We start from the raw sequence: 70,469 nt of genomic DNA on the forward strand, positions 1-70,469 counted from the left end.
TCACTGTGACAAAAAAAAAAAAAAGAGAAAAAAAAAAAGATGCTAGGTGTGTACGACCATTTTCCTTTTTGCATCCAGAGGCACACAGCACTGCAGCAACTCCTGTAACCTCTGCTGAGCACTTAACTCTGCCAACTCACTGTCCCTAAGGAACAGATTCAACAGCCTCAAAGAAACCATGAAGACCTTCTCAGGACAACCAAAAGCCTGGTTCAGAGACCACCTAGACACCCTCCAGGAAAGGAGGAACACAGAAAGTCACTTGGTGACTGGGGAAGGATCCTCATCCCCTGGCAGCACCTCAGGCTGGCAATGAGGACACCACCACGTAAGTCTCTTAAAGCCACCTGGGGGTCCAAGGGTTCCCTTCGTCACTGCATGCCCGAGGGGACACTGCTCCTTCTGGTAGATCCGTGGGTGCAGCCCTTTGCCACACAGCTTGCTGCGCAGCCAGTCAGAGCTGAACTGAACCACGCAGTCAAGCAGATGCTCCAGATCCGAGAGAGACAAGAGGGAGCCTTGTGTCAACGGGTGGATCTTGGCCAGGTACAAGATCTCATTTTTAATGATGTTCCCTGGAAAGGGTCAGAAATAAGGAGAAAATAAGGGTATTTCTTGTCAGATGCAGACCTATGGCTCCAATCATGGTGACTTTTGCCTCTGATGACAGCTAGCAATGCCATTCCCCATATCAGGGGTGGCATGCAACGACTAGACTTACACCTGGGATTAGACTGGAAGATGTTCTCTTCCCACTACCCTTGAAACAGACCTTCCTCTTTTCCACAAGTACAAGCCAATCCATAGTCACCCACACTAAGACTGTACTCACACAGTGCACTCAAGCATCTGAGGCCTGTGGCTACAGACTGCAAGCCTTGTCCTCAGCAAGATGTCCACAACCCCCCAGCTAGATCAACCAGAAGCCATAAGGGCAAGGAGTAAAACATTCAGACCTGCAGCTCCGGATCTGTAGACATCCCAACCACTTTCCTCCAGTTTTGCTCTGCCCACTACGCCCTGGAACTCACCCAGCCCTGAAAAATATCTTTGGTCTAAGAGCGTGTAGCAGATGGGATCGGGTGAGCGGAGGGCTTCCAGCGCCCGGCCGCGGTGGAACTCCACGGACAGGATGTCAGAAGCAGGATCAGCCCTCGGAGAAGAGCACCAGTGCATTCGGCAGTTGTAGAAAGCAAGGAAGCCTCCACTCTCAAAGTGCAGAACCAACCTGGGAGAAGCAGAGAAGTTGAAGTCTCTTGTCAGAAAGCATTTGTTAGACTCTGCTCTGGCTGAAGTTATGCCAGGGGAAGTTTAGGATGAATATTAGGAAAACTTTCTTCACTGAAAGGGTTATCAAGCATTGGAACAGGCTGCCCAGGGAAGCGGTGGAGTCACCATCCCTGGAGGTATTTAAAAGACGGGTCGACGTGATGCTGAGGGACATAGTTTGGTGGTGGTTTTGTCAGAGTTAGGTTGATGGTTGGACTCAATGATCTGAAAAGTCCTTTCCAACCTAGACAATTCTATGATTCTAAGAAACTTGCACAGGAAGAGCCAACAGCAGAGCAATGGGGTGGAAAGCTACCGGAAGGTGAGAAAAGAGCCTGAACATGACATAAGCTTAGGGAGAAGCACACAATGATGCATCAGCCCTCACACGTGCCTACTCATTCTCACAAGAGCCAGGGAGACATCTCAAAGTACCAGCCCCCCAGGCCTGTACCCCAGGGCCACCTATTCCTTTCCTGCACAGTCTTGTGTGCGCAGGGTCACAGCAGGCACTCCAGCACACCAGACCACCATCTTAAAGCATCTTTAATGATTTCAGCCAAGCAACTTGGTTGTGAACCCACACAACTTGTGGACAATTGTTCCTTCTGCTGCCCTGTGGTCCCTGACCAAGAGACGGCAGCAGACAGGGAGCTGCATCAGCATCTTAGCTGTAGGGTCCACAGTCAGGGAAACCGATGCTCAAAGTAGCACACAAAACTGACAATGTCCGAAATTGTTTGTGTAGAAATAAAGCAAAAGCTTGCAGGATGCGGGAGTGGGGAGTGTGTCCCTACATACACAGGGGCCAGAGACCCACCTTGTACGTTATTAACCACTCTGGTTAAACAGCTCACAAGAGCAGAGTCCACGCTATCTCCCAGTATTTACCCTTTCCTTGTTCAATACACTCCAGTGGGACTTAGGACGCAGAGTGTAGCCTGTGTTTTCAACACACTGCCGCCTTTAACAGCATCACTCCAACAGTGATTCCAGCTGTCCTAGCTGTATGCTATTTACCCAAGGGGGGTGGTGGTTTTTTTTGTTTGTTTGTTTTTTTAACATGTAATTTGGAGAAACTAGCATTTTTCAGGGCCTGATTCAATCTAGCGTCCTACAAGTTCTCTCTTTCAATAAAAATGTTAACCAAGCTGATACTACGATCCCCAGGCTGGCAGGCAACACACATCCCACAAAGTGTGATCGCTTAATTCTCGGATCGCGTAAAACAAAGGAGATGAAACAGACAGCAGAAGGAAAGCATTAGAGAGGATGTGGCCAGAAGGCGTCACAGTCAAAGGGTAGAAAACCCAGTTTCCAAGGGTAGAAGAACATGCAGTACTAAGATAAGGTATGTCCAAGGAAAACCATGACCAACTGATGCTGTTGGGAAACCTGTAAGACACCTACAACACAGCAGTACCCCTCTACTCCACTCTGGTGAGACCCCACCTGGAGTACTGCGTCCAGCTCTGGAGTCCTCAGCACAAGAAGGAAATGAACCTGTTGGAATGGGTCCAGCAGAGGGCCACAAAGATGATCAGAGGGCTGGAGCACCTCTGCTATGAGGACAGGCTGAGAGAGTTGGGGTTGTTCAGCCTGGAGAAGAGAAGGCTCTGAGGAGACCTTATAGCGTTCTTCCATTCCCTAAAGGGGGCCTACAGGAAAGATGGGGAGGGACTCTTTATCAGGGAGTGCAATGATAGGACACGGGGTAACGGCCTCAAACTGAAAGAGGGGAGATTCAGATCGGATACTAGGAAGAAATTCTTTACTGTGAGGGTGGCGAGGGAGAGGAACAGATTATCCAGGGAGGTTGTGGATGCCCCATCCCTGGGAGTGTTCAAGGCCAGTCTGGATGAGGTTTTGAGCAGCCTGGTCTCGTGGAAGGTGTCCCTGCCCATGGCAGGGGGGTTGGATCTTTAAGGTCCTTTCCAGTCCAAACCATTCCATCATTTTATGTGGATTCCCTGGTTGAACACACCCCATGCTATTTCTCATGCCTACTTATCTTAAGAATTATCAGGGTGAAAAAAGACAGGATAAGAGCATTCCCACAAAAATTTAGTTTGAGACAGAAGAGAGGTGGGAAGAGGGCAGAGTTTGAGGAATCCACCAAATACCTGGGTACAGGGTCTTTCCAGTCTCCCCGCTTATTGGCTTTGTTTGCTCTCGAGAACTCATTTGCCCGAATGCTGCCAAACAAGCCAAAGTGGAAGCGCAGCCAGCTGCCCAGAGCCCCTACTGCATCCGTGGCTTCAGGTCTTGAGTGCTGGAGTTCCTGCAGCTCCTCTTCCTGGGGACATGTCTGTGCAGCACAAACCTGTTCTTGCCCTCCCTGGGCAGGAGAACTTGCCCCATTAGCAGCCTCTCTTTGCAGCACAGTCTCTTCTGCAGTTGGTCCTAAGGGACCTTCAGCAGCCACAAATGCCAGGTACAAGTTCTTCCCATGAACCTGAGAAAAAAGGTGGGATGTACTGAGGATCCACATAACTGCTGGCTGTTTCCATACAAGTGGCTATTTTCTACAAACTCATTTAGATAGAAGGCGCACCACTCCACCCTGCACACAGGATTCATTAGCACCGGAGCCATTCCCATCACAGCCATTCTCTCAGCATCCCTTCTTTGGCTCCATGAAGCACAAAGTACTCAGATGCCACTCCAATGTGAAGTCCTCCCAGAGGCTCCTGTCAGAAGCCACACACCAGGACAGACACTCAGGGTTTCAAAGCCTGTCCTCACCGCATTTCATTCACCTCCCCACTTTCTGCTGGCCTCAAGCGTTTCAAGCTAGGGTGACCTGGCACCCAACCTTGATGGTCAGACTCAATGATCTGAAAGGTCCCTTCCAACCCAGGCAATTCTATGACCTAACTCAAGGGTGGCTCTGAAGCCACAAGCTAGCCACAAATGTCTGTTGAGATGCTCACACCTGTGCCCCCAGCTGGGACTATCATATAATCAGAGGTGAGGCTGCACTAGCATTTGGTCAGTCAAGTCCAAATCGTCATCTGAAAGAGGTCAGGCAAGTGAAACCCACAGCAGGATTGACCCGATGTGACTATCTCACAACTGGCCACAGCACAGACATTTCCACCTGGCCAGGTGAAACCCTGCCCTTGGGTAAAAGGGAAGCAACTGTGGACATTCACAGCTGAAGGAAACAAGGCTGCTCCTTCTGACATCCACATACTGAAGAAATCAACTCTTACCTTCTAATAGCCCTCACCAGCACCAGCTCCTCATCCCTTGAGAGGCACAGAACCAGTGCCTTAACATGACTGACTCAAAACTGCAAATCTGGGCATCTCCGTGTCTAGCCATGTCACTGCCTCTCCTCACAGTAACCTCCATGCCAAGCTTTGTACCACAGAGCAGTACTCCAAAATGAGCATTCACACCTCTTTAGCCACATGAGCCTGTTTTGTGGCCATAAACAAAGCCAACAGTCCACCTCAAACACAAGCTTGGTGTCCTTCTCAGGTTATGCACCTCCTGTGACCCAGAGGCAGGACAATGGTGGTTTGCCTCAGACTTGCCATGGACCAGTAAGTTCATCTTTAGCACGCTCACCTGGGAGTCCTGGAGCCTCAGGGCATTCAGGTCATTCACATTGACCTTCCGGCTGCTTCCCCCCACCTTGGCCACCACTTGTCCCACAAAAGGAGAGGTCAGCAGCTGGAACTTCCTCACTGATGGGCCCTCCGGCATCTCCAGCAGCTGTTGAGGGAACAGCAGGTCCTTCTCACACTTGGTGCCCTAGATTTCAAGGGAAGTTGCAACTCAGAAGTACACAAAACCAGTCAGAGGCTGAGCTTGCCACAATCTCCTTATCCCAATTTTCCTCCTAAGTCCCTGTGGCAAAGTCCATGAAGAGAAACAGGTTCCTTTCAGGCCCAGGGAGGTAGGGGAATTTCCATCCTTGGGATATTCATAATCCAATCAAATAAGGCCCTGATCAACCTGCCTTAATGTTAGTTTTCACCCTACAAGCAGGAATTTGGCCTGGGGATTCCCCAGAAGTCCTTTCCTACTGCAGGTTCTCCATAGAGGACCTTAAATTAGACTGATTAGCATCCCTCTCATCACCAGGAACAAGAGCTTACCTAACTCCAACCATTCCCTCAGTCACAGCCCTCATGTCCCAGCACAAAGGAGGAACACAATCTTCCATAGACGTTACTGAACCAGAATCAACACAGGCCATGGTGAGCCGTCCTTTTCCCAATGCAGCCACCAAGGCAAGCGCTGCTCTCTGGTATCTGCACTGGAGTTAGCTCATCCCTTGCCTTGCCTCATGAGCTGCTTGCCCCACTGACTCCAGTGGCATGGGGACAGTTCAGGAGCATTCATACATTCTACTAGCAGCATCTGGGATCAGAAGACTCTGGATGAAGGGGAGATGAAGCAGCACCATCCTACAGCACAGAATCACAGAATGGTTTAGGATTGGAAGGGACCTTAAAGATCACCTCATTCTAACCCCCCTGCCCTGGGCAGGGACACCTCCCACTAGACCAGGTTGCTCCAAGCCCCGTCCAACCTGGCCTTGAACCCCTCCAGGGATGGGGCAGCCACAGCTTCTCTGGGCAACCTGGGACAGGGGCTCACCACCCTCACAGTGAAGAACTTGCAGTTCTGAGGACTTCTGCCAGTACTTGGTGTACAAGAAAGCAGGCTTCAGGACATGGAAAGCACAGTTTGGCTTTCATCCCATGGTGCCAGTACGCCCTGCAGACTAATCCCAGAGACCAGAACTGACCAGAAGCTCAGCTTCAAACTCTGCAGCAGTCAGTACAAGACTCTGAGCCACCTGGCAGGGCTCAGAGAGCTTAATGTGAAAATCAACAGCAACCTTGTGCACGGGCCCCCACCAGAAGAGGCATTCCCACCTCATGCTAGTATCTCAGCTTCTCCACTGTCTGGGATAGCACAGATACAGCAGTCCATTGTTGCATCAGCTCAGAGCAACTGTGAAACCAAAGCCTTCACTGCCACATGCTCCTGCCATAGCAAAGGGACATCCTTTTCCACTGAAGCTCTTAGCCCAGAAGAGGCATTTAAGCCAGCAGCCACCTTCATGCGGACATGAACAGCAGGGAGGCGCGGACATACCCTCAGCAGGAGCAGGCAAGTTAGCATGGCTATAAAAGCTTTCATGTGCTGCAGCATAAACCAAATCCCTTTTTTCCAAAGCACAAGAGGAAAACCTGTCAGGGAACACTCCCTGAATCCAAGACACAAAGTGAAAGATATTAATTGGTCATACAAACTAACTTTACCAGGAGTGAAAGACTGAGCTTTATTCCTATGTCTTCCAGGGCATGGAATAATTATTCACAGATCTGCTCCAGTTTCACCCAAAAAAGGTGCATGTTGTGTTCAGACTTCAGTCACAAGGCAGTTGCAGCTCAAGAGTCAGCTGAAGACATGCTCCTGCTGCCAAGGGCACCAGCAGCAATCTGGATCCCTGGGAGCAGCATTTGGCTGCTGGACATGGGTCATCCAAGGGATCTGCTCATGCCCCAGGTCTTCTGGATCTTCACCCTGACTATCCAGGCACTGGATTCATCACAGGCAGCCTGGAATGAGCCCCAGGACAGCCCACACAACCCAGAGCTCAGACCCCAAGGAAGCTCATCACCAGCAGAGCCGCGCAGCTCCAATTGCTGCTGATTCAGTTCACAACAGGCTCACTGTGAGAGACTCCAAGTGCTGAGCACTTTGTAAGGTGTTAATGCACACACTCCCCCAGCTGTGGCCACTCTGGACAGCAGAGTAATGCTCCTCTTCAAGAGCCTGCCCCTTCCCCCAGGGCATCAGAGGAACCACCATCTGCTGTCTCTTGCCTCCTCCTTCTCTCCATGGACCTCCTTAGCTCACCTTTTTACTCCAGACCTACTTCAGTCTTCCAAAATGCTCCCCCCCTCCAAGGAGGAAGAGGAGGACACCACCCCTAGCCCTCTGCAGAGTATGACATCCACCTCCCCAAGAGCATCACCACTGCACCCCAGAGCTCAGGTCCCAGCAAACCACCTGAGCTGGTACCACTACAGGTCTGGGGCCGGGAGCCAGGTTTCCAGAAGAAATCCTCCCCATGTATGAGCTCATTTCCCATCCTTGTGCTTAGACAGAAGCCAAGCAGCCATACCAGGATGTAACAAGGACATGGCTGCTAGGTTCATCCACCTCAACCCAGCTTTACGTGCACACCCACGCTGCCAGCTCACCCGTATCCAGGGAACATGGCTCCACACCCTGCTGCAGAAGCAGCACTACCATCACTTCACACCCCTACGCAAGGCTCTTGCAGGGATTTCAAGACACAGCCCCTGCCCCTCCACGCGCAATTAGAGCGGAACAGAGTTCACCATCTTCTCGCACTCATCCAAGCGCCAGCTTGCAGCTCTCTGAGCCCAGAGTTTCTACTCCATTTCCCCCCACATCTCCCCAAGACAGTGGAGGCACCCACTGCACTCCCCCCAAACCCCACATCCAGCCCTCATGCCAGTGCCCTTCCCAGGTCCACCCTGTACATGCATCTGGAGAGCAGACCACACAGCCTTTCACCCCTACTTCATTTCTCCCCTGTGCTCCAGAGCCCCTCCTCTGACCTCAGTCCCCCTTCCAACAGCCCCCAACCACCTCCCACAGCCTCTCTAGAACCAACCTACCCCCTCTCAGTAACACATTCTGCACCCAAAACCCACCCACTTTTATAGGGGAGGAGGACCCTCCCCTCCCAAATAGCAGAGGAGCTTCCCAATTGGCTGGTGGGGCAGGAATGGGTGGGGTTTCAAGTTCTGGCTATACTCAGCCCCTCCAGTTGTACCGGTGTCCAGGGACTGCTTGGATTGGGAAGGAAGCTGGGCACCCTGGGAGGAAGGTTGGGTGTTTGCAGGAGGGCTATGGTTCTGCAGAGGGTGGTGGTGGCAGAGCTCAGCCCTTGCTGGAAATGTGATTTTGGCTTAAGGGTGGAGTCTCTGTGTTCAGCTGGGAATGTCTTGCTGTAATGAGTCTCTACTAAGTGTTTCTAATTTCATTAGCAAAGCAGGCTCTAAATGCCTCCCCTGTCATGGGAAGGAAAGCAGAGCTCAGATGGAACCCAGTAAGTTGTCCCTCTTGCTCGAATGAGATGAGTCTCCTGGAACTGGTAGCACTTTTGTCCTGTGAGTATCCCTTCATCTGTCACTTCTAGTGTTTGTCATGCTACATGGGCCATCCCAGCTTCTACCTCCAAGAAGGGGCTCTGTGTGACTCCTGGGCTTGGAGACAACGTTCAGTCTCCTGCAGTGACTCATTTTTTGGGAGTCCCCAAGTCTGAGCAATTAATTTACCAATGATTTTTGCCTCTTATTAGAATCTAACATCTATTTGGAAAAACATTTCCAGCATGAGGGTGATCAACCACTGGAACAGGAACCCAGACAGGTTGTAGGATTTCCATCCTTGGGGATGTTCAACATTTGACTGAACAGGGCCCTGATCTAGTCCCTTCTGCCTTAAATTACTCTGTAATTGTATCGTTACAAGCTCCCTAGGACAGGACCCATTGCACCATTGCTTCCCCAGGTGCACTTCATGTGCGATCATTTGCCCCTAGCCCTCTCCAAGAAGCCCACGAGGGTAGTCAGAGCCAAGCAGCAGCCTTCGGGTTTTATTATCATTGTTTTATTTCCATTAGTTCTAAAGGTGTAGAAGTTACGTGGATTGGTAGCCATACTACTTCATAATATGTATTTTTTTTACATCTTTAAATAATTACAGCTTGTTCAGTTGGTTGGTTTCCCTCTCCCCCCTTACAAATAAGCATCTTGTTTCCAAGGGACCTTCCCAGATGATCTGGGAAGCTTCAGACTTTATACATGGGGGGGGAAAAAACGAAACAAAACACCACCCCTGCCATAGTCACAGCTTCAGTGTTATATTAAGAGTTGTTGATCGGTTTTAAAGCTCCCTTATAATATTCCTGAGCTCCTCCTGATTGCGCCCTCTCCAGCCAGCCCAGAAGATTGGAAGTGAAATGTGGATCTCTTCTGATCAATTTAGAAAAGAAGTGGTGAAGTGATTCAAGATATTTCACTTCCACAAAGAGGAAAGACGTTTAAGAATGGTTGAATGACCTTTCTACCCCTCTGGCTCCCTGTCCTGGTTCTCATTTGCTCATTGCATTCTGGTGACCACCGAGCCATCGCAAAGGTCTGGTTTGGCACGACCAAACCTTGTGCTGCAAACCCTTCGACAACAAAAATTGGATGTGTGGTTAATGCGGACCTCTAAGGGAACAAGTCCCGCAAACGGATTTATATACGTGCTTAAGTGTTTTGCAGGACTGGGCCCTTCCCTCTTGCTCCCCAGGGCAGGGATGGTTCTTGGTTCTGCATTTGCGTAGGACTTGGCCTGATATGACCCTCACTAGGTTCTCCAGCCACGTTGCAATAAAATAAATTATAGCAATAATAACAGCAATAATTATCTTGCTGTAACGAGTCTCTGATAATTGTATCTAATTATATTAGCAACGCTGGCTCTAAATGCCTCCCCCATCACGGGAAGGAAAGCAGAGCTCAGATGGAACCCTGAGTTTTGTAAGCTGTCCCTCTTGCTAGAATGAGATGAGTCTCCTGGAACTGGTGGCACTTTTGTCCTGTGAGTTCTGGTGTTGGCCATCCCAACTCCTACCTCCAAGAAGGGGCTCTGTGTGACTCCTGGTCTTGGAGACAACGTTCAGTCTCCTGCAGTGACTCATTTTTTGGGAGTCCCCAAGTCTGAGCAATTAATTTACCAATGATTTTGCCTCTCATTAGAATCTAACATCTATTTGGGAAAACATTTCCGGCATGAGGGTGATCAACCACTGGAACAGGAACCCAGACAGGTTGTAGGATTTCCATCCTTGGGGATGTTCCAGATTTGACTGAACAGGGCCCTGAGAAACCTGATCTAGTCCCTTCTGCCTTAAATTACTCTGTAATTCTATTGTTACAAGCTCCTTAGGACAGGACCCATCTACTATGGTGTGTTTGTACAGCACCTGCCACGGTGGTTCTCCATCTGTCTTGATATCAGTATTGGCCACAATATGGCAAGTGGCCCTGAGCTGAAAATAGCTCTACCGCAGTTTCGGGTGATTGAAAAGAAAGACGAACCAGGTGCATCCGAACCTCTACAGCTTGGACTGCAAAAGTGGGGACAAAAGAGCCGATTTCTACCACTAAAGAGAGCCAAGTTGTCCTCACGGCCCCCAGAGCCTCACCTTTTGAAAGCAGACATCTTGTTCTGTTATCAGGGTCCTTGTAAATGCTCCTCTCTGTGTTTCTAGAATTATTTTTAAGGCTTTGTGGAAGGCTGAGAACCAGTTAACAGATCTCTACCGTAGTCATTTAGATAACCTGAGGGGGTACAAGGCAGGCTTATATCCTGCAGGGGTTTTCCCCTCTTGCATGGCAAACAGACTCCTTTATGGCATCTCGGAGTGTGTTTTGAGGGCAGGCAAAAAATTCAGCCAGGGAGTTTGGCTTTGAGGGTGGGAGGAGGAGCACAGTAATAAGGCAAGGTGGACAAAGCCCCTGGGAGCTTCTAGATGGAAAGAGAAAGGGGGCGTGTGGTTGGTCTGGACCTTAGCTTCTCTCCAGGAGACCACCCACTTCCCTCCCTCTCAGGTTGTCCAGGGTATCCCATTAGCCAAGTGGCATCTTTGTTGGTGCATGATTCTCTGTCACAGATGGGAATTCACAGCCAGATCCCAAGAGAGCTCAATTGCCATTTACAAAGGAATATAGTTCAAGGAGGAGGATGGGTAACGACCTGCATGCCCAGGGAAAAACACCTTCATGTTTCCAGTCCAAATTCATATTTTTAGGTGCTATTTCTGGCCTCATTTCTGCAGCCTACCAGGCCTGAGCAGAATCACAGAATCTAACCTACTTTTATTCATGTTTCATTAATGTCTTTTCCTTGTCTTTAATAAACACCAATGAGGCTAGACCCTGCATTAGCTCAGCAAGACAGAGTGGAAAATATGGTGCAAACACCATCCAGCCATTCCCATGGCATCACCGCTATGGTGTTTTTCTCTGGGGAGTGCAGAGGCTCTGCCACCCCTCCAAAACCCTGCAAATCTGCGTTACGCCGAGCACAGGGAATGTGGAAGGGTCCAGGTCTCTCCTGTGACTCCAGTCCCAGTCTTTATCACCACCAGTCCAGTTGAATTCTTCTCCTTAAAGAAGCTTTTCTACCATCAGGAGGAAAAAGGTGAGTTCAAGCAAAGACAACACAATGCCATTCTTTTGCTTCAAACATGTATGTGGCTCCCCTCTTCGCCAAGCCGTGTATCTTGGTGTTTGCGTGGAAACATTCTTTGTGGGAATGTTAAACCGTGGGAGACAGAGGATGGCACATTTGGGAGGGATGCGCAATCCCTCTTCCAGAGTTTTACTTGGTAGTTCCGTACTCGAGTTCTGGATGCAGGGAGGAGAGGAGCTGGCAAGGCAAGAAGAGTAACAGAGTTTGGGAGTGGACAGAAACAAGAGTGGAGAATCTTGTAGGACGAGGTCTCGCAGAAATTCTCTGCTTGGACAGGCAAAGCTGTCCCTTCTCAGAAATGTTGATGAAAACGTCATGGCAAGCATCTGGTGAAGCACTTAGACTGCACAGGGGAGCTGTGATGTCTGCAGCGCTGGAGTTTGTTAAGCACATGCTAGAGAAAGAGCAGTCAGGGCTAGGTTAGGTGGACTTGATCCCATTGGGAAAAGGGAATGAGTCAGTGAGCTCTCAGCATCTCTTCCAACTCCGTTTGCTAGGATTCCCTGATTGCCGAGAGCCTTATGGGCAGGAAAAAGCACGAGTCTTGTTTAATACTCGTGTGTGAATGGAGTTATGCTTCTCCTGCAGGCAAGCGAGTCTATGCACATGCTTGGAAAAGAAAACAGCCCCTGCCTACTGTTGGGGGGGGGGCTAACAGTTAGAGGCTGAAGCCTTTGCTTGTCGCAAAAGGTGAAATCCTAAAGGGTTAGATGTGTGAAATGGTCACGAGCCAGCTGTTAGGGGGAGAAGTGGGCACTCACAGTACAGGCAAAAATAAATGACAATCAGATTTCATCAATGACATCAAGACTGACAGGAAAGTATGCAAATAATTAAATTAACTGTCTCCAAAGCAATGGCACAGCAGCGTTAGAAGAGCATCTTTCACTTGCTGTGCTCTTGAATAATCTCTGAGCCTGTCTTGTAGCTATCCATAAGGGAAGAGCCCAGCAATCTCCTCCAGGATTTGATGACCAATGTGGGTCTCCTCTACCTGCTTCCAGAAGGTTCCTCCTTCCAAAATCTCCCTTTGACTTTGGACGGACCTTCTCCAGGCTCGGCCAACAACCTTTTGGAAACACAGTCCCATGATTTTGTAATGATAAATAGGAAAGGAGTTACTATTAAATACGGACATTCATTAGCTTTTCAGACCATTGAGGAAAATGAAGACAATGTTCTAGATGTGTAAGCTGAGGATGTGTGTGTGGGAGGGTCGCTTTTTTTCTCTGCCCTAGATCATATCAAGTCCACTAAAGCCACCACAGCACATCTAGTGAAGTCTCTTCGACAAACTGTTCTGGAACTGGCTCCATTTGGTGGAAGATCACTGAATTTGGGTAATGAGAAGATGGTGGCATTTTCTTCTGGTCAGGAAAAAAACAGATGGTGACAGAAGAAAAAAAAAGTGTCTCTGCTCCACAATTGTCTTGAGTCTTAAATGCCAGATATTTTTAAATAAACTAAACTCAAGAACTGTGTCCATCTTTGTGTTTCTGGCTATTTTGTGGAAGGTGGTGACAATCAAATATAGAGAGGCTCATTTAAAGTGGGGAAAAAAGACTTCAAATCCATTAGGTACTTTGAGATTTGAGTCTTCTCTGTTCATTTCATAAGAGCTCTCGACACCTCAGGTAAGTCCTCTTTACCTCTTTGCTGGAACATCTCACAAGGGGAGAGAAGGCAGGAGAGCAGAGGAGGTGGGAAACATTGACTTGATGATTACATGGCATCTTCTTCATCTCTCAAGCAGATCAACCTGGAGTCCATGGGTGGAAGACCAGGTTATGCAGTTATGATGTCCCCGTGGTTTTCAGCTAACACCAGGCTGTTCCAGGAGTCCTGTTTGGAGCTGGTTTGTGGAGACTGGCTGATAGCTGACTGGTAAGCCTGCGGGGAAAGCTTCAGAGCTGAAATCGCAGGGTGAATAGATGATCCATGTCCAGACATGGCAGAGACTGAGAATGCCTATGGAAAAAAGGAAAATCCCGTGAACAAAACTTCGAACCATAGAGGACCACAAGAGTCTCTTTATGGGGGGCTGGTGCTATTGTGATAACGTATCTGTGGATTTGCTGTAGAGCTGCAGATGGCAACTTATGCATGATGCTTTGGACACACTCTTTCCTTGTTCTATACCCTGTTCTTTCCTATTGCTGCACATGGGCATCTTGTTCCCTTCTAAATGTCAGGAATCATAGAATCATAGAATGGTTTGGTTTGGAAGGGACCTTAAAGCTCATCTAGTTCCAACCCGCTGCCCTGGCCAGGACCACCTCCCACTAGACCAGGTTGCTCAAAGCCTCATCCGGACTGGCCTTGAACCCCTCCAGGGATGGGGCATCCACAACCTCCCTGGGCAACCCGTTCCTCTCCCTCACCACCCTCACAGTAAAGAATTTCTTCCTAATATCCAATCTAAATCTACCCTCCTTCAGTTCGAAAACATTACCCCATGTCCTAACATTACACTCCCTGATCAAAAGTCTCTCCCCATCCTTCCTGTAAGCTCCCTTTAGGTACTGGAAGGCTGCTATAAGGTCTCTCAGAACCTTCTCTTATGATCATTTTACCTCCCAAGGCTTGAGATTTCATTGGCCTTGGGCTCTCCTAGCTTTCAAATGGCCTCCTGTGGATTGCAGGACATATTAACAGTGCTGCAAAGTGCTTGAGGTGCAGGATCAGTCCAGCACAACACTCAACCACTTTTTTTTTTTTTTTTTTCCCTCCAGGTATCATCTTTTTTAAACGCTGGAGTTCCCTGTATGAACCCAAAGGTAGAGCAACTCTCATAAATTATATTATATGCTCTGCCTCTTAACTGTGCTGTGCTATAAGGATCATTAACCAAGGCACGGTTATTAAACCTGCGGACACTCAACGCAGATCAGCTCCCAGATCTGTGTGCTGCTCAGCAGGAGACCCACCTTGTGTGGCTGCAGTGCTGGAGCCAAGACATCTAGTGGTGGATGTGGCACAGAGCACACCACTTCTGCTTCCTTGCTTTACCTTCGCAGGGACGCGTCTCACTTAGATTGGGGCTTGTGTGAGTTTATTCTCCTCACACTGCATTTCTCGTATCGCTCGACACACAGCCAGGCAGTGTGGAGAAAGTAGGGTAATACTGCAAAGTTTTTCCTTGCTCAAGACAAATCAAATAATAAAAACGGAACGGGCATTTTCTTGCTATGGGACCTATATAGCTGCCTCGCTAGAAGGAACTTCATGTTTTCAGCAAAGCTACTACTTTTTGTCCATTCAGAACTGCCATACTTCATTAAAAAGCTATATTGTGCTTGTAGACATTGTGACAAGAACACGGGGGTTTTGCCCCATAGAATGGTTTGGGTTGGAAGGGAACTTAAAGATCACACAGTTCCAACCCCCCTGCCATGGGCACGGACACCTCCCACTAGACCAGGTTGCTCAAAGCCCCGTCCAACCTGGTCTTAAACACTTCCAGGGATGGGGTGTCCACAGCTCCTCTGGGCATCCATCCCAGAGGATAGATCTTTTACTGCGAGCTCCTAGACCCCTGGGTTGAAAAGGATTTTTCCACAGAGGTTTTGAGGATGTTCTTCTCAACACGTCTACCATCCTAGTTCCCCTCTTTGTCCTACTGCCAGCATCTCCTCTCTGTACCTGAGAAATTGGGCTGGGGTGCCCGTAATGAGATGAGAGCCCAGGTTCTGTTTTTATGGGACGCATTTCCTCAGTGGTCGTGGTGCTGCTGCTGCTGCTGGTGGAGCTGGTGGTCGGGGTAAGACTCTCGCTGCTGGATGGACCTGTGAGAAAGCAGATGGTAAACCGGCTCTTCCCAAAAACATTTCAGTATGGAGATATACCCACCCACCAAGAAGTTAGTGTGGGTAAAAATAAAAAAATAAATAGTGGGAAGGGCTTTGTTACTGCTGAAAGGCATTCAGAGATCCCCCACTTTTGAAGAATCAGCCCATTTTTTGGTTGGGTGTCTGACTTGCAGGACATGATGGTCAGAAACACACATATAGACATACAATAAACTTCCCTATTCATCGCTTACCTGCTGGTGTCTTTGTTTTGTTAAGATTCTTCGGCTTGCGCTTCCTCGTCTGAATGCCCTCTTTTCTCATGGCTAACGGCCTTGGAACCTATGGACCCAAATACAAAAACCTATTGGTTTCTGTATGATGACCATAAGGTCATCTAGGAGAACATGATTCCAGCTCTACCTCATAGGGTCTTGAAAACCACCTGATTTAATTGAAAGCAACAACAAGATGGAGCCCAAAGTCACTGGGTGTGAAGAGATATGTCAAAGCTATAAGATGTGCTTCCAAATGGTGTTGGATACCCCACGTCTATCGGTGTTTAGGAGGCATTTGGACAATGCCATTAATCATATGCTTTTGGTGAGCCCTGAAGTGGTCAGACAGTTGGACTACATGATCACTGTAGATTCCCTCCAACTAAAATACTCTATTCTATTCTATTCTATTTCTATTTCTATTTCTATTTCTATTTCTATTTCTATTTCTATATTTCTATTTCTATTTCTATATTACTCCATTCCCTTCCAAGTAGGAACAGAATAGGCTTTTCACACCGTGGATATTGAGCGTTCAAAGGCCAGAAGGGATAAACAGTTCATGTGATTTATTTTCCCATTTAACTCAGAGCAGAAGACATCTTTCTGGCTAATTCCTGCTTTCTGGAAAGGTATCAAGCCTGGGGGGGGGGACCTCCCTTAGGAACTGATCCTGCTGAGGTAGTCACCCTCATGGTCAGAAACACCCTGGGACTTCTAGGAAGCATTTTTTGGGTTAGGTAAGGCTTCCCTTCAGCCACCTTGTCTTCCAGCTTCAACCTGACTTCCATCAATGTTCTTCCATCTGCTCTGAAGCACTGGACATCATTAACAGCATGGATGTGTATAAAAACCCAGCAATGAGAAGTGGAAGGGGGCGTTGCTACTAAGCAATCGCCAGGGTGTTGAAGGCCTCTGTCTCTGCCATGGGGGTGGCTCTGTTGCCATTGACTGGTGGGAGAAGGACTGGTGATTTGCATCTTGAAGGACTCCAACAAGACTCTTCTAGATAAATCAGACATGACATAGATACATGAAGCCCCCACTGACAGGAAGAGACTATCTGGGCACCCGTGCAAGAAAAGTCATTGATTGCTCCCACAACAAGTCTACAACCAAGTCTTAGGTGGGATCTGACACCCCATGTGGAACAGCAAAGCCTTTCTTTGTGCTTCTGACTCAGGTTTTCACTTAAGTGCCTGAATTTAGGCGAGAAGAACCTGGGCCGAGTTTTATTGGGTTTTAAGACTTGGATGCAAAGGGTAGCAAATTAATGTGTGAGAAATGTCCTGTGTCACCCCTCGCCAGTATAAACATGGTGGAGTATCGAGGGGGACTAAGGCCCATAGGGACAGACAGAAAAAGCTCCAGGAGAGCAGAGAATTGTACAACAAAGCCAATCCACAGCTTGCTGCTATCCATACCCTCCCCATAGAGTAAAGATCAATGAAGGCCTTACCCCATGGAGCTTCATGTAGAGTCCGCAGGCATTACAGACGGGCTCTCCCTCAGCGTTCCGGCGCCAGAGCGTGGTCGTCGTTGTCTGGCAGTTGGCACAAGAGAGGCCGACACGGCGAGAAGCCGACTGCGAGAAAATGCAGAGGACGAAAACACATCAGCCCACCATCAGCACCTCAGATCCCAATGAGCTCGCTGCAGCACGCCTCGAGTTTTCCTCTCCTCTTGTCTCTCTTATTTCTCTGTCTTTTCTCGCCTTGCTGCAGTGGATAAACAGCTGCTTTTTACTTCTTCTCTTGCCTTTCCACTGCCTCCTGCCTGCCAGTGCTATGCAGATACCTCAGCTGTGCTGGGGCATCTCAGATGGTGCCAGAGACATCACCTGAATAGAGCTCCAGTGAGTCTAGTAGAAGCTTAGAGACCCACCACATGTGCACACACCTACACTAAAGTGTCTGGACCTCAGACCATCCTGCCCTTTCAGGCTCCCAAGTCCTTCACCTTCCAAGCATCATCCCAAGAAGACGTTATCAATGCCATGAATGTGACATACTTTGCTCATGTGGCTTGAGGGAAAGATAAGAAAAAGAGTGCTTCTCAATCAATCCCCACTAATGAAGCAGTGCAGGGAACAGGCCTTTTGAAGTTCCCTTTCTGGGTGAACTGGTTTAGCCAGGCTCAAAAGGCCACAGGAGGAAGACAATGGGCTTGAAACTGTATAAAATAACAGTTTTGAGCTTGGAAGCAGAGTAGGAGGTGGAGAAAGAAAAAGCCACATCCTCCACTCCTGCCTGACTCTTCCCAGCATCCTTCAAAGTTCAGGTCTTAAGAGGCTGAGGATAAAGTCTGGATGAGCTGGGGTCAAATTCCCTCTTTGCTTGCCGATAAACTGGGGACTGAACAGAAGTGCTAGAGCTGGGTGAAGATGCCGGTTCTCGCAGTGCCTGAAGAGGAGCCTACAGGGAGGAAATCTGGTGGTCTTGGACACCTATCCAGCTCTGCAGACCCTTAGCTAGCAGCTGTGTAATGGGGTGAAAGCCTGGGAGATAAGGACTTGGCAGTTACCAAGGATTTCCTCTGTGATCTTTGCCATAGCCTTCTCTCCATGCCTTCTCCCTCATTATAAACCAGGTTTGGTTAATCTACAGCAGCAGGACAATAAAAAGTTGAAATTCAAGTACTTCTTAAGAACTTCAAAAGCTGGAAGTCCCTTTGGTGCAGAGAAACCAGAGTCTCCTTTAGTTGAAACCTCACCATGTATTAGCTTCAGTCATCGGCCTTTGTAAGTAGACCGAGAGCTTAAAAGAGAGGTTGCATCAAAGGCAAAGATCTCCCCTTGCAGAGCTCTCTCTCTTTTTTCTCTTTTTTCTCTAGGAAAAAAGGGGTTACACAGTGACAGATGACGCCCAGTCACTAGTACTGAATATATTTATTTAGGTAGACCAGTTGGCGTTACTTTAACCACACTTCGACATTGCATCCCTAGACATATCCTCCTTTTCTTCATAGAAATTCTCTTACCAAAGAAAAAACAGGAATTTGGCCTTTTTTTGCAAGCTTTCCAGGTTGCCAGCTCCCCAGACAAGTGACAAAAACACCTGTAGAGATCTGCACACCTCATGCATTTATATTTCTCATGAGGTTTTCCAAGCCTTACCCCAAGGCTGTGCAGAGTTAAGAACACTCGTTGCTCCTTTCTGTAAAGGACCAAGCCCGGTACCCAACGGGCCATTCCTGACCACACTGATGTGCCCCAGGACAACACGTAGACCAGTAAATGGAAGAGGGCAAGGGCCTGGGTGGCAGGGTGACGACACTGCCTGGCTTAGTGCAGTGTTGAGGAAAGGGTTTTCACAAGAGGGCGCTGGGTGGCTGTGGCTGGTGGCAGCACTCAAGCTGCCAGTGTCATTTTTGACACTTGCAGGGGACGGCTGGATTTGAGCACAGGCAGGTCTGGGCGGTGCAAAGGGCAGGGCAGGTTGGGGACAAAGCCTCATGGAAGACAAGGAGTGGGAAAAGCTACTCCTTGGTGGCTCCTTTCTACCTGGGTTTGTGATGGACCCATGTCCCTGGGGCACAGGCTGCAGATACCTTCCCAAATTCCCTCACCAAAACAGGCAGGGACAGGCAAGGTATCAACACCAAGATGTTCCCATGCGTACCCCATCCTGACCCCACAGACTCTGGGATGACCTGACCTGCCCCACAAGCTCTGCTTCGGCTCACCTTATGGAGCTGGGATCACGGTATCCAAAAAAAGTGGCCAGTTAGCATGAAGCGACCAGGGAATAAGGACCCTCAGGGTAAGAGAAGATGGACTGACGGTGTGGTGGAGCTGGAAAGGGTTTCCATTCGTCCTGATATATCTACAGGGATACTAAAGCAAAGACTGGCTTTTGCTAAACTGACACCAAGGTTCTGTCCCTGTGTCCTACAGCCTCTTCCACTGCCTGGCCTAGGTGTCTGCAGAACCAGGTTGGACAGTACAAGGTCTTGGAGTGTACCAAGTACAAGACAATCTATCTGGTTTATTTTGGAAATCCGGATCAAAACCACCTAAATTGGGCAGAGGAGGAGCGAAGGAGTTGAAAGACCCCTGGCATCTCCACCTTGCCGAGGTCTTTTTTGCCTCATCCTCACACGCAGCCTTGCCCCACATGCATTGTGTGATCTTGACTCACCAGCCTCCTCTGAGGTTTGAACAATGGCCGGTTGATGCCGTTCATCTTGTGGTAGAGCCCGCAGGCGTTGCAGAGGTAGTGCCCCGTGCCGTCTCTCCTCCAGAGCGGGGTGGACATGGCCCCGCAGTTGACACATTCTCGCCCCTCAGAATAATCATCAAAAAATTCTGCTGCCATGATGGGAGAGAAAGGGAAAGACGTGGTTAATTAGGCAGCTGTACATTTAATTTCTGGTCTGGTTCTCAATATTTGAGCCCAGAAGTGGCATTTCAAGAAATCCCAAACATTCAGATTTTACAAGGTGCAAGAAACAGCTCTTCCCTTCTCAAGGAAGCCCCCGGGATTATTGGGAAAGAGGAACCCCTTTCCCTGCCATACAGTGTTGGCTGCAGGACTTCTGTGGCAGCAGGGATGTGCTGGGACACAGATACAAGGAGACAGAAATAGAAACCTCTCCTTCTGCTCTGACGTTATCCAATTTTCAAGACTGGACTTAGCCAGGGCAAACAGATTGGGGCAGGCGAACAGCCGTGTTTACAACCAAGACAAATTGCCTGCGACCACGGACAAACACAATCCCAGACCCACGAAGCAGAACTGCCCAGAGATCAGACGCTACCCGAGCATCTCTCAGTGGGGCTCAAGCCAACATGGACAGGGAAAGCCGTGCCTGTATGCCCTGTTACCCCGCAGGACTTCTCCTCACCCAGCCCATGCCAGTTCCCACCCTCCGTGGAGGGGAATGGCTGCGAAGAGCCAAGGGGGAGAGACATTTGCGTGCCTTTGACCTGTTCTCTGCACAAGAAGCATCTCCACATGGACAACGCTAGGTCAGGCTGTGAGCTAACAGACGTCATTGGGGGTTCACGGGTATCACAGTAACTCAGCTTTTGATGCAAATCTCCATCGTGCTTGATGTCACTCTCCAGGGGTTTGTGCGTTCACCCACCACGTTCCTGGTTGACCCTCCACTGAGGCCCAGCAGCAGCTGTACTGTGAGGGTGAGGACAGCTGCCCTGGGCTGGGCCAGCCCAATCCCTCTGTCTCTGACAGGTCCCCATCATCAGTGCAGAGGTCAACGCAACGCACCTCGACTGCATCATCATTTGGAAAGACACAGGTCAGCTCACCCTTGGACACGATGCCCTCTAGAAGCCAAGAACTTCGCCTAATAAAATACAAGCATCACCTACAGCCTTGCTGAGCTGTAAATATAGCTGCATCCAGCTGGCACGGCCCTTGAAAATACATGTTGCTGATGGTCATCCCGCCTGGAGAGTATTGAGTTCAGCTGGGGGATGTATTTCTTCTGTTACAAAACCAGTCCTCCCTGCACATGGACATGTTCTGTTGTGGGCACCAGAAAGGGAACACTAGATGGTAAAATAATTGGGGAGAAGAAGGAAACGACAAATGACAGCAAAGGGCTCTGTCACTTAACGTAGGCTGGGACTAAACCAAGCTGGTAAAAAAATTCCCAACAAACTGCAGAGCACAGGAGATGTTTGGAGGACGGCAAGAGCTTTGCATCAGGACCCTCAGCCATTAAAGACCACCATAATGTTAATTCTTAAAATGTGATTGTGCATCTTGCTATATTTCTTGCTTGTCCACCTGCGTGTTATACCAGTACCTCAGCTTTCTGCTGGAAGATAATAGTTCACCAAAGACCAAACCAACTAAATTTGGCTTCTCCCTGATCTGTGTCTCAGTCCCATGTGAATCCTCTTCTATCTAATACGGGTTATGTTCAAACGTCAGCCCTATTTTCTCTTTTCTCCAGACTATTTTTGGAAAATCAGCAGGAAACTACATAACCATGAAACAGCCAAAGGATTAAAAAATTACTGAAGTGGTGCTGGTAAACAGAGACACGGAGAAATAAGATTCATGTGAGCCTAATTCTCCCTAGAAAACCAAGGTAAAATTGGCATGAGGTTACACCATGTGGCCAGGGGAAATACTAGAAAATAGTAAATGAATGTACCAAAGGGGCTCTGGAACCAGAAAAGAAGCAATCCAGTATCTTCTCATGAGTTTAGGAAAATCTCGTTGCCTTTGAACAATTCTGGTGGTTTAGGAAAGCTGGGAATCCCTCCAGGTGATTTTTGTACACGTGGATTCAGTGATACTGTAACTGCAATGCCTCGCTTTCCCCTTTAAAATCATGATTGAATCACAGCCAAAATCTAGATCAAATAAACTTCCTTTGAAAAGAGAAGGGATTGGAACAGCTGGTCAGGAAAGAACTAATTTCCTTGAAAAATCTCAAGAAAGGAAAACATTTCACTATTTTTTTTTCATCTTAGAAGTTGTTGAGGTTTTTGATTATCATTTTCCAAAATAAAAGCGAAATTATTTTCATAGTGTTTTTATCCTGCGAGAAAATCCCTTCTTCTTTTAAAATAATTCAGTACGAAGTTGTTGACATAATCCAGGGAGAATTTAGCAGAGCAGAGGTAGTCCAAAGATGACAGTTAAAATTCTTGACCGATTTGAGTTGTGTCTGTGAGTAATTACAAAATATCAGTTCTCCTGGAGATTTTTCCACCATAAAACCAAAATCTGGAAGATTTAATCAAAGAAAAAGGAGAAAATTCCTATCAGTCCCTCAGAAATGTTGAGTTAGACTAACTCTTGAATAAGAATGTCCCTCAAAATGGGTGTGATAGGAAGAAATATCAAGTATGGGTGGGTATACTTCTGCTTTTGGAAAAAAAGAAAAAAGAGGGTGTGGAGTTGAAACCAGGCAAACCGTAAATCTCTTATTTTCTGACAATAAGCAAATTTGCTACTGAATGTTGAGTGTTATTTCCTAAGGGTTTGTGTAACACCCAGATCCACTGTCCACATTATTTTCACTGTTGGCTTGTAACCAGACATCCAAAATCCCAGTGCAAAGCAGTCTTGAGACTTGCTTCTTTTGCTCTTGTTTTTCATCTGGTTTTGTTTGAGCTGTAATCACCACTGCTTGTTTGGGGTGTTTATTTCAGTTTCCGTGGGATTTGGACCGGAGCGTCTCTCTTGAGGGACTTTCACTGCTTTATTTTAAAAAAAAAAACCCTCTTCTACTTCTGTAGTAATAACATTTGTGTGATTTCCCCCTCTCAGCTGCAGACAAAGGTGATCCTTGTGAACGTTAGTAAACAAGAATTACCGGTGCTTGAGATGGGGAAGGAACAGACTTTGTTCCTGGGGCTCCACGCAATGGGTGGCTCTCCCTACTCACAGCCCTCGTGGGGTGATATCAGATGGGTGCGTCCCTGGCGTGCACCACCCAGTGCTGAGTCAGAAGATGACATCTGCAGAGTGCAACCTCATTAAACCCATTCCTGGAGCCCCATCAGAGCAGAGGGAGCTCCTTGACCTCAAGAGATCTCACCTGGAGGAGAAATATCCTCTCCTGCTTCAAAGTATGCTTGGAGGTGGCAGTGGATGTTGTCTTGGACACTGCTGGCTGCTGGCTCAGAGAAGATGGCGTAGGCTTAGTGCATGCCCTTTAGTGGACAAAGGGCGTTTGGGCCCCAATGGAGAAGTGGAAGGCAAGGGACTGGATTTCTTTCTAAAACAGATGCTGTAATTTCACAGCATCACTAAAATCAAGGATGAAGTTGCCGAGGGGAGCTTTCTGAGCTGACCTTCGGGCCACACAGCTGAGACATCCCAGCTGCTCTGGAAAACCTGAGGGTCTACGAAATAGTGAGAAAGTATTGCCTGAAGAGCTGCAGCCCATGCAGTTTGACGTGGGTGGGTGTCCAAGACCTATGAAACACAAATGCTCAAAATGCTTGTTTCTGAAGATCCAGGGCCATGGTCTCTGCCTGCGTCCTTCCCCCAGGAGCACAGCTGGGGGCAAGACCACCTCTCTGTGCCTGGGTGCTCACAAGAAGACAGCAATATCTCCAAAGTCCCTGACAAGACAAGCCCAGCGCTCAGAGCCCGCAAGAACCATGATCCACCAGCGAGCTGAGCTATATTGGGCATGGAGGTCACTGGGCTTCAAGTGCACTGATTGTTTAATTTGCCACTGTTATTAATAACGGGGATTAAGGCGCAGCAGACTGGAGGCTCCCCAGGAAAAAGCAGCAAAGCGTTTTCTTGGCTTCCGTCTCAGGGCTGGAGCTTTAAATCCTGGCATTATGAGATCCCCTGACACTTATTCCTTGTACTTAGCAGCCGGGAAAGGAAACGTTTATTCAGGCAGCAAATTGCCCGAGCGGCTCCCGGAGGGCCCTGAACAATGCGGGGGGAAGGAAAGGCTCCCCCAGTCGCACTCAGGGCAATAATTTCCGTTTTGTGGCACAGGAGCCGCTGCCTGATAATGGAGATTTATGGGTCCGTCTGGTGACCTCTGTAACAGCCTTTCTGCTGGAGAGATTTACTCCCTCTCCCGAAGCCAGGTATGGGACAGGGTTGAGGAAAGGATAACGTTTGCTGGTTAGGCTGAGAAGGACACAGACCCATGGCTGAAGTAGCCTCATATGTGCTGAGTGGCCTCATCTTCCTCTTTGAACACACAGCTCCCCTGAGTGCCTTTGCCCAGCCTTTGTCTTGGATAATATCAGCCTCGGGATCATTCAGTCCTTTTTGTGGGTTGGGTCCCTGGCCTTGACTAATGCTAATGGCCTTTGATTTAGTCCTTCTACCTTTAGTCCATGGAGAAGCTTCTCACATGAGAGCAGATCATGAAATCTCGCTGAATGACCCAGGCAGTGGAGAGGATGGATTGGGTCCTGTCCCTATCCTGGTCATCAGCTTGCTGTATAAAAGATCTTTTTCCCCTCATACCTACTGTTTATGAGGACTGCAAGGTCCCCAGGGCAGGAAATGTCACTTGTGTGTTGCACAACAGCCTCCTAATCTTGGGTGAGGCCTTGAGCATGCTAATGTCAGAAATACTTTCCACAATGGGACATTCAGTCCCCTGGGAGCCAGGAGCAGCTCCTAAGTGGGTTGCTGGAGTCTGGTAGGGAAAAAAGCATTCTTCGATGTAACCCTTCATGGCTCTTAGTCATTGGGAGTGGTCCTTCACATCCACCACCAGGTCCACAGAGATCAACTGGTATGGACAATGCAGGGCAAAACAAGAAAGCAGATCTGAGCACCACCAGCCAGCCCACACCTACAGACACTTTTTTCCAGCATGGCTAGGACATGACAGCATCTCTGACCAAGGACCCAGCCCACCCAAAGTCTGAGTGCTTTTGTCTTCCCAACAAGGAGAATCAGATACCCTCTCACAACTAAGCCAGCTGGGGATCAGAGGGAGGCTGCCCAAGGCTCGAGTCCGAAGGGTGGCTTGAAATCCCCTCTCTGGGTCCTTCCACCATCTCTGCAAACCCCAATTCCAACAGCATTCCCATTCCTAGGTCCAGACCTTCTGGGTTTGTTTGGGCTTTTCTTAGCAACCCTGAATCTGTTAACCTTGGAGAGACCATCCTGAACACATAAACCTGAGGGATCGGGACCCAAAAGAATAATAACAGTAAAAGCATCTCCGATAGGGAGATTTTGAATCCTTCAGTTCAAAGCCAACAACCAGTTTATAAGTCTCTGTTCCCAAATCAGCCTCTAGAAGGGGACAAAGAGCCCTCCCTGCCCTGGTTTGGGGTCAGACCCTGCTGCATGAGAAACTTCAACAAGGTTGTCTACCTTCTTCTGCCCTCCAGCCCCCTCCTGCCTTCACCCCCTCTGGGTGAAGAGAAATGGAGAGAGACTTCCATTAATATAGCCCTGGAGTTTTGTTTACAGCTGGAAGGATATTTAATATCAACATTTCCCCCTGCAGAAGTGTCTTCTCAACCCAATGAAGCAACTCAGCAAAGGAGAAGCTGTCCTTCAAACACAGCCAGGCACTTACAGGCTCTAAACAGACCCTGAGAGCAGTTTTTCCCCACAGAGAAGCAGTTTCCTAAAACAATTTGTTATGATAAGAGGTGAGAGCCACGATCCTGTGTATACACGCATCCCAAATGGACTCTCAGGGGAACTCGCAGATGAGGCAAAGGACATTGGCCCCTTCGGACACATGGGTACCCTGGGATCCCACCCAAGACACCCTCCCCTTCTCCTTCAAGGGACAGCCACAACAGTACAGCAGGGGGACATGGGATTTGCCATTCCCAGTTCCTTAGGATGGTTTGTCCCAAATCCCAAGTTTGTTGCCATTAATAAGTGACAGTGGGAATTTTTCCTAAGGATTCCCTTCCTGAGCCTTTAGGGGTCCTTTTAATAAGTGTTTTGCTGCAACTAGTGGAGCCGAAAGTCACATCTTCTATTTCTTTTGAATGGGTTGAGATGCTCCCATGAATTGCATGACTCCAGAAGCTGAAGTTTCAAGGGGAAAAACCCACCAAAATGGTGGTTTCTGGTCAGATCGCAGCAGTTAAAAGTGCTGGTTGGTCCATTATCGTGGCAGAGCAGGGCTGAACTGGAAAGGAAAGCAGGAGCAAAAAACAAGGAGAGACAAAAGTAGAAGCGACATGGAGCATCTGGAAATAAAGGAGCCCAAATATACGCCTGGGAGGGATCTGTAGCCCAAAGCAAGCTGTCAGTGAGCCTTTCGTTTTTTGGCAGGGACATCCTCAGTTCAACACACAGACTGGGATCAGAAAGCCCATGATAAACTAATGGAGATGAGGATGTTTCTGTAAAAGCAGGTTCTGACCATTGGCTTTTTCCCTCCCTCCCCTCTGACTGACTTTGGGGGAAATTCATCCAGGGCCCCGCTATTTTAGAGACTAATGGGACCTAGACACGGGGAGAGCGGGACAGTGCCTCTTTGAGTAGTGCCTATCAGTGGGTTGGTTGCTGGTGGGAATGTGGCTGCCTGGTCTCCTCTGATCCAGATTATCAGAGAACATCTCCTGTGCGATTGCTGGTCTGCAGGAAACGGAGAAGGGGGTAAATTCATCACTGTTAACCAGAAAGACAGCTTCAAGCAAAATGCATCACTGTGAAGCTTCACAGAAATGGCTCGACGCTGTCCCAGAGCGTTTTGGGGTTTATCTGACGCGTCTACGGTGGAGAAAATGGTTGGTTACTCAGTTGGCTGCCTGACCAAACAGCTTTCCCCCTGCAAACCTAAAGACCCTACTTATTGCTCAGGAAAAATTGAACCTACAGCCTGGCTGAGCCACGTGCTGCTTTTGAAAAGGCAAAGAAATCTGTTTTCTCCTTGCTTTGTCCAACACCACAGCCTGGCTGTTCCTGTGCAGCCCTTCCCAGGCCAAATGTTTCTAGTCAAGGCAAAGGGAACATTGCGTCCCTCCCCTGCAAAGCTCCCTCCTCTGCCTGCGGCAAGCCAAGGTCTATGGCACGCACCATTGCCAACAGCCAAGAATACTCCTTTCCTTCGTGGATATGTTTTCCCCGGTTTGAAGGACAGTGGAGGTAGAAGCAGCCAAGGGACCAGCTGAGATCATGTGCAAGAGGGAGACGCCGGGGAGGTTGGTCAAATCCTGGGCCTGGATTTGAGTTCGGTCTTGGCTCTGCAATAGGATTCTCTTGAGCAAGGTTTTTCATCTCCTTGCAACGCTATTCTTCCACCATGACTTCCCTGCCTCACCAGAGGGAGACAACAGGCCAGCTTTCAGAGGCCACGATCATAGATATGGAGATAAGCAGTGTATGGAAGAAGGGTGGGTGGAAACGGGATGGATTCCTCTAAAGCAGATACAGATAAACTGCCTGTTTTGGGAAGGGGCAGGGGATGGTCCTGAGGGACTGGCCAACCTGGTTTCTTGGAGAAGCATTGACAGCTCTCCAACACACCAGATGGCAAACCATCAAGCCCAATGGTTGTACCAGAGCTGACTGAAGAGACGGTTGACCCACACACTGAAGTACCGTGAAATGCCCACATCCAACAGGTACACAGTCTGCCCTACAGGAGACCGGCATGCAAACACCCCTGAAGATGTGGGGTGCTTTTGGTGGGAGTAATTGCTGGCCACCCCTTTGATAGCAACCTGGTGTCCTACAGCAACTTCTGCTGACTCTCAAGTTGTGCACGTGTGAAGGTCCAAGGTCTGCTTTCTTTTGCAGGGATGTAAGCCTGATCCCACCCACCAGTGACCTCCCCTTTCTTACTCCTACTTACAGTTCTTACACTTGTAAATATCTGAGGCTCTTCTGATAAACAGGAGATTCCTCGGCTTATCGACTGTCCAAATATTTTTTAACAAATCTTAGATTAGCACGGAGAGCCCGGGGAATGGCCAGGATGGGGCCATCCACAGTCTGGGGTCTGCTTGGCAGGAGGCACCTGGAAATGGTCTTTCTCTTTTTTGACAATGGAAAAAAACTACAGCGTTTTTCTCCTTGAAACGTGTCCCATCTCCAAATGGATGTGCCCTAGCAGAGGCTCTGCTTTGATAACTGCAAGGGAAGGGATGGTGTGGAAAAAAACGTAGAGGATCAGAAAAGGTTGGGATTTGCAATGCCATGATCCCACCTGAGCAGCCGTTTCTGAGTTGCGCACAGGCAATGGACCATCTCCAACATATGCGGCCGTGTCTGCTGTACCCACAGAGGACCACAAGCAGGTGTGCGGTGGAGACATGCCAAGCTGCTGCTCCGCGGCTGAGCCATGGGAACTGGCCTTATGGCTACTGGGTAACTGGTGAACGCTGACCCTAAGCCCAGCTAGCAGAGTCTGGCCATGTTCAGATGCTCTCAGACCCCAATCTACAGTGGTCACATCTCAACTGCTTCCCAGGAGCTGCACCAGGAGATGCTTGGGTCAGGCTGAGGTGCTTGGACCATGCCAGGGGCTGTGCTAACGAATGAAGAGCGTGGTCTGTCGGGTTCCCCGTGGCTGGCATCTGGCTCTAATTCGTCATCAAGCATGACACAGCCTTCACGTGCCCTTGGCCCTCTCGACCTCCTACAGAGCAACTGATGATGTGGCACTTAGGGACATGGTTTAGTAGTGGACTTGGCAGTGTTAGGTTTACAGCTGGACTTGATGATCTTAAAGGTCTTTTCCAGCCTAAATGATTCTATGATTCTATGAGCTGAAAATCCTTAAACCATGGGAACCCACTGGCTTGTGGCCGTACGCCCCAGTGCAGCATCAGTCTGTCTGATGGTGACCATCTGTCTGTCTGTAGAGGTGACTACCAGCACCCAGGTGGACCAAAGCCAGGGCCAGCTCCGGGCCCAGGGAAACTGGTGCTGTTTGGGATCATTACAAAGACACCAGGGAGCAGCTGGGCAGATGTATGCAGACAACAGAGCCAGTAGTGGGAGAAGGCACAAGGGGACACAGCACAAACCAGAGGTTGGGCATTAGGAAAAGGGTTTTCGTTAGGAGCCGGGGGAATCTCCATCCCTGGGCATTTCCAAGCCTCATCCAGGCAGATCCACAGCTGACCTCAGCTACTGCCAGTGGTTGTCCTGCTTCAAGCAGGAGGCTGGACTAGAGATCCCTCCAACGTGCGTTTCTATGGTCCTGTAACTCCAGAAACTCAAAGTTGATTTGTTTTTCTTTCCCAGACTGGTACAGGTCAGAGAAGAAGACATTTATCCAAGTCAAATGGGCAACATCCTGCTTGTAGGAATACAAATAATTGTATTATTGTTATCACGTGTGTGCGTGTATTATACGTGTGTATGTAATACGTACGTTTATATAAATTTACGTATTTGTATATAAACACACATACACCATGTCCTTAAGAATGCCGTCGTAGCAAGCTTGGAGTCATCTCTGATCAATTCTCTCTGGTTTTGTGACTAGAATTATTATTCTATGGCTATATAGAACATAGCTGTATAGAACCATGTATGTATATATTTATATATACATACACAAATATAACACACACACATATATAAACCCCCACCACACTTTATATATATAAAACATATAGATGCCATGTATAGTAATATATGAAATACGTAGGGTATATATTGCTCTGAGCTCCGAACATGACGGCACGAACAAGTATTGATTATCATGTGCCTATTCAACCCCCCCCCTCAGCCCCAGTTTTCTTCAGCTCGCTAATTTAGACACAGGCTCTGACTCCAACTGGGAGGTGATAAATACGCTGGCAAATAACCATGCAGAGGAGTTACAGCAAAATAAGCCAGGCCAGATCCTGGCCTCCCTACGGGCCGCCAGCCAGGGACAAACAAAAAGGTGTTTACTACGGTTCATCGCGTTATAGGGGACGGTCAGTTTGCCTAAACCCCTGGCCCTTCGCTTTTCCTCTTTTCTTAGTTATTCCGCATGTTAAGTCAACTCAGCCCCCGAGTGGGGCAGGAGGACGGAGTGATTCTCCCGGCCGCCAATAAAGCATCTGCAAAGGTCAGTTTGCGCAGAAGCTGCAGCCCGGACCAATAAACCAGCAGGTACCGGACTTATCAGGGCAACATATAACTTGCAGTTTTTCTAACTCAATTGATTGGACTTTTTATCTAAAATAACAGGCATTATAAGATAGGCGAAAGTCGAGATAAGGAAGAAAATTGAGTAGGTCTCGAATCAAGAGATCAGCTCGGGGACAGGTTCAAACTCCCACAACCTGCCCCACAGGAATCAATGAAAGTTTCTTGGCGTCGTCCGCTCATTTTGAAAACACTGCTGAAAGTTGAGCGAACTTTGAGACCGCGGCGTTTATTCTGTGATTATAATTAACCTGCTCACCCGTTGTTATTGATTTTGCGCGAAGGGAGGTGACAGAGGCTCACTGGGATGTTGGTTTAGGAGTAGAAATGGTTGGAGAGAGGAGGCAGCGGGGCAGGCAGAGAGCCCTGACGGGGGGAGACCCTGCCCTGGTTGGGGGCAAAGGGAAGGGGGAACAAGGGGGATTGTAGAATCACAGAATGGTTAGAGTTGGAAGGAACCTTAAAGATCATCCAGTTCTAGCCCCCTGCCCTGGGCAGGGACACCTCCCACCAGACCAGGTTGCTCCAAGCCCCGGCCAACCTGGCCTTGAACCCCTCCAGGGATGGGGCAGCCACAGCTTCTCTGGGCAACCTGGGCCAGGGGCTCACCACCCTCTCAGTAAACAATTTCTTCCTGATATCTCATCTAAATCTCCCCTCTTTGCCCCTTCTGCTTGTGGTCCCTCCTGGTGGGATCTGGGAAAACCCTGGAGGAGGCCAGATCTTCACATCCAGAGGGTCAGGGTCAATCAGAGAGCATCAATGATGTGCCCCATTGAAGCCATGAAGGACCAAACGTGGGAAGCCCCTGGAGAAAAGCCTCGGTGGTGCCCAGGATCCAGAGCATCCTCCCAGCCCTGGGGAGCATGAGGAGGAGACACCTCCCAAGCCAGCTCCCTCTCTCGTGCTCTGCATCACCAAGGCGTGTCCCAACGCAGTGTCCTTCCCAGCAGCCTGTCCCCGGAGCAGCCAGCCCCTGGGGCCAGCGCTCCCTTCCCAAAATAATCTCAGACATCTGGGGGCCAAACATGTCATTCGGAGGAGTCCTGATGTCTGGGGCTTGCCTCCTCGCTGATTTTTTTACAGCTCCAGCGCTGCAAGCCCTGAATATTTAATAATGATGGCTCCCTGGCTTGCGAACCCAAGAACTTGGAAAGGAGTTTAAATAATAAATATTGGATTATTTTTATGTCTCTTCTAGAGTTTTAACATGTAGGAATTAGGGTTTCCCAGCTTTTCTCTTGTCCAGAAAAGTTTCTCCTTCCCTTCCTGCAAAACCAAAGCCTGTCGTACATGACTTCAGAAGCTGGAGCTTGAAGGAAAAACGGGATGAAATAAATGAAGCACCAGGGCCAGCAAGAGCCGAAAAGCGGACAAGAGGGAGATGCCTCCCAAACTGCTCAGAGATGTTTGCAGAGCCAAAGGAGACTCCCCCGGCCCTCGAGGCCAGACGACAACCTACGACTTGCCTAAATATTATAGACCGTGTGAGCAGGAGCAGTGAAAAAAAAAGCAAGAATTGGCAAAACCTTGCTCCGAGGGAGAGGTCTGGTCTCCTTCTCCCCCCCCCAGCCCCGGCTCCATCTTTGCCCACAAACTCTTTTGCTGGGCTCAGGTTTTAACTTTTTAGGAGACCCTGATGGCACCAGGTGCCCAGCCCTGCTCCGGCACCCCCAAAATACATGGGGCCGCGGCTGGAAGCATTGGCCTGAGGAGAAAGGCTGAGTTTTGGGAAGGAGAACGAGAGCAGGCAGCAGCATCCCACTACGGGACGTCTCCTGAAATGCTCCCCCGGCAGACACCGACCATAATTCCGAGGGATTAGGAGGAAAACATTTCCAAGGCAGTGATTTCCTTCTCCCAGATTCAGAAGCTGCCGGTACCAGTCCCTGGTAGAGACAGGAGATCGGCCCCGCTGCGTCCCTCGCCCCACCTCTGCTGGAAAACTCACTTTTCCTTCACTTGCCATGAATTTATTTAATTATTCCCCCCCCCCCTTCACAAACAAAACGAATGTCCGAGTCTCTCCCAAGGCTGGCGTGCGCCTTTCCAGCCCCGCTGGCTGCGATAAGGGCTTCACCGGCTTGACGGGTCACTAAAAATAATTTAAAAAAATAAAAAAAGCACAAATCCCTTCGTTCCGCAACGTATAAACCAAGTGGCTGTTTTCCAGAAAGGAAAAAGAAAAAGTCACACTGTTTTTTGGTTTTTTTTTTTTTCTCTGAGAAAAACCTCTAGGTCGCCATATGATTTGAGGGGGGGGGGGGGGGCGGGGGGCTGCGTTTCTTCCCTATGGAAACTTCTTGCGTGGGCCTGATCCTGCAGCAGCACCCGGTGAACCTCCTTCTGCTTTAAAACAAGGATGGTTTGAGCTCTGGGGAAGCAAGATGGGGGGGGGGTGGGGGGGGTGTTTGTGGTTATTTTTTTTTTTCACAGCCCATACTGAATGTCTTTTATAAGGGGGGGCCTGATTCTGCAAGCCTTGCCTGGGGGGGAAGCAGCAGGACTGGCCTCGGAGAGGCAGAGAAAGCAGCAGAAAGACGCGGGAAGGGCACGACTTTGTCCCCCTTCCAAGCAAAGGGCGCATCCTACATTTAGGTGTCCACCTAATTAAGCAAAAACGACAAAACACACCGAACCCTCTGCGCCAGCAAATAACTGAGAAAAAGAAAAAAAAAAAAATTAAAAAAAAATCACCCAGCAATTCTTGGAAAAGGAACCAAAAAAAGGATTTTCACTTCCAGCGGCCGCTGTCCCAAACTTTGACTTTAAAATCCAGCCCTGGCCGAAAAAAAAAAACCTGAAAGCTAAAATATTTCAGCGCCGACAGCGGGGTCGGATTGACGTCCAGCTTTGAAAATCTCTGCCCGGGATCTTCTTTCCTGGCGGACCTGGCGCCCGCCCTCCTCCCTGCTCTATTTTTTTTTTTTGGGGGGGGGGGGGGAAGGGGGGGAGCTGAGAAAATCCGAAAAGAAAAAAACAGCGGGGAAAAAAAAAAAAAAACCCACCAGTGTTTAAAAGGGTGCGATCGCAGGGGGAAACGCTGCCAACTCCAGCATTGCCCGCAGCAAGTCACCTTCTGAAAAAACTGCAAGGGGAAAAAAAAAGCCAAAAAAATACCCAACAAACACCCCCCGCCCCCATTTCTGCCTTACAACGGCTCGGCGCGGTGCAAAAGTGGTTTTGGGGTTTTTTTTTCATTTTCAAAAGAGCCTTTAATACCCCTCGTAGCAGCCGCTGCGAAGGCAGCGCTGATGGAATTGTTTTCAAGCGCTGTCACGCACGTGTGGGCACCCGGGTGTAAAGACCTCACTGCTCAGGCACGGCAGATAATTGGATTTAATTTCTCATTACAGATGTATTTACGGCTTGGACCGGTCACCGCGACCGATGACGTGGGGAAAACTTGTAAAAGCCGGAGAATTTTTAATATTTTGCCGCTGTCACAGCCAGCCGCGAGGTTTTTGCCCCACAGATGGGACCCAAAAGGTTTTTTTTATTCCCCTAAAAATAAATTTAAAAAAAAACAAAAAAAAAATCAATGCAACCTCATGATGAAATTTGCTTTTACAGTTCGGGTGAGTTTGGGAGGTAAGACCACGTTCTCGGATATTTCCCTGGCTTTTTAAGCGGCTTTTCGCACGCGCACGCCGAAGGCGTATTTACACCTTCCTGCCAGACGGCAGCGTGAATTCGGGATCCCATCGACGAGGTGAATATTTGGCCCTCCCCATCGCCCCTTTTTGCACTCCCACAGGCAGAATTACACACATTTTTATTTTCTTTTTTCCCCATTTTTTTCCCCCCCCCGCCCCAAAGCAAACCCTGCCCGTAACAACCCCACTTTGCCGTTGGCAGCGTCATCGCGTTATTCGGGGATCACACCTCCCCGTAACACGGGGCTGGGGCGTCTGTCCCAGCCAAAAAAAGAAAAAAAAAAACCCAAATAAATCTGCGTTTCGGCCTTTTTTTCTCAGCGTGAGCAAAACCGGCTGCTTTAAACCCAAATCTGAGCTCTGGCCATGGCTCCCCGCCTGGTTTCGCAGGCAGGGGTGAGCCCCAAATGGGAGGCAGACTCTTCGTTAAGTCTTTTTATAACAAGGTTGCAAAAGGCTGGAAGGACCCGAGATGTTCGGCTGCATCCCCCCCACCATCCTCCGCCTTGTGGCCCCCCCCAAGGAGCGTCACCGAGACGGGGGAGACCCACAAATATCCCATTTCTGCCCCTCCTTTTCAGCAAGGGAACTGTAAGGGAGGGAAGGACGCAGCAGGTTGGGGTGCCAGGGCAGGGAATTTGGGAAAGAAAACCTCCTTGATACATTATATAGGGGATAGAATATATTTACAAATCCCATTTTTCCTATGTGCGCGGGGCTTGAGGAGCAAAAATTTCAGCCCGGAGCCCTGCGTCGATGAGAAACAAGGTCTCTGCAGGTTTGAGGACTACTCTAAAAATTTCATTTATATGGGATTTTCCTAAAAATTTTTTCACGGTCTATGATTCTATGAAAAAATTGCATTTTTCCACCTATATTTTAGCAGCTTCAGCCGCAACAGGCTGCCGACCTTCAGGTGCCAAAACTTGCTCATCTCACCACGCTGCCGCTTTTTCACCCGGTTTGGGATTTTATTTGCTGGTTGGCGCTTGGCTGGAGGTTTGTTGTTGTGGTTTGTTTTTTTTTTTCCACAAGGTATCCTTAATTTTACACTTGTTGGGAGCAAGATAATTTGCCCCATTAAAAATACCCGGCTGCGTTGGGGATAACCAGCTTTGGGGAGCATTTCTCTGCCTGCCGAGCCAAGGTTTCTCCATCATCAGAGGAGCACGGAGGGAGCAGGATCGGGTCCAATTTCCCTGGGGAAACACCAGATAAACCCTCATCTATTTCCAAGGGTTTCGCTTCTTTCTCCCCCAAAACCCGACGGAAAGAAATACAGAAAAAGCAAAATGTAAGCTGTCTCTTAAAAAAAAAAAATCACTGTTATCGCTCCAGGGACAAAGACACGCACGTGAATGCGTGTGTGGAGGAGAAAAATAATTAATCCTGGCTTAATAAAGTCTCAGATTCAGGGCCACCATCCACCACATTAAGTTTTACTGCTTGACAAAAATTCATTAGCTTTTATAACATATTGTATGCTACGCCATGGCTGTTCTATGCATCATATGCATTTGTATTCGGTAATAAAGTGTTTTCGGTTATTCGGTATTCGGTTATTCGGTAATAAAGCAGTTTTCAATGAAGGAACCATACTGTTAATGAGTGTGATATAGTGCCCACGTTGGGGATATTTTTATTCCTATCTTTGCTGTATTTACAGTTTAAAATACCCTTTTGGGGGATTTGTGCGGGTAACAATCACTTGTGTGCTTGAGTTTGATCTTGCATCTCTTAATTCCGTGGGTTTCATCCCAAGTCCCAGACTGACGAGTGACAATTAAATTAGGCAGGAGAGCAGACGGCGGCTTGAAACCGGCGGGGGGGGAACAAAGCCCTGGGCCAAGCTTCCCCGCCGGCAGAGACGAGGTGAGAAATGCAAAACGGGGGATGTAGGGTCCTGTGCAAAATACAGACACCTCCTACAGTCCCATCCCTCCATTCTGAGGTCCCATCGCTCCATCCTGCGCTCCCATTCCTTTGTCCTACAGCCCCATTCCTCCATCCTATGGCCCCATCCTTCCATCCTAAGGTCCTATCACTCTATCCTATGGTCCTGTCTCTTTGTCCTGCAGCCCCATCCCTCCGTCCTGCAGCCCCATAACTCCATCCTATGGCCCCATCCCTCCTTCCTAACATCCAGTCCCTCCATCCTCTGGCCCCATCACTCCATCCTATGGCCCCATCATTCCATCCTAAGCTCCCATCACTCTATCCTATGGTCCTGTCTCTTTGTCCTGCAGCCCCATCACGCGATCCTATGGCCCCATCCCTCCATCCTACGGTCCCATCCCTTCATCCTACATCTCCATCCCTCCATCCTATGGCGCAATCCCTCCATCCTATGGCACAATCCCTCCATCCAACGGCCCCATCCTTCCATCCTAAGGTCCCATCCCTCCATCCTATGGCCCCATCCTTCCATCCTAAGGTCCAATCCCTCCATCCTACAGCCTTATCGCTCCATCCTACGGTCTCATCCCTCCGTCCTGTGGCCCCATCACTCCATCCTACGGCCCCATCCTTCCATCCTACGGTCCCATCACTCTACCCTACGGTCCCATCACTCCATCCCACTGCCCCATCCCTCCATCCTAAGGTCCCACCACTCCATCCTGCAGCCCCATCCCTCCAAGGGCAGGACAGCAGAGGTTCTGGGCTCCCCCCCTCGCCCGCTGCTCCACAGGGAGCGGCCAACTCATCCTTAGGTGCGTGGGGAAGGTCAGGGGCTGCTTGTAGGGCAGAGTTGTAACAAATGCTGATGAGTCACCGGGAATGCTGGCCAGGGGGACGCTACAGGGCAAATCTCTTAGCATCCCTATGGGAAAGCTTAAGATCTGATTCACCATCTCTCCCCCACCAGCAGCAGAGAGGACATTTTCCAACCCAGCAGCGTCTGCTCCGGGCTTTGATCTTCCCAGATGCTGCTGCTGTGTTCAAACGGTGCCTGTCCGGGGAACCCTGACTTCGAGTCAGTCCAAACAAAATGCAGAGCACCCAGCAGAAATGCCCACAGCCCCATCAGCCTCCTCTGTGCCAAGAAAAAAAGAAAAACCTCACTGTTTGGTTTGGGTTTTTTTTTGTGTGAAAAGACAAATTATAGGGGCTGAGGATGGCAAAGCAGGATCTGGCCCTCCATCCCCAGCCTGGAAACATCCAGGAGGCAGTGGGATGGATTCCCCCCAGCTCCCGTGCCGCCCTCGATCCCCGCTCCCCTCCACCCGGGGAAGGGGAAAGGGGCAAACTGCCCATCTGTGCTAATTTTGGGACAGATTTCCAGAGGTTTTCGGCTCTGGCAGGGAAGTCTCCTGAAAGGGGGGACTTTGCAGCCGGTCCTTTTCATGCCTCATTAAGTCGGGAATTCACTGTAGCCCCATCCCAGGCGATGCCCGGAGCAAGTTCACGGCCTCAGCCGCAGGGTCTGATCCTGCCCTTCAGGTGAATGAAATCATTCGCCAAAGTTACCCTGAAAAGCCCAAATTTGGCATTTTGAACTCACTCCAGGGAAAGTTTTTCAAATAGGCCCATGTGATTTACGCAGCTGTCCTTCCCAGAGGATGGCTGCCCTCACAGAGCTGCACTGACAGGTTTTAATTCCTCTTAATAAAAAAAAAAAAAAAAAAAGCAATAAGTTCTTTATTTCTTGAGCAGAAATAAAGAGATTCTTGCTTTTCCCATTTTCTATCACCTTTTTACACAGTTTCACCAAACTTTCCCCAGTGCATTGCTTCACAGCGGGGAAAAAAAATGCCATAGACTGCATATCTGTGTCTGCCTAGCCGGCTACACCTGCAGAGACTTGCTCTTAGTTATTAAATAAATGGTAATAATTAATATTCTAATGATCCCAGGGGCGCTCTGCAATTAGCACTATCCAAAGGTGACAGTTCTCCAGGAAGAAAAATCACTGGAGGGACATGAGAGCGCTGCAAAAATCCCTTGATTTAATAAAGCCTTGCGCAAGGATTGTGTTTCTACCTTGAGATTCCTCATTGTCCAGAGAATAAAAATACCTTTATTGCTAAGGAAAGGCAGAGGAAGGAGCCTGGGCTCCACCGTGCCGGGGACTGAGCTCGGATGTGTTATTGAAGCGGGTCTGTGATGGGTGCAATCCACAATGGTGTTTCCCTCCTATTAAATCTTTCAGTTTTTCAGCCCATCGGGGCTTTTCACCCTCGCTTATCCAAAAAAAAAAAAAAACCCAACACCTTCTCCCGGCTCAGAAACCAACAGCCGGCTTTTATGTGCTTCATACCACCCCCCTCAATACCCGCAGCCTGGGCAAAGCGTCCCTCCGGCGTCGGGAAGGGACCCGGGGGTGGGGGGGGAGTCCGGCTGCATCCCGGTGCCGAGAAGGGACCCGGTTGGGAACAGCCCGGCCGCGTCCCGACTTCGGGAGAAGAGGGGAAGGGGTAGGTCTGGACCTTCAACCACTTTTGCCTTCCAAAAAAAAAATTCCATTTTAATCCCCAATTTAAAACTTTTCAGATTTCAGGAATTTTTTTTATTTCTTTTTCTTTTTTTTTTTTTTTTACCAAAACCGAACATTTTTTATTTAAACCCAATTTCTGTTTCCACAATTCGAGGCAGAGGCGAAATCAGACCCACCGCTAATAAATCCCCCGGGGTTTCTGCCGCGCTGCCCTCGGTGATGCCGGAGGCGACGCCGCGAATCCAGGACCCGGCGCTGGAAGGGAAGGGGCTCCCGGCTCCTTCCTCTTCCATTACAGACCACTAACATTTTCTGGACCGGCTCAACCCATCCCGGCTTCCCGCTGCGACTTAGGAGCCCGGATAAAAAAGCACTTTTTGCCACCAAAAGACAGGCTGCAACCTGCGAAACCGCCGCTTAACTCAGGGCTTGAAAAGCCAAAATCACTACACTCAATCTCCGGCACCTTAAAAGCTGCCAGGTATTTTTGCAACTGCAATTTTTCATCTGCATTATTTTGGTTTTAAGTTATTTTTATTACTAAGAGTCCTTTTGAGACCGTTGCAAAAGCAAAAAGGTGGTATTTTTTTTTCCTAAGGAAGAGACGGCATGGTAGTCAAATACAAATGCGCGTATGTCCTAGTTGATAATATTGTTATTACTTAATTATTTGATTCATCCTGCCTTTTTTTCTTACGCTTTCTACCTTCACGTGGCTTCCCAAAAACATTGCCTGCTTGGCCAAAACTTTATCCTTAAAGACAATCTGCTCCCCATTTTAAGCAATTTCACAATGCCCAAAGAAAAGCAAAAGGCATCGGCAAGGCCAAGCCTTCACCGATGCCCAACTTTCCTTTCTTTAGCGTCTTAAAATAATGCTAAAGATAACACAAATCTTGCTGGACTGGAGGGAAAAATTACCCTCCAAAATTCAGGTTAAAGAACGCAAAATTAAAATGCATCCGCAGACAAATTTTCATCACGTTCTTTGTTAACCCCGACCCCGACAGAAATACCTTCATGGAGAGAAGGCGGGGAAGAAAAAAGAGTTTATGAAATCGCAATGCAGAGATGTGCCCCGCATTTCTCCCCTCCCTTTCTCCCTTTTCCACCATCTAAAATATAAAGTGATATTTTAAGCCATTTCTGGTCGGAGGAGCCAGGGGCGTTTAATGAAATGAAAGGCTCCGAGATCGGGATCGGCAGGAGAGGTCAGGGCTGAGATTTTTTTGGGCAAGGAGACGCCGAAATATAGGGCTGGGTCGATACGATGTGCCTGCGAGTCCCCCCAAAAGCGTGATAATAAATGTGGATGCATTTCTTTTCCTCCTTTTCCATCGTCTCTACCCCCTCAGCACCAAATTTCCTTTTGCTTGCCCTTTTTCCAGCCTAACCGCCCTTCCCAAAAATTTAAAAAAGACATAACATAAAATAGCCCAAAAGGAAGATCTGGGATTCACGGGCCAAACTCTGATTTCCTCCTTTTCCAAACAAATTTCACCCATTTTACACCTAAAGAAAGCCCAGGAAGGGGGTGCATGCATGCCCATGGAGAATCGTGGTCCTGCACAACCACGGTCATCCCCAACGCAGCCCCGGAATCCCTGTGGAACCGATTGTGGAGCCAGCAGGCCCTTACGCGAGAGTTCGGCACATCGCATTTTACTGCTCAGGGCCTAAATTAAATTATACTTCCTTTTTTTTTTTTTCTTTTAAAGTGTGGTCCTTGAGGGTCTTTTGAAATGGTGATTTTGTATGTGTGCAACCACAGGACGGTGGGGACCCCCAGGTTTTGCAGCCAGAGAGGGCGGCTCTGGCGAATATCCCGAATTTCTCCTTCAAATTTGGGGTCAAACCAAATTGCCCACCAAATTCGGGGTGAAACCCTCCCTCCCCTACCCACAATCCTGGCTGCTGCACTCACCTATGTTGGCGTGCCGGGCGGCCGCGGGCGTCCCTCGGCTCTGCAGGTTGTGCAGCATGGGGCTGTCGAAGGGTGAAGAAGTCCAAGTGGTGGCCATTTCTGGACTCATATAAGCCGGGTAAGGGCTGGAATAGGAGCTGCCGAACCCCCTGGTGTACTGCTCCCTCCCGTTAGCCGAAAGGTTCAAGGAGCTGCTGTAAGCCGCCGCGGCTTCCCGGGAAGAGGTGGCGGGGATGGGGGTGCTGGTGGAGAAGGAGAACCGAGGTGACACGGGAGGGTGAGAAGATCCGGGGTTGTAAGCGACGCTTTCGGCTCCGGGTTGAGTCCAGATGGAGTGGCTGGAGACGGGGCTGCCTTGCTGGGAAGAGCCGCTGCTCTGGAGGTACGGCAGGCTGGGGAGCATGGAGGTGACCCTCGTGGTGGGCACGTAGACGGGGGACGCTGCGGCCGCGCTGTGCATGAAGCCACCTGCCCCCTCGTACGCCGGAGGGCCGGGGTTAGCTGCCATGGCTAAACTCTGGTACATCTCGCGATGGGCCCCCCCAAACCCCAGCCGGGTCCCCGGCCACAATCCGGAGCGATGGGGAGCGGGTGACAAACCCCAGGCTCAGCTTTCCCCTCCGGCGAGCGGTGGCCGGAGCGGTCTCGCGTGGGTACAACCTTCCAGCCAAAACCAAAACACCACCAGCGATGCAATTTTCCTCCAAAACACACCCCCCCCACCCTCCCCTCTTCCCCACCACCACCCTCCTTCCCCACCTTCAGCAGGTCCGGCCGCCGCTTCGAGACCCCCAAGTAAGAAGTCCGGGTCCCTCCGGGAGGAGAGATTTTTAGCTCCCGCCTGGATTTAGCTTCTCCCACCGGGCTCCATCCATCACCTCCCGCCCCCCCCCGCCCCCCCCCAACACGATGGGGATGGGCTGCTTAAAACCCTCGGTCAGTCTCCTCCCCCCTTTTTCTCCTTCTTTCCACCCCCCCCCCCCCCCGCCCCGTCCAACAGCCCCTCCGGGGGATGCAGGGGGAGATGCGGCCGGGGATGCGGGAGGAGGCGACGGCGCGGTGTGTGTGTGTGTGTGTCCCCCCCACCGGGGCGGAGGAGATAAGGAGGTTAGAGCAGTTCGTGGCGGGGGGCGGGGGGGGGGGGGGGGGTTACACAGCCGGGAAGGTGAGAGACAGAGCGATGCTCTCTCCTAGAAAACCTTTGTCCCGCAGGTACGATCGGTGCTTTAAGTTGTTAATGGCCCCCGGGGGCGGCGTTTGATGTGGCGGCGGGGAGGCGACCCGGAGGCTGAAGCTGCGGAGGGCTGGGGGGGGGGGTTAAATTAAATTAGGCAGACGGTGGGGAAAGAGGGGGGGGGGAGGAGGAGGAGGAGGAGGAAGAGGAAGGCTGGCTGGCTCGACCCTCCCACCCCGCGCCCGCCCCACGCGTGTCCGCAGCCCCCCAACGGCCGGCCACGCGTGGAGGGGCTTAAAAAGGGAGGGGGGGGGGCATTAACAACTGGACTCCCCCATCAATGCTGCCCAGACCCACTTGTGAGCGGGAAGCAGACGCCAAACAACCCCCACAAACCCCCCCTCCCGGGTGTTTTTAATCGCTTTTCCCACATGGGACACACACGGGGCGACCCACTAGGGACCGGGGACGCCGTGGGTCCGGGGGTGGGGAAGGACACGGGGCAAGGGGGGTGCTTTGTCCCATGTGGGTTTGGTTTCTGATTTGGGGTCCTTTTGGGGGCTGTGGGGGGAATTTTGGGGGGGAAGGGCTGGTTTTCGGGCATGGCGCAGGCCGCGGGATGCCATGGAGGCCTTGCAATCTGGTGGCAATGCCGAGACCCCAAAAAAACAGTTGTGAGGGGGGGTCAGGATGAAATCACCCATCCCAAAGAGGGTCTGGGAAGGGCGTGAAGTGATCTGCAGACGCTGTTTTCTCTGCAGATCATGGAGGGATCCTAGAAAACCATTTTACACCCGGAAAAAGGCTGGATGAGGGGGAGAATTATGGCACGGGACGGGGGGAATTATGGCCGGAGAAATAACTCTTGGGACTGATTTAGATTTAACTAGCAGATTCCCCAGGCTGAACCCCTCCGCCGGGCTGAATTTAGCAGCAGAAGAGATAACCGGGAGATAAGGACTGATACCCGGGGAGGAGAGCAGGAGACCGGGAGGCGGCGGAGGGAAGGGGGAGAAGCCGGAGGCAGCGTTGGGAAGGGGTAAGGATGGAAGCGAGCCGGGAAAAAAAGGGGGTTTAAAGGAGCTCTGCTCCCCCCAACCCCCCGAAACCCAGGGGATGGAGGAACGTGTGCGTGTAACCGGCCTAGGACGGAGCGTTCCCACGGGACCCCTCCAAAGCAGGATCCACAGGAGGGGAAAAAATGGAGTGAATTCCCGCCTGCCTTAATAATGATGATAATAAAAAAATCAACCCCTCTCCCCCCCAAAAAAAGCAAAATCGAGCCCGAGGGGACAACAGGAGGACGCTTCCAGGGGAGGCCCGTGGGAAGGGGCTCGCCGGGGTCTCGGCGTGACGGGGAGGGGCGAGGGGACAGAGAAGCGCTACCCACCTTCGGTGTTTTGGGGGGGCAAGGGGTGGTGGGGGCTGAAGCCGTGGGGCAGGACCCCCCCTCACTGCGGGGAAGGCAGAGGGCTATGAGATACCTGGCTCCTGCCCGCTCCTGCTTCGCAGCGCGGGGGTGGTTAGGGGCAGCGGGGGGGGTCTGTCCGTGTCCCCCCCTTCCCTTGGCTCCCCAGTGTGGCCAGTCTCCCCAGTCCCACTCGCTGACTGGTTTGCCCACGTCACGTGGAAGTGGGCGGCGATGGGGGAGGAAAGAGGTGGGGAAGGGGGGCGGGGGGCGGGAGGTGGGGGGGTAAAGGAGGCCGGTATCTGTTGCACCATCAGCCGGGCGCCAGGTCTCATTGCCGTGCAAAAAAAAAAAAAAAAAAAAACAAAAACGGAAAAAAGGAATAAAATAATAAAATCAAACCACCCCACGGACGGCCCAACGCTGCAGGCAAAGTCCAGCCCCGCTCCGCACCCCCCCACACTGGAGGGACACCCGTGCCCAGAAATTATAAGGCTATTTTTTTTTTTTGGGGGGGGGGGAGACACCCCACTTCCTCCTCAGCTCCCCAATCCCTTTGGAGGCAACCCCTTTCTTTGGGGGATATTGCACGGGCGTGGGGGGCGGGTGGGGGGGTGGTTCGCCAGGGTCCTGCACCAAATCCTTCACACTCCAAGCAGAGCGAAGAGGTGGCAGCTGCCCTCCCCTCCATCCCAGCCTTTTTGGGGTCGTCCCCCCCCCAAAACTGGACACCCATCTCTTGCTTCCCCGTGCGCTGCAGAGGGTGTAAAGGATAATGGTGCAGCGCAGGGTGGGGGGTCCCCACAGCCCCGCTCCCCGGGAATAACGTTCATATCCTTAATATTTCCTACACCCCACCTGCGGGGTTCCCCTTGGAAATGTGGGGGTGCTACCCGGCCGAGAGGGGGGACTAGAAGCAGCTTTTTAGGGGGGTCTGAAAGAAAAAAAAAAAATCTCTGAGGATATTAAAAATCTCCGTTTGAAAGAGGTGGAGGGATGTGGGGGAGAGGAAAGCGATTTATCGAGGGTGGGTAGAAAGCGAAGGGAGCACTTGAAGGGGGGGGGGGGAGGGCACAGGGATTCTGGGGCTGGGAAACCCCCAAAAAAGGGATCTCCATCCCGGGGTGTGTGTGGAGGGGATGCCTGCGGGCATCGGCAGAGGCTAAAAACGCGGATAAAGTTAAATTCGGGCAAATCCACAAATATAGGTAGGAAGGTGGTTGGGGGGCACGTGTAGAAATAAAATTCCAAGGCGCATAAATACGGCAGGGGGAAATTTCGGCAGCGGTGCCCCTGTGTGTCTCGGAGACATTTATGCTTTAAGCACACGGGGGAAATAGGTTTGTGGTAATAAGTTTGTGGTTATATACATACAATGCAAATATTGCATATAGACGGGACTTAATGCATATTAGACGCGGGAACGTGTGTTTCGTAGAAATATGTATATACTCTCATACCTAAATATAGTGTAATTTATACCACGCGGTGTGTATAGATACGTAAAAATATATCTTATGGACATATAAGTTTACGGACATATAGCTTATGAACACAGGGTTATCGGCACGCAGAGAAAGAAAGGAGAATTAAATATATCGATGTCTTGTCTTTTTTTTTTTTTCCTTTCCTCAAAGCAGCCGCAAATCCAGATGTGCAGGGTTTTGGACACGCATCTCCCTTTCCACGCCTTGCAAAATCCCGTGTGATTTTCTCTAGCGAAGCAGCCTTTTGCTGAAGCTGCGTTGAATTCCGACTGAATATCAGATATCAGCGCTTTCTTTAAAAAAAAAAATAATAAAAACGAGGAAAAATCCAGTTAAAACCGATGAAAACTGCCCGAGCAGCTGTACCAGGAGCACAGACGATTTCAAGGACCTGCCTTGGCTTTGGCTTTTCTGTGAAGAAAACACACAAAAAAATTAATTCCCGTGGTGGGTTTTGCGTGTGCGCGGTCGGATCCAGCTTCTTTCAGCGGGGAAATATCAGTCCTTAGCGCCCAGCATCCCGAAAAAATCAGTGCCGTGAGGCGCTGAGCCCAACCCGGTGCAAACTAACAGCCGGGAGGGAGAGGGATGGATTTCAGGGACTTTTTATCCCAAAAAAAAAAAAAAAAAAAAAAAAAAAAGCAGCAGAGGATGGGACACAGCAGAGCGCAGCGAAAAAAATCTCTGCTCCGCACTCGAAGGAGCTTTTTTTTCCCCCCCCTGGAATTTGCTCGCCCGCAAAGCGAAGAATTTAACGAAATCTGGCTGAAAATAACCCTGCGGAACAAATCTCGGCCTTTCCGCTCTCTTTTCCAGCCCCCTCTTGTCCCCCAGGGAGGAAAGAAATCCGTAAGATGCCGGGATTTTATTTTCTTTTGCCCGCGTCGAAGTTAATTCCGCGGCGGTTTTAGAGTTAAAAAGTTCCGCGGCTGTTGATAGATGCCCCCGCGAGCGGCAGTGAACAAAAAAACTATTAAAAAAGAAAAAAAAAAACCACAACAAAAAAAAATACACATTAGGAATTGTGGATAGGGGTGTGTGTGAGGGGCAAAGTTGATTGAAAAATTTCTCCGCGGGGCCGTGCGGAAAAGTGAATTTTTAAAAAAATGCGGGGGAAAAAAAAAAAGGTTAAAAAATGAAAAAAAAAAAAAAATCGAGCAAGTGTGGTTTTAGCAGAGAGAAAGGGATAAACGCAGCCGGCAGCTTTTAATTTTATTTATTTTGTTAAAATTATTTTAATTATTCCATGCCTTAGCTGCCAGCCGAGAAGGGGTCCGGGCGGGGGGGGCGGAGTACGGGCTGAGGGAGGGGACGGGCCACCCCGGGCCAGCGAGGGCGAGTAACCGGGCTCCAAAATACCGGTGCCCTTGGTTGGGTGGCACCTATGGGCTGTAGATATCTATAGGGGTATCTATAGGGGTATCTATAGGTATATATGTATATATCTATAGGTATAGGTGCTGTGGAGGTGCAGCCGGGGGGGGCCGCACGCTGCTGTCTTGCAGTAGAGCGTCCGGGAAGTGGAATGGGGCGGGGGGGGGGGGGGGGGCGGTGTGTGTCCAAACTGGCAGAGCCTGGGCCCGGCTGCACCCCCGGTTTTGGGGTATTTCGAGGCAGGATCAGGCCGGGCGGGGGAGGGGGAGCCCTGTCAGCCCGGAGACATCCCGGGGCGGCACTAAACCCGCCCCCCCGCCCACCTTTAGCGGGGGGGGGGGGGGAGTTGAGGATGGAGGGGGGGGGATGCTGCTGACCCCCTCCCCCGGAGCAAAGGGGGCGACCGCCCAGCATCAAAGCCCGGTGGAAGGGCTGCTAGGGGGAGGGATCGAGCGGTCCCCCCTCCCGGGGGACTGATCCTGGCTCCTCCCGCCCCCCCCCCCCGGGATTAGCATTGCATTCCTCTCTCCAGGACCATCTTGCACCCCCACGGACCCCCCCTCCCAAAGGACACACGGGGGGGACCAGCGGGGACAACACCCCCCCCAGCCGCAGCCGGGGGAGTGTGTGGGCAGGAAGGTGTCAGAGCCGGGGTGTGGGGGGGCTGCTTTTGGCTGCCAGATTTCCCCCCCGACTTATCAGTGTCCTGTCGTACCTTCAGAGACACTTTCCTAAACAAACCTCACATCTGTTTATAAGGTGACAACGGTCCTAAAATGCCACCCCCCCCCATCTAAACCCTCCCCCGCCCCCCCCCCAAAGGCCAGGTATGACCGCTCGGGAGAGGGGTGTCCAAAGAGCATCACGGTTCAGCGATGCTCCGGGGGCGTTTCTAAACCCTTTTTGACGGCCCCCTCCGCCCCCAAACTTCACTTCATTTCATTTCATTTCATTTCATTTCATTTCATTTCATTTCATTTCATTTCTCTTCTCTTCTCTTCCTTTCCTTTCCTTTCCTTTCCTTTCCTTTCCTTTCCTTTCCTTTCCTTTCCTTTCCTTTCCTTTCCTTTCCTTTCCTTTCCTTTCCTTTCCTTTCCTTTCCTTTCCTTTCCTTTCCTTTCTCTTCTTTTCCTTTCTCTTCTTTTCTCTTCTTTTCTCTTCTCTTCTTTTCTTTTTCTTTTTCTTTTTCTTTTTCTTTTTCTTTTTCTTTTTCTTTTTCTTTTTCTTTTTCTTTTTCTTTTTCTTTTTCTTTTTCTTTTTCTTTTTCTTTTTCTTTTCCTTTTCCTTTTCCTTTTCCTTTTTCTTTTCCTTTTTCCTTTTTCTTTTTCCTTTTTCTTTTTCTTTTTCTTTTTCTTTTTCTTTTTCTTTTTCTTTTTCTTTTTCTTTTTCTTTTTCTTTTTCTTTTTCTTTTTTCTTTTTCTTTTTTCTTTTATTTTTCACCAATGGAACAGGGGTGTATGGGGCAGCACTTCGTGCCGGGAGGCAGCAGGAGGGGACAGTGGCTGAGCCGGGAGGGTTGGTGCCAGGGGGATTTGGGGGGAGCCAGGAGCTGAAACCCATCCAGGACCAGGAATTTCAGGGAAAATGGGAGCCACAGGATGAGAACGTGCGCACCCTTGCATGATGCCAGCCATGTCTGTGCCACTGCGTGTGTGTGGCAGGTCCCTGGTGCCGGGGATGGAGGTGTCCCAGGGTAGACACTGAAGACACGCCATGGATCAATGTGCTCTGGTTTTCCTGCCAAAATCAAGTGAATTCAGCCTAAAATATCAGGGCTCTGCATTTCCCCATCTGGGACCTTCTCGAGTGGTGGGGAGCTGTGAAAGCCAAGCAAAGCGGGGGCTTCCCTGGGGGCAGAGGGGCTGCGTGGCCACCACCCCCCAGGATGGATGAATGGCTGCGTGGGCACCTGTGGGCGCACGTCATGGGTGGGTGGGTGGGGGGGATCCCTGGGGCCCCCCGGTGCGGGGGTGAATGGGTGGGTGTCACTCATGGGTGAGGGGATGAATGGGGGTGCGTCACTGCTGGGGTGCTGTGGCCCCTTCACAGCACCGTCCACGCGTGTGGTTTTACTGTCATTACCAGGGCGCTGTGAGGTAACGACAGAGAAACGATGCGTGTGGAGCTCACCTGCCACCACCCTGCGGTGAGATCACCTCCCTGGCTGGTGGGTACCCGCCAGTGGCTCAGGTCCGGGCACAGCCACTCGTGTCCGGCAGTGACGGCGATGGAAAGCCCCTTCCACTGCGGGAGAGGCTGGAAAAGCCTCCTCCATCAGGCAGAGGGCTGAGCTGCCTGGAAATGCTGGAGCATAGCAGTGCAGAACCTCAGTGAGTATCGCTGTCCATCTATCCATTTATCCCTTTATCCATATGTCCACATATCCATATATCCACATATCCACATATCCATATATCCCTTTGTCTATATATCCACATAGTCACATATCCACGTATCCATATACCCTCATATCCACATAACCTCATACCCACGTATCCATATAGCCTTTTATCTATATATCCACAGTCACATATCCACATATCCATATACCCTCATATCCATATATCCACATACCCTCATATCCATATATCCCTTTACCTATATATGCGCATAGTCACATATCCATATATCCCTTTACCTATATATGCGCATATCCACATATCCATATATCCACATATCCAAGTATCCATATACCCTCATATCCATATAACCCTTTATCTATACATGCACATACTCACGTATCCACATAACCTCATATTCACATATCCATATATCCATATATTTATGTAACTTTCTAGTTATTCCGATATCTATTTGCCTATTTGTGCCTATCCACCTGCTGAAACACCCATTTAGTTATCTAGACACATCTCTCCATGTCTCTCTCTCTCCCTTATGTGTCTGTCTGCCCATGGGTCTGTCCATTGAGCTCTGACCCACACGACTGCCAGGACCGCCTCAGCTATGGGGCTGTGTCCCCCTGACAAGTGGCGCTGCCTGTACCCCCCCCGGATCCACGGCTGTCCTGGCTCCTTGGCTCTACCTCTTTCCCAGACCCACAGGGCAGTTTGTACCCCCTGGAAAGTGATGCTGCCGCTACCCCAGACCTATGGGGCTGCCCGCCCCATGCCTGTGGGATTGCCTGGACCCTCTTGACCCATGGGGCTCTCTATACCGCTGGACCCGCATCCCTGCCTGCATCCCAGACCCACGGGGGTCCCTCCATCCAGACCCACATCCCTGCCTGCACCCAGACCCACGGGGTTCCCTCCATCCAGACCCACATCCCTGCCTGCACCCAGACCCACAGCCCTGCCTGCATCCCAGACCCACAGGGCTCCCACCACCCAGACCCACAGCCCTGCCTGCCCTCTATCCTGAATCCATTGGTCTCCCTACAGCCTGGCCTGATGGGGCTGCCTGCATCTCGGACCTTCTGCCTGCATCCCTGACTTGGGGGGCTGCCCCAGTGGCGTCCCCGACTCCCGGCCGTGCTGAGCCAAGCCGTGCCGAGCCAAGCCGTGCCGTCAGCGGTGCCGTCGGGGCGGCGAGGCCGTGGCTGTCATCCCCTATTGATGAGGTGTGTGTTGATGGCGAGGAGGGACGGCCGCCGCCTCCGCTCCAGACTCCCCGGCGCTGGGGTCAGCGGCCCGGCCAGCCCCGCTGCCGCCGGGAAGGGAAGAGCCGGACACAGAGGGGATGCTCCCACTCTCCCTCCGGCATCACCCACCAGGCACTCGCCTGTGGGAACTGGTTGGATATGATGAGAAAAAGGCCGATCCTGACCCAAATCGGATGGCAGATGCGGTGTCAGGATGGAGGCTTCATCGCCGATTTCCTTCTCGACTGAAAAAAAAGCATTTCTCCCTCCGCACCGACACATCGGGGGGTTGCATGGGTTTAAATTAATCCACCTATTTCTGGAGAGGGGAAAAAAAAGAAGAGAAATAAAAGCGAAACCGCAAAGACAAATGGTGTTTTTTCACACTGATGCTCAGGTGTCCCAGCACTGAAACTCCACGTGCCAAATGCACGCGGAATGCTCTCACACGAGCAAAGGAAAAACAGGGATTCACGCGCTGGGATTTCATGAGCGGTAAATGCAGGGGGTTGGGTTGACCTTAGACTAGATTGCCAGGCAAAAAAACCCCCACAAAATATTGACAATTTAAAAAATGGAAAACTTGGGGAAAAAAAAAAAAGAGTAAAAACTTCTCGTCTTTTTGAACAAGGAGGAAAAACCAGTCCCTCTGGCGCAGGGTGAGCGTGTGATCTGAGGTTGGTGGTGTCCTCCAAGGGACACTGGAGGTGGCTGGGAGCTTTCTGGGGATCTCCCTCTCTTCACCTGATCCATCACAGAGGAATTCCCTGAGCTCGGGACGCAGCGGATGCTCACACAGCCCTCCCAAATCCCCCAGCCTCGGCTTTGCAAGGGAAAGGAGGACCCAGACTCCCGCAGGGATCAGGGACCCGAAAGCCTCAGGCATCCCGAGAGGTGGGAGGACAACCACAGGTGGGTAGGACTCAGATCCTTCAGAGATGAGGACGTTTAGGAGCAGAGGGTGGATAAGCGGAGCTGGTGCTATTAAACAGTTGTTAATCTCAATGCGCTGCCAGGGCTCTTTTGGATTAGATCTGATTTCCATGTGATCCACACAACAATTAATCTCTTATGAAGAAAGGCTGAGGGATTTGGGTCTCTTTAGTCTGGAAAAAAGACGGCTGAGGGGGGACCTTATCAACGTTTATAAATACTGAAAGGGTGGGCGTCAGGAGGATGGGGCCAGGCTCTTCTCAGCGGTGCCCGGGGACAGGACAAGGGGTAACGGGCACAAACTTGAACATGGGAAGTTCCACCTAGACATGAGGAGGAACTTCTTTACCCTGAAGGTGTCAGAGCCCTGGCACAGGCTGCCCAGAGAGGTGGGGGAGTCTCCGTCTCTGGAGACATTCCAACCCCACCTGGACGCGTTCCTGTGCCACCTGCTCTGGGTGACCCTGCTCTGGCCGGGGGTTGGACGGGATGATCTCCAGAGGGCCCTGCCAACCCCCACCATTCTGTGATCCTGTGATTTCTGGAGTTGAGCTGACATCATGGGAATTTTTTTTATTTCCTAACTAATATCCATCCATCTTTGATGGGAAATATCCCACCAAAAACCCACCCAGAGCACCCCTTGGGCTGCTGTTCTCCAGCCGAGTGAATGTCGCAGCCTTCCCTAGATTCCCTCATAGCAGCAGGAATTCGGACTATGCTGCTGAGATTCCTACAGCTCCACAAATAAAGCTTCCAGCTTCCCTTTGCCATCGGGAAGAGTCTGCTGGCTCTCCTGCTTCTCCTCTTTTGGGTTTGTAGTGTAAAGGAAAATACGTCTGGAGTAGTTAATATTGCTGATGCATTGGCATTGCTGGAGAGCAGCAGAGCTGATGACCCCTTAAATCTGCTGAAACCCAGCTTGGCTTTGGCTTCCAGGCTCAGGACGCAGCTTCACACTGACTTAGGAGTGCTCTCCAGGATGGAAAATTTTGGGTGAATCTTTGTCATCCATGGGGAAAAGCAAGAAAATCCACAGCATGCTGTCATAGAATCATGGAATGGTTTGGGTTGGAAGGGACCTTCAAGACCATGCAGTTCCACCCCCCTGCCATGGGCAGGGACACCTCCCACTAGACCAGGTCACCGTAACATGAAAGTTCATTTTATCACAGAATGATATTGTTATCATTAAGCAAAAAACTCCTGCGCAGTACACCGTGGAAAAAATACTCAGGTGCGTTGGCAAATTTATATCTAATTAGCCCTCATTCTTAGATCATTAATACAGTGTTGATATCATTAATAAGCAGTAATATCTGCTAGGCAATGTGCTTGGGGACGGATGCACCTCTGATTTTTTCATGCGTAAGACAAATCAGGAGGAGTGCTGTGATTTCTGGGGCTGGCAGTGTAGGAGGGGGAACAAGGGGATTCCTGGGCATGGACTGAGTTTTGGAGGTTTTTATTGGAAATTAAAAAAATAATAAATGCCAGTGAGAGGCAGGAGGAACCTGGACTTGAATGTCTTTGTAGTTCTAGCTATTGTCTGTCAATCAACCCATCAATCCATCAATCAATTTATCTATTGTCCCAGGTGGAAAAAATATAGATTTAGGTAAATATAAATATTTCTTCTATATAGAATTTTTTTTTCTATATACAAAAAAAATATAGATATAGATTTAGATAAGATCTGATGTGCTTAAACATGCAGCTACATGAGTTTGTAGCGTACCTATCTGAACAGAGCTCAGGCTTAGCCCCACGTTTCCTTCCCTCGCCAGGTACCAGGGCCTGGAAGGATGCCGTAAGGAGGGTGGCGGGAGATCCTCATCTGTTGTCATAAAGGAAAATTAAATCTTTCCTTGAGCTGGATAGTATGAACTGCATCTTGCACCTACTCCTGGGGTCTTGCCCCATAACCGGACTGAGATTTCTTTGGCTTAACATTCTTGCTAGTAACATGAAAACAGTAATAAAGGGGGAGCGGGAGTGCAGGGAGAGGGTGTAGCTTTTATTAGACCAGCTGACATCTTTGGGGAAAAATAAGTGTGCTTTTGCCTGGGAGCCAGCACCATTTTTTTTAGGCTGAGCAGGGTTCCCTGACCTGTCAGAAGTTCTGGGTAGAGGCAGAGATCTTCCTTTGCTCTCCCATCTGGGTGGCCACTATCTTCATGGTTGACTCTAAGGGGACTATTGCGCTGGTGAAAAGATGCGCTAACAGCAATTCAAGCAAGGGGGACAAAGCAGGCTTTGATTTAGTACATAACAGCAAAGATGAGATATTAGGAAGAAATTCTTTGGTGTGAGGGTGGTGAGCCCCTGTCCCAGGTTGCCCAGAGAAGCTGTGGCTGCCCCATCCCTGTAGGGGTTCAAGGCCAGGTTGGACGGGGCTTGGAGCAACCTGGTCTGGTGGGAGGTGTCCCTGCCCAGGGCAGGGGGCTGGAACTGGATGATCTTGAAGGTCCCTTCCAACCCAAACCATTCTGTGGTTCTATGATCTTCAAAGCACCGATCTTCACACGACTGGAAAAATGTATGTCATGCAAGTGTCACCCTTGCTGGTACCCAAGAGGTTAGATGAAGGGGGTGGCTCCTGTGCTCTGCAATGACACCTCCAAGAGAGACGGCTGATCTTGGGCTTCTCTCGATCAGCTCTATCTCCCTGGGAGTCACTCCTTGGCCATCTGAGAGCAAAACCAGGCTGGATCATGTATTTTTCTTTTTTCTTTTCCTTTCCTTTTCTCTTTTACAAAGCATCCCTGGGCACTTTATAAAGATTACCAAGTTAAGCCTGAAAACAACACTGCGGGGTAGGTAGATCTTATTATCTGGGAAAACAAGGGAGAGGAAGATTAAAAGGCTTGTGGGGGACAGCAGATCCAGGACTGGACCCGTCTCTCACAGAGCACTTAGTCCCGTGCCTTAACACAGGATTATGTATTTTTGGCAGAACAGCTGTGAAATCTCACTGTAATGCCAGCGGGACATCGGAGGCATCCGAGCGTATTCCAGTTGTTAACACCCAAAGATAGGCAAACCACCATGGAGAAATGGCCACGTGCACCCACGGAGCGCTCCTCTGCAAAATGCATACTTTTGATTTACTGTCTTCTTCTGACGTGCAAAAAGCACAATTTTTTAGCGCCTCTCCACACAGACTGCGGTAGAGCTGTGTGTCTAATGTTCGCTCCAGAAAAACACACACGGCAGAAGGGGAACTGATTAGGAAACGTGTTTTTCAACGTGGTGGAAAATCCTCCCGGAATCAAGAAAAATGGCGTTTGTGTTTTGTCAGGAAGAGGCAGAAATACAAAATCAGGAAACTGGAAGGTTCAATACTTTTTGTTGCTGGCTGAACAAAGCTCCAAAGCATAACAGTCTTATTCAATTTATTACTACTTTTTATTTAATTGAATTTCACTTTCAGGTTTTTGGTTTGGTTTTGGTTGGTTTTGCTTGTTTTAAAAAGATTTGAAGCCATTTCTGGATGAACGACTGTTTGAACTCAATAAAAAGCAAAGCGAGACTTGAACTGCTACAAGCAAGAAGTTTAAACGTTTCTGATTGTTTTCAGCTACGTTTAGGATTGAGGCTTTTTTCTTGAAAGGACAATATAATGGGAGCATGAATTCAGATGGGCTTTACTAGTTATAGGTGAAAAAATTTTGAAATATTTTCCTTAGTTTGCAGTAAAAATGTGTTCCTTCTTTCCAAAGTCTTCTCTTTTTTGGGGTTCATATAGAGAATAAAGGACATTTTTGAAAATTCTTTCCTCTTATTGCATGCCTGCAAGGCTAAAAAGCCTTGGCTGCTAACAGAATGCAGTGGTAAAAACACAGAAGGGGCAAAAGACGTTACATTTTATATTGTTGCAGGCAAAAAGCAAACACAGAAACAAAATAAAACCCAACAGGGACTGTGTTGTTTAACCATTTGTTTCCTGGCTTTTCATCTTCCATGGAAAATGTTATTAAAAATGTGAGAGCCACAGCTCTCTGCCACAAAGAGCAGCGTAACAGGAAAGTCTCCGGTGTTTTTTTTTCTCACTCGTTTCCACGGGATGGACATTTCTATCATCCTCCCTTGCCGATGTTTCTTGTACTCACCCGCTCTCTGAGCAAACCTCTGCATCGTAGCTGGGTCACATCGCCACGTCATCCCTGGCCTCGGGGCTGGAGGCGAGATGCACTTTAGGTTTTGCCCTTTGCTCGGCACATCTTCAGACACCATTTGGAATAAATCACAGGGTTTTCTTCGTGGGCACCCTAAAATCTTTAATTTTCCAGTGATCATCTGTTGCGTGACAAGCATCTTTGAGCCTTAGCTGCGCCTGTCTTGGTTCCTGCTTTTTATCTGTCCTTGGGATTTTGGCCCCAAATCAGAGTTAACATGCCCTGCAGGGCTGTTCACGTCTGATGGAGCCTGGGCACTGTGCTGATGGGGGGAGATGCCTGGAGAATTGCTGCCACCATCTCTACTTTCTTCAGACGTTCAAAAATGTGGGCAAAACTCAGGGATTTTTTGTAATCATGGAAATCTCTCTGATCCTCTCCTTTCCTCTGCTGTCCAAGTACCTCCTATGAGTTGCAAAATGGATGTCCCGCTTGCATCTTCAGCTGAACAGGACCAAATCAAGTCATACCCACACCCCATCTACCGCACGCAGGGGCCGTGGCTGAGGTGCAGCTGGTGAAAGCAAGGGCAGAGTCAGGCCCCTTATCCCCCAGGGTTAGTCCCTTCCCTTTCTGCGGGGCCCATAGACTGAAGTCCCATCAAATGGTGGAGTCCCATCAAATGTGGAGATCAGGAGATGGTGGCAGTGAACAGCTGCGGGTCCACTTTGCTCTGTCATTGACTGGGAGGATGATCTCTCTGCTAAGGGTCTCCTGCCAGATTTCGAGCCAGGATGTCTCCTAGTAGGTTTAGCCACATTGGAGGAAGGGTACTGGACATCAGCCACAGGGGCAACCAACCAGAAGTATCCCAAACTCTGTGTGGGAATGTGCCAGGACCAAGGTGGTTTGGCTGTTGCCACTATGAGCTGGGAGATGGAGTTTAATAGGATGGATGTAGCCACCTGGACAAAATCAAGCCTGACTCTGTTATAATTTATTTGGCCTAGCTGAGGATTCTGTGGCCAATTCCCTTAGCTCTGCTGCAAGCTGAGCTTTGGGCAAATCACATAAGCTTAATGCCCCTCTGCAGTCACTCCAGAGAGGTAGGTGCTTCTCAGGTGGAGGAACCATCCTTCTCCACCAGTTACTGACAATAATTTAGACACCCGTGAGAAGCATCTGAAGTGGGTCCAGCTGGGCCTCCAGGCCAGGTCGTCCTTCTGTGAAACGGGCTTCATTTCCTGCCCTTGTATGAAGCTGGACACCAACGTTAAACACAAGGTGGAGAGTGAGGACATCTTCTGTTGGTGATGGATTTATTTCTCAGAATTCTTGGTCAATTTCACTCTTTTCATGTTTGTACCAAAAAAAAAAAAAAGGAAGTGAAAATATATGTAGAGCTTTTCCCAATTTTTCCTGGTTTCTTTTATTTCATTTATTTTCTCTCTGCTGCTGGTTCAATGCTGAAGACCCAATGCCTTACATTGCTGTTTTTGAAAAAAACAAAAGAGAAGCATTTGAGGGAAAACTCTGCCGTTCAGATTTGGCCTGTTTGGAGCCTGGCTCATCAATGAGCTTTCACTTTTACTTTTTTTCTTTCTTCTTCTCCACCCTATTCTCATCCTATCAATCAGATGAATTCTGATCTCATCAAGATCGCTACATGTGCTTATCTCCATCCCATTGACTGGAAGAGGGTTGCTCAGTAAATAAAGCTAAGCAAATGGTCACGTCTTCAAAAGATATCAGGACTTTAGATGGAAAGGCGTCTCTGGCTGAGGCGCCTGTGTTCTGTAATGTCCTGATTTGACCGATCCTTTACAGCACTGTTGGAGGAGAAGATGTCCTTAAGGCTTGGGAAACCCTAGCTCAATTCTCAATCGTCCTGAGACTTTGGAGAGGCCACTGCACCTCTCTTGGGACCTCAGTTGCCCATCTTCTAGAATAGGGGTAATAAAGCCTCATGGGGCGCAAGAGGTGCATCTTTGACTGCAACGTGCTCTCCACATAGCCAAGCTCTGAGATGGCATGAGTCGAGGGGACATTCATCCCAACATCCAGCTTACAGACAAGGGAGGGAGGGATCTGACCGTACAAACAGAGATTAAGCCATTGATCAAAACAATCCCGAATGGGCTTATAGATAGGTCTATCAGCAGCTAGAGCTTGGTGCCCTCCCTGCAAAACGTGGAGGGCTGATGGCTCCGCAGTGATAAGATGGTAACACTGACCAGAGGAGTTATCAGGGTCGGGGACAATGTGAGGACATGAGCAAATACTGGGCAGCGGCACTGCAAGAAAGGCTTTGGGAGTTGTTGGGGTGTCGCTATCTCGCAAGACAGACCCTGGGAGCCGCTTTCTCTGCCCAGTGGTGTTGGGAGGGGATCAGCGGCTGCGGCAAGCTTAGGTCATAAAAGACTGAGGGTACAATGTGATGGAGTTTGGGTGACAGTGCTGGAAAATCAGTGTGCAAAGCAGATGTCTTGGTCTCTCTCACCAAATGCACTGAAATCGTCAGTTCTCAGCCCAGTTTTGTGCAAGTTCAGGTTGGGGAAGGCTGTTGGAGAACAGGCTCAGTGTTATCTCTGTGCCTGTAGCTTCCTTTTTAAAAACAAAACTATGTTGAGTGTGCTGGCTGCACGTTTGCCAAGATAGCATTTAAATTTACTGATTAGTTCAAGCCAGGTTTGGCAGAGGTGTGGAGACCTGCAGGTAGAAGGTACCAGGTATCAGGATTTATAGACTGGCGAGAAGCAATGCTGCACCAGGAGCTGTTTGGAGGTCTAAGCTATGGACAGGCTGCACGACTGGCTAAAGGTGAAGTAGATGTTCTGGTTTGTGGAAAATCATGCAATTTCATTTTTTCCCCCCAGACAATAAGATTCTAGCTTTCCCATGCGGACAAACCTGCTTTCTCAAGGTGATGTTTTGAGACAACCGATTTACACACATTTCCACTGGGTCTAGAATTAAAATGAGACCCCAGAGCTGAGAGCTGTCAGCCAGCTCCTGTGAAGTTCACACTTTTAAATGTTCCCATCAAAGCAAAAAGAACGTCCAGAAACTTGGCAGTAATTGGATCATGAAGTGCAAGCTCCTGTGATTAGATCAGGAGCGCTCTGCCAGGATTATACTAAATCAAAAGAAATAATCAGACGGATAGAAAAGGGAGCAGCTCTTCATTTAAACTTCATTAATTTCCTGTCCACTTGGCAGAGCCCACGAATTATGCACTTGCAGATGCAGAGGTTACTTCTAGTGATCAAAGGCCATTGCTGCAGCAAGAAAAACCTTCACAATCCACACAATGTGAAGAAGCAAAGTCCATGCTCCAATTGTCCCTGATATGCCTTGTCTAAAGACAATATTTAGCTGCTTGCTGTATTTTCTGTTCGGGTTGGCAAGTTGATGCTCTGTTTTCCAGGCTTCCTGGGTCGTCTGAGGTCCTCCTCTGCTGGGCCAAGCAGCGGCATCCCCCAAGGGTGAGAGGAGGGAGATAAAGGTATTGACGACAGCTGGTTGGACAGGCTCATGCAGGGTTAGAAGAAATACGGAGAGATGATTGTACTATTTTTTTACAGGATAAGCTAAGGCCACTCAGGAAAGTTTTGGAGGTCTCCAGCTTGTGCTCTGCTAGATAGAGGGCTTTCTGCTCTCCCGCTGATGCTCAGGAGGATATTTGTCTAGAGGTAAAGGCACGGGCTTCCTTCTTAAAAAAGAATTTTACTAGCAAATACTGGGCATCCACATGTTTAGCCATGTTTAGCTGTTGCTGAGGTAATTTTTTGCCAACGATCATTTGTTTACGTCTTCATCTAAACCAAGAAAGCCCTGATGTTCTCCTGGCAATGGGAAGCTGGACGGCATTAACGTGAGCCAGCCCCTCTGTGCTGTGTATCTGTGAAGGCCATCCAGCCAAAAATCTCTGCGAGGCTTGTCTTTGAGATGAATTTACAGCTAACTTGTCTTACCCAAGTGAGTAGCCCCACAGATTCATTTGGGAGGGCTTGAGAGAGTGAAAGATGATGAAGCCAAGACCATTGTCTGGGAGATGTCACCAGGTGGTCCCATTTTTTGGGAGGTATCCCCTGTGGTGCTGTTATATACTCATCTTCTGGCAGTGCGCGAGCAAATGCTCAGTCTTAGGTAAACATATATACCATGACAAGGTTTCTGGTACCAAGTTTTGTGTGTCTTAGAGGCAGAGTTTCCTGGAGCTTGGGTGGTAAACCACGCTTGGGTGACATTGGCCAAGGTACACACCATCTGATTCAGTGTAACTTTAAAAAGGTCCAAGCCCTGATTAGTGCATTGTGGCAGGTAGGTGCAAGGATGATGACCGGGTCCCAGGCACCCTAAAGTTGTCCTTACCATAGCCCGAATTTATGCGGATGTCTGAAGGACTGGGCATTTAAACCTGCCAGAGAAGGAGAGACCAGAAATGTTCTTGGCTGTAACTACTCTACGTGGAGTAACTTCCCCAGAAGGACACTGTGGTTTTAGCCAGGGTTTTTCAGGACAGCAGCTGAACACACTATGAGGAAGTTGTTAGGTTCTCTTAAGCAGAAAATCCCCTAAAATCCCGTCAATTTTGGTTTGAAAGCAAAAAGTAAGGGAGTTGCTGACAGCAGAAGGTTCATTCATCTTAAAAGAAAAGAAAGACATTCCAGCCAAATTAAATAATAAAAGAGGCGATAAAACCCACCTGCTTTTCAACTCCAGGTTTCTGTTTCTTTTTAAATCAGGTCAGTGTATTAAAGATATCCAGACCGAGATTTTTTGTGGCATTATTGGGCCAGATCTTTATCTGTTTCAAATGTGAAGAGGCATGTCATTCTGATCACCAGCACTTTGTGATGCTCTGCATCTCTTTTCACTAGCCAATCTCAGAGGAGGCAGATTTCACTCCTGTTTTACAGGAGCGGAAATCAAGGCAGGAAACTTTCCCCAGGAAAAGTTCCCCAGGAGGTGAGGGACTTCAAGAATCATCTGGCCCAACCTTTCTTGGTAAAAGCACAGCCTAGACAAGATGGCCCAGCACACTGTCCAACTGAATCTTAAAAGTGTCCAATGATGGGGTATCCACCACTTCCCTGGGGAGATTATTCCAATGGCTGATTGTTCTCATTGTGAAAAATTTTCCTCTTGTGTCTGATCAGAATTTCCTCTGAAGTAACTTGTACCCATTACCCCTCATCTTTTCCATGTGACTCCCTGTAAAAAGGGAGTCTCCATCTTCTTTGTCGCCACCCTTTAAATACTGGAAAGCGGTGATAAGGTCTTCCCTAAGCCTTCTTTTCTCAAGGCTGAACCACCAATTCTCTTAGCCTTTCCTTTGATCATCTTGATAACCCTTTTCTGGACCCTCTCCGTGTGTCCACATCTCTTTTTAGTAGCCGGGACCAAAACTGAACACAGTATTCCAGGTATGGCCTGACAAGCACTGGGTAGAGTAGGATAATGACTTCCTTGTCTCTGCTGGTGATGCCCTTGTTGATGCAACCCAGCATCCTGTTGGCTTTCTTTGCCTCAGCAAACCCTGTTTGGTTTTTTTTTGTTTGTTTGATGTTGCCAGAGAGAGCAGGATGCTGCAAGGACATGGGCTGCAAGAAGCCTGAATTAAATATCTCTCTGCATGTGAGCAAAATGGAGAGTAGCTAATTTGATTTCAAGGTCTCTAAACACCTCTGTGCCTACCAGCGTATTCTTAATTTAGGGAACAGACATGTAAGAAAATGAGAATGTAAACCTAATAAACCTGGCTTGAGTGAGAAGTGCAGCTCTTGGCAGAGCTAACTCAGTTTGAGAAGTCTGGGACGTGCAAACACGAATCGTGGAAGAGGCTGATGATACCTTGAGACAAGGGAGGACTTGGAGGGAACCTGGAGACAGGTAAGTGAATAACTCTGGGACAAGACACTAATGAAAAATCCGAGGATAAAAGAGGTTTCTTAGTTAAGGGCTACCCAAATTAGGCATGCGTATTGTTCTCACCATGGCATGAAGAGGATCATTTGGAAGTTAGAGTTCCTGTTGTGTTTGGTGCTGGACAAACATATCCTTCTCCCCCAAAACTGGCAACCTTTGTAACCGAGATAGAGATTTTGCTGAAGGGGGAGAAAGAGGTGAAAATAAGTGGAGGGACTTGCCTGGGGCAGACAAATAAGTCAATGGTGGACTCAGGGAGGGAGCTGAGGTCTCTTGGCTCCTGCTGGTTGCACCAACATGGGTCAAGAGCCAGAAACAAGTAGTGACAGTAAATAGGGAATGGGACTGGTGCTTTTTATTCCTTCCCTTTTCATGACACCCTTGTGGGCTTGCACATGTGACTAGACCTGGACCTTTTAATGGAGAGGATGGTCCCTGCTCCACAGAGGTCATAGTGCCACCACTTCACTGAGGTCTGTAAGAGATTTTGTGAGCCTCCACTCTAAAAAAAAAAAAATCAAGATGTCCATCAAAGTGACGTATTTTGTGGCTTTCCCGTTGCTGTTCCCCCTGTACGGTTGGGTTGAGAGCAACAGGCTGCTTTTTAACAAATCTTCCTGGCATTTGATGCAAGCCCAGGGGAACGGTGGGAAGGCGAGCTGTAAAATGGTATGCGCTGGCTGTCTCTCGGCTCCCAGCCTTTGCCTTGGAGTTAGATAACAGGGAGAGCAGATAAGAGGAAAAGCAGTTCTTTAATTCAGCCAGAATTTCACTTAGTGTGAAGGAAAACGTCTAGTGAGAGAATTAGTCTAAGCCAGGAAATAGCCTCTTAAAGCTGAGCTCTCCCGTGCTAAAAGTATATTTAGCATTTTATATATATACATACCTATATATCTGTCTGTCTCTATACCGCCATAAAATCCTTGTCTTCCAACAGTGTGGTGCTAAAGAAATTCTTTTAAACTCATAAAACCAAGCCAATACAACAAGCTGCCTTTTCAGCTACGTAGGCTGGAGCATTTTTTCAGTTCTCTCCCAATATTCAAATATTCCCAGCCTCTGAGGACTCCTGAGGCCAACAGGGCCATGATCTCTGCTTGCCAGGAGGTGCCCACCCAACCCATAGGTAGCTCCACAGAGAGGGGCTTCGGCCAAACATCTCCAAGATGGTGTTTTAGGTGGTGCATGACCTACTGCACCCTGGAGCCCAACACTTGGATGAGGCGGCTCAACCAAGACGTTGCATTGAGCAGAAGCTTCTGGGGAGGATGAGGAGGGATCAGGCTTTGGGTCTTACTCTTTGTGAAGACCTGGATCCCACTTCTGGGAGGAAGACTGTATCTATCCTGCTGCTTCTCTTATTTATCCATCCCTGAGTGTTTGCTGGCAGGAAGCAATGTTCCTCCCGCCTGGGCAGTGGTGTAGGTTTAGCGTGTAGGATATCACTGTGGTTTGGGAAGATCTGCTGTAAACAGCCCTTTCATGACAAAGCATTGCTGCACCTTCGCTGCTATCAGGTGGGTTCACACCAAGTGAAGAATTTAGCCTAATAAAAGACCTTTGGGCATTCCTGTATCATCCCAGCTAGGAGCCAGCAAATCACCCAGATTCACCTTTGATTTTGGGAGGGGAGTACATCCAGACATCCCTTTACAGACCTTGTATGGCATCTTCCCAGTCTGCATCTCACTGACAGATGGTCTCCTGGCCCTTCTACAAGCAGTTCCTGAGAGATCCCTGCAGTCTCATGCCGCTGCCCACACCTCTGCTGCTCCAGGGGGTTTCGTGGGGCCCTGGCTTAGTCCAGAGAAATCATGAAATGATCTAGGCTGATATCAAAACTTGGGATGGAAGCAGAAGAGATCGTCTTGCTGCTAACGGCTGACTTCCGTGCTGCTACTCCACTTCAGGTTCCTGAGCTTGGCTCTGCTAAAGATGATCTGGCAGAGAGAGAGCAAACACTGGGCAGCCTCTGGGATATTCCTCGTCCAAAAATGAGCATTTCTGGTTAGTGATTTGCATTTAATTTCTTCAATCCTCTGACCCTCAAAGCCTGCAGGTGGGAAATTCAGGCTGCTCGTGGTGTTTCCTTCTTTATTTTTGGCTTCTAGTTATTCTTATTATGGAAGATCAGGTGCTCTTATTTTTGTTAGAAGTAAAGCAGTTGTCTCCTGGGACACTGGCATCTAATTAAAGGTGGTACAGTCCAAGGCAGGAGTTATGGTCTCTCTTCTGAGAAGTCCTGCTTCATGGCAGTCATCAGATCCTTTACTGGGCTCCTTTTCTGGTTTGTTTTTAGGTTACAAACTTACCAGGCTTTGAGATGTCTTAGTATCCCTGTCATTTAGTGCAAAGAAGCTTTGGCATGCTGAAGGTCAGATTGCTGCTACCATACACACATCAGTAATATTTTTTTTTTTTATACTGTAACATGAAATGCTGCTTGCTAAGATAAATAATTCTATTAGCAATATAAGGATATGGTAGTGCATCCTTGCTAGACCACGCAGTCCGCACCAGTCTGTGGCCAAGGATGGTGCTGAACCTGAAGTGGGGACTTTGGGTTTAACTGGGGCTTTTCCTTCTGTGATTTTTCCCCATCCCTGTTTGACTGAACATTGACTTCTAACAACGTCCTGTGGCCGCTTCGACCTGGCTGAAGCGAAAAGATGCTTTCAAGCAGCTTGTTGCCACACCTGGGGGCCAATGCAAAACCAAGAGACATTCTCTCTGCACCAAGCAAGGAAAGGTGAAGTCGAGCTTGCCTGTGAACTGATGCTGAGATAGCAGTTCAGTATCTAAACAGGTAACACCCAATTACAACAGAACTGTGTTGACTTACACTTTCCCTTATCAGGAGAATCAGGTATTCATGTAAATCACAAAAGAGTTTGATGGATGCCAGTTCGCAGCGAGCCCCACACCAAGGAACAAGAGCCTAGTTAAACAAAATGTATGTTGTTCTTATCTTTAAGCTGTGACTATTGCTATGAAATAAAAAACTATAAAAGAAAGTGCCTTATCACAGGAGTTATAATTCTTTAACGTTCTCCAGGGGCTGTGCCTGTGCTGGAATCAGACCCCTGGGACCACTTTCCGAACCCCACAGAAGTAATTTTCTCGCAGACAGATGATTTTTCCTTATCGTGCGTTGTCTTGGCAATAAAAAAGTCTCTTTCTTGAGATGCATGTTTAGACTGAGCCCGGTGGAAAAAAAAAAAAAAAAGAAAAGGAAAAGAAGGAGCAGCTAAATTGGTCTTAATTCTGATGCTTGCCTAAAAGTAAACAATGAGGTCCAGGGACAATCTTCATTAGACCCTCCTGGGCCTGGAAGCGTGGCATGGAAAGCAGATGTGGTAAGTAGCCTTCAGACAGCTGTGCTGGAGACTAGCTCAGAACCCGGTCTGAACGTCGCGGCTAATCAGGCTCTCTTATCACATTTACTGGGAGATGGGTGATGCCAATAAAACCAAGTCAGGCTGAGTGCACTTAGCGGAGCCAAAAAGCTAATTGTTAATAGATGCCTCCAGCTCAGGGCTTGAGAAAGCCAGCTGGCCCCCTCTGCTCTCCTGCCTTGGTCCTGGTGGGACCTCAGATTTGGGTTATTCATGGATTTCCTCAGGGACACTGCAGATTCCAGGCCCCTCCGGGAGCAATGAGCAGGACACATACAATTTTATTGCTATTTAGCCATATTATGGGGTGCATAGGTGCTCCATTTGAGACCAAGACCTCATTAACGTGACAGTGGTCCAGCCCCTGGGGTCTCCAAGGGTGACACTAAAATCAAGCTGGTGCTTTGCACTAGGGGTATGCTGAGCTCTGATTTTGCCAAACATGGAAAACTGAAATGCATAAGTTGTGACAGTGAAGGACTGTGTTTATACCTCCTTCCTCCCAACTGTAACTAGAGGCTGTTAGGAGGTATCTGTGGAAAAAGATGAAACCAAGGTGTGCTTGTATTAATTTTCCCCTGGTACGCTCCCCTGCCTCTAGAAAATTGCAGGTGGTGGATATCCAGAACCCAAATGGATATAATTGTGTTTAAAACCTTATCTTCAATTTTATTTTTTTTCCCCCAAGAAACATCTGTGTTTCTAATGCCTTGTCTTCTTCTTCTACATCCCAGTAGTTTAACAAGGATGTTACAACTCACTGCAATGCTCGCCTTCTGTAGGACACAGTCCCATCTTGGAGATCTTACAGCTGAAATGAATTTATGTCATTTTATGATCTGGTATTCTAAGCTAGCTGGATAGATTGATCAATACATAGTTTAATAGATCCTTAAAAACCAGCCCCCAAACTACAGGACCCAGACATGAATGGCAGGTAGAGTTTTCCAGCCACGTGCTCTCCCTGCAGACTCGCAGACTCCAGCGAACACCTCCCACATCTTCACAGCCACCAATTCCTTGCCCTTTCTGGGGAGAGCCTCCCACACCAGGTCCTTTGTCTGGCACCTTTGAGGGTCCTTCTTGTGCCTGTGTGAGTCTGAGCATGCACAACACCTCAGGGTCAGGCTGTGTCCGTCCATGCTTCGTATCCAGCAGAGGCAGGAGGTGGGAGAGCCTTTCCTGGTCCAGCTCATGCTCATTTCGATGGAGGGGCCACGGTGTTAGAGGAGAGCGGACATCTCCATTTTCCCAAACATACTTGAGTGCCTGACGTGGATATAGATTAAGGGCTGTGATTTTGAGAAGCAATCACTTTACTCATTCACTAGCTGCCTTCTCCTTGCCTTGCTGATGCCCCCCAGGGCTACTGTCATTTCTGAACCTCTAAACCCTAGTGAAGCCCCTTTATTACAGGGAGCACACAAGGAAGCAGCGGAGACTTTAAAGTGGTTCTTGGAGAAAAATAGCAGGGCTGTCCTTCAGTACAGAAGGAGGCCAGGTGGCCTCTGCAGAGGCTTTGCAGAACTATATCCCATCTCTGAGGCCCTCGTTTGTTGGAGTGCATGATACTATTCGAACCTCCCTCCCATTTCACTCCATCACTAGATCTGAAATCCAGTAGACAGATGCAGAGACACGGTGAGCTCAAGACACCAACCCTCAGAAATGGGAACAGGAAAGCAGCTGGTGGAGAAGGTAAGCGGGCTGTGAGTGGGCCCACTTACCTTCTGACCATCCGCATGGGAGGGGGCTTGGATGCAGGTGTGCAAATACAGCTCGTCCCTGGCATCTGCTGGGAACACAGCTGAGCAGGGACCCTGCTGCCTTCACCTCTTGACCTCTTGTTCCCTTGCCCTGAGGATCCAAGTGCTGTGGGTCCAAGCACATCCCAGCCAGCCTGGATGGGTCCCACACCACGGGGAATGAGACTCCTCAAGGGATCCCTGCTTGGGAGCACTGTGGTGGGATGTTGCTTCCAAAAAAAACGTATTTGCAACCAGCCCCACAGAAGTACAGTCCTCTGGATGCATCTGAACCCATTGCAGGGTCTCCTGCAGCACATCTGCATCATTGGGGCCTACAGGAGAGATGGGGAGGGCCTCTTTATGAGGGAGTGTAGCAATAGGATGAGGGATAATGGTTTTAAACTGAAAGAGGGGGGATTTAGATTAAATATTAGCATGGAGATGCTGTGAGGGCTGGAGCCCCTCTGCTGGGAGGACAGGCTGAGAGAGCTGGGGGGGTTCAGCCTGGAGAAGAGAAGGCTCCGCGGAGACCTTCCAGCCCCTGCCAGTCCCTCAAGGGGCTCCAGGAAAGCTGGGGAGGGACTCTGGAGCAGGGAGGGGAGCCATAGGACGAGGGGGGACAATTTTGAACTGAAAGAGGGGAGATTTAGATGAGACATCAGGAAGAAATTCTTGACTGTGAGCATGGTGAGCCCCTGTCCCAGGATGCCCAGAGAAGCTGTGGCTGCCCCATCCCTGGAGGGGTTCAAGGCCAGGTTGGCCGGGGCTTGGAGCAACCTGGTCTTGTGGGAGGTGTCCCTGCCCAGGGCAGGGGGTTGGAACTAGATGATCTTTAAGGTCCCTTCCAACCCAAACCATTCAGTGATTCTATGATCTGGGCTCACATCTGCCTGTCAGGATCTGCAAGGGGCAGCTTTCGAAGCTACCGCTCACAAAAGCTAAGCTGCCTTTATTGCAGGTCACACACCCTCTCAAACAGCAATGGATTTAGATGCCGTAAAACCCATGGTCTAACACACCCTGGGAGTCTCCCACCACCCTGGGAGTCTCCTACCACCCCGTATGTGTTGCAAAAACATCCTTCATTGTGCTGGCCAAGGCGATCTCATTCAGCATCCTTTGCCAGCAATGCTCCGTGTGTCATTCATCAGCCGAGAAAATCACAGCAGCCCATGGCCCCCACTTGTGCCCTCACTGCTGTTCACACCCGTCGCTTCTGTGGCTGCCTGGCTTTATTTTTCTGGCAACGGAGGCAAAAATAGCTCGTGTGAAAATTATTTATTTTGTATTAATAGCTCGGAGTCAAAGCCTCAGCAGACACTTGGAATAAACAGGATCACTCAAAATACAGTTGTTTGAAATCAGAGCTTTTCTCTGACCCAGGGGTTTCTAACGAAAGACAGAAAAAATGTAGATATAGAATCCCTTAATTTCCTCCCCTCCCCGTGTTAATCCCCAGTACAACAAGCCTTGTTTGTAGCCAGAGGACTTTGACCAGGATAATTAAGCCAACATTTCATTTAGGTGGTCACACGTGCATTTGTAAAGGTGATTGAGATGTAGAATAATCCTCCCTATCACACTAATAACCCCCTTGCCCTTCCAATCCAATTTGTATTCAATCACATCCTGCTTCTCCTCAACCATTCCTCTCCTGTCATCATTTCCCCTCTCAAAAATACATTTTTTTAAGTGGGGGCAGCTGTCAGGTGAAAAACTGTATTTTGGAAGAAATTTTCTGGACTTGTTTTCTTAAGAAAGAAAGAAGGAAAAACAGCACTTTCGGGTTTTGTTTTTCCTTCCTCTTTCTTTTGTTTTCTTTTACTCCCTGTCCTGCACAATCTGTTTTGCAGCTAGATAAAGGAAGAAAAAGAGGAAATAAAACAACAAATGGATTTATATTTTTATCTGTCTTCAGCATGGATTTCCTCTCTTCCCATTTTTTCCAGCAAATAACAGATATATTTCTAACTGAGAATTAGGGCACCTCAGCTCATTTAAATTGTTGTGCAATATTGACCACATTCGTTAATGAATGCACCTCTATAACTGTGGTTAGCTTGTGCTACTAGTGGGTTAATTAAGGCACAGAGGGGAAGAATAGTCTATGCAGGGGTTAACGCAGACCTTGAGAAACCAGGGTTCAAGTCCACAAGCTCCTTTAACTGACCCTGAATCATCTGTATGGCTACTTTTGGTCTCCTTTCTTTGTGAAATGGGGGTGGCACTCAGATCCCAGCGGAGCAGTGCATGGGATCCCTCAGGGTGCAGGCTACGGAGTAGGGTTCCCTGGGCTCCCTGGTGCAAGAAGGACAGGGAACTGCTGGAGAGGGGACAGCAAAGGGCTGACAAAGATGATGAGGGGACTGGAACATCTCCCTTATGAAGAAAGTCTGAGGGATTTGGGACTCTTCAGTCTGGAAAACAGACAACTGAGGGGGGATCTTATCAATGCTTATAAATACTTAGAGGGTGTCGGGAGGATGGCGCCAGGCTCTTTTCAGTGGTGTCCAGTGACAGGACAAGAGGTAACGGGCACAAACTTGAACATGAGAAGTTCCATCTCAACTTGAGGAAGAACTTCTTTGCTGTGAGGGTGGCAGAGCCCTGGCACAGGCTGCCCAGGGAGGTGGTGGAGTCTCCGTCTCTGGAGACATTCCAACCCCGCCTGGACACGTTCCTGTGCCACCTGCTCTGGGTGACCCTGCTCTGGCAGGGGGTTGGACTGGATGATCTCCAGAGGTCCCTTCCAACCCCTGCCAGTCTGGGTTTCTGTGATTCTGTGATTCTGTATCTGCAGGCAAAGCAGAGTCAAGCAGACAGGGATCATAGAACCACAGAATGGTTTGGGTTGGAAAGGACCTTAAAGATCATCTGGTTCCAACCCCCTGCCATGGGACACCTCCTGCTAGACCAGGTTGCCCAAAGCTCTGTCCAAACTGGCCATGAGGATCCCACTGGAGCAGCTCTGATAAAGGCACCCCAACATTTTCACTTTGCAAAACTTCATTATTCCACCTTTGGGCCCCGATTAAAAGGCTTTCAAAAGGCAAGAGCTGGCTTTGCCCAACACCCTTCTGCACCCTGTAGTATCCCCAATGAAGAAGGCTCCTGCAGGGCAGGCGGCCAGGCTGATGAGCCTTCACACTTGCTACGGTTCTTGGAAAGCCTCAGCTAGCAGCTTTCCCTATCCCAGCCGGCTGTTATAATCACACATTGTTCCCGGTCGCTGCCTCGTCGTTTAACAGCACTTGGAAAATGTCAAATGTGGGAGTCCGGCAGCCTTAGGTTAGAGTAAAAACTCCCAAACATATTTGGAGGGCTGCCAGCACTTTGCAAACCCTCTGCAAACTCAGATAAGGGGCGACCTTGCAGCCTGCGGGCTAGGCCAGGAGTTTATAAAATCCTCCATTTGCTTGGGTTGAGCTTTCTCAATATTGTGATCATCCCGTCCCCTTCCAACGTCGCCCCGTGCTGCAGGGTGGGAAAGCAGTGTGCGAAAGCAGGGGCTGCTGGCAATGGTGACCTTCGCTGGGACGTCTGGTCTTCAAGGTGGAAGAACTCGTTGGAGATGTGACGTCCAGAGCCGGTGGGGACAGAACCCCCTCCACACCATGCACGGAAAGGCAGAGGGTGCCTGGGGCTGGATCTGTCATGGCCAAGTGAGCAAACCCAGTGCCCGATTTTGTTTGAGCTGGAGGTTACAGGCGTTGGCCCAAAAACCCGTTTGGTTTTGCAGCAAACGATGGTCCTAAAAGCACAGACGGGGAAGGATGGCAAACGCTCCTTGGCGAGGAGGGGGAGGAAGGGTTGTGTTTGGGGCTTCATTTTGAAGCATAACGAAATCTAAACATTTTGAAATTCTTCCCCAAATGACAAATAATGTCAAATACTGAGATAGCACCGGGCTGGATTTGAGCCGCGAGGCACCTTCTTATATTCCTAACTTCTGATAAAAAGGATGGAACAGAGTCAGGAAAACTTTCCTCTCCTTCCCCTCATTATTTTTCTTTTTTTTTTTTTAAAAAAAAAAAATAATACACAACCTCAGTGAAATCAGCAACGTCTCCTGAAATGTTCCAGTTTGGATGGGAGAGCCTTTCGCAGCAGGAAATGTTTCCCTTTGGGTTTTCCTGGTACGTCCCAGACCCGCTGCCGTGGGGCTGGGGGTTCATCCCGGACACAGCAGCTCAGCTCAGGGCTGGACAAAGACTCCCTAAAAAAGTCACCTCTTCGGGAGCTGGGAACGGGGGTCATTAAGACAACATTTTTAATTTGTATTTTTCCCTTTTTTCTCCTTTGCTTTTTGACTCATGGCTTTCTGGCAAAACCTTTGCAGGTCAGTTAACCAATATTTATACATTTTTGGTTTGCGAATCATTTACAACCCCTTTCCCCCTATATTCTTTCCCCGATATCCTTACTGCACGATTGTATGTGGCTGAATTATTTCTCGCCCGTCCATACATCACCCAGTGAATTCAGGCTCTTCTGGGGTCTGTTTGCAGTTTGTTGGCAGATCACAGTTTCTTACTTGCAAACATATTTGTTTTCTCTCCGGGTCAAATAAGTCATGTGAAAATGTCAGTGAATTACCTGTGAACTATTTACCCCCTGCACCCCACCAGGGACCCTCTGAGCTTCCCAATGCACGGCCGGTGACCTGAAACACCACAAAAGGGTTGGGGTAAAGCAGGATAAATGCTTTACAAAAAAGCACCCAGGTAGAGTCTTGTTTGTTTTTACCTTTGCAAGAAAATCACAAGCTATTTTCCTGGATAAATTCCTGGCTCCTAAACCTAATCAGTCTCACTACTTTTATGGGCAAAAATACTTGCAACCGTTTTTTCGGGCTGTTCGTCAAGCTGGACTTTCCCTAGTTGTCCTTAGCTCCTCTCCGTAGATGAGAGGTTTTTGTTTGGCTCACAACTTTGGAGGAAAATCCTGCTATTATTATGGGGTTTTGCTTCCTCTTTCTTTTTCCACTGCACCCTGCGGATGGCTCCATGTCTCAACCCTTTCTGAGCAAAGTGCACAACCCGAGCTATGCACGGGGTTACTAACCCGCAGCCTATCGCAACATGGAAACAACCTCTGCCTGCATTTCC

At 49.2% G+C, this 70,469-nt stretch overlaps 2 protein-coding genes across 5 annotated transcripts; both read right to left on the reverse strand.

The window, feature by feature from the left end:
- Positions 1 to 258: 258 nt before the first annotated feature.
- Positions 259 to 4,983, reverse strand: NEIL2 (nei like DNA glycosylase 2). Its single transcript, XM_054193766.1, has 4 exons — positions 4,846 to 4,983; positions 3,393 to 3,724; positions 1,032 to 1,228; positions 259 to 575 (listed from the first exon to the last, which is right to left on the reverse strand). The coding sequence occupies exons 1-4, from the start codon at positions 4,981 to 4,983 to the stop codon at positions 259 to 261; spliced, it is 984 nt and encodes a 327-aa protein (XP_054049741.1).
- A 3,946-nt stretch (positions 4,984 to 8,929) lies between these two features.
- On the reverse strand, positions 8,930 to 42,944 carry GATA4 (GATA binding protein 4). 4 transcript variants are annotated; one of them, XM_054193765.1, is made up of 7 exons: positions 42,851 to 42,944; positions 40,193 to 40,584; positions 19,783 to 19,952; positions 17,103 to 17,228; positions 15,620 to 15,707; positions 15,220 to 15,362; positions 8,930 to 13,545 (listed from the first exon to the last, which is right to left on the reverse strand). In XM_054193765.1, the coding sequence occupies exons 2-7, from the start codon at positions 40,299 to 40,301 to the stop codon at positions 13,363 to 13,365; spliced, it is 819 nt and encodes a 272-aa protein (XP_054049740.1). In that variant the 5' UTR covers positions 40,302 to 40,584; positions 42,851 to 42,944; the 3' UTR covers positions 8,930 to 13,362. The 4 variants fall into 4 exon arrangements, with proteins under 4 accessions (XP_054049740.1, XP_054049739.1, XP_054049738.1 ...); XM_054193764.1 differs by lacking the exon at positions 42,851 to 42,944 and adding an exon at positions 40,952 to 41,065 and having other exon boundaries at positions 40,193 to 40,434; XM_054193763.1 differs by lacking the exon at positions 42,851 to 42,944 and having other exon boundaries at positions 19,783 to 19,949; positions 40,193 to 40,888.
- Between the last annotated feature and the right edge of the window lie 27,525 nt (positions 42,945 to 70,469).

Source organism: Rissa tridactyla, chromosome 3 (genome assembly GCF_028500815.1).
Source record: "Rissa tridactyla isolate bRisTri1 chromosome 3, bRisTri1.patW.cur.20221130, whole genome shotgun sequence".
Taxonomy (NCBI): Eukaryota; Metazoa; Chordata; class Aves; order Charadriiformes; family Laridae; genus Rissa; species Rissa tridactyla.

Coding starts and splice junctions, on each gene's coding strand:
- NEIL2 (XM_054193766.1), bottom strand. CDS start 4,983: ATGCCGGAGGGCCCATCAGTGAGGAAGTTCCAGCTGCTGACCTCTCCT. Junction 3,725..4,845: donor TGAGGCTCCAGGACTCCCAG/GTGAGCGTGCTA, acceptor CTTTTTTCTCAG/GTTCATGGGAAGAACTTGTA. Junction 576..1,031: donor AAGATATTTTTCAGGGCTGG/GTGAGTTCCAGG, acceptor GACCCTTTCCAG/GGAACATCATTAAAAATGAG.
- GATA4 (XM_054193762.1), bottom strand. CDS start 40,718: ATGTACCAGAGTTTAGCCATGGCAGCTAACCCCGGCCCTCCGGCGTAC. Junction 15,708..17,102: donor TCTACATGAAGCTCCATGGG/GTAAGGCCTTCA, acceptor TTGGGTCCATAG/GTTCCAAGGCCGTTAGCCAT. Junction 15,363..15,619: donor CAAAACAAAGACACCAGCAG/GTAAGCGATGAA, acceptor GCTTTCTCACAG/GTCCATCCAGCAGCGAGAGT.